General features: G+C 41.6%; 3 protein-coding genes across 4 annotated transcripts; 1 reads left to right on the top strand and 2 right to left on the bottom strand.

Annotated features, from left to right (window-relative positions):
* Positions 1-11,472: 11,472 nt before the first annotated feature.
* LOC114012828 (uncharacterized) lies at positions 11,473-21,957 on the bottom strand. 2 transcript variants are annotated; one of them, XR_003555536.2, is made up of 2 exons: positions 20,753-20,994; positions 11,473-12,753 (listed from the first exon to the last, which is right to left on the bottom strand). XR_003555536.2 is itself a non-coding variant. In XM_055794069.1 (2 exons), the coding sequence occupies exons 1-2, from the start codon at positions 21,939-21,941 to the stop codon at positions 12,696-12,698; spliced, it is 441 nt and encodes a 146-aa protein (XP_055650044.1). In that variant the 5' UTR covers positions 21,942-21,957; the 3' UTR covers positions 11,473-12,695. The 2 variants fall into 2 exon arrangements, 1 of the variants encoding a protein (XP_055650044.1); XM_055794069.1 differs by lacking the exon at positions 20,753-20,994 and adding an exon at positions 21,559-21,957.
* A 243-nt stretch (positions 21,958-22,200) lies between these two features.
* Positions 22,201-23,004, bottom strand: LOC129783973 (proline-rich protein 2-like). The gene has a single exon (XM_055797998.1). The coding sequence runs from the start codon at positions 23,002-23,004 to the stop codon at positions 22,201-22,203; it is 804 nt and encodes a 267-aa protein (XP_055653973.1).
* A 1,413-nt stretch (positions 23,005-24,417) lies between these two features.
* PCDH10 (protocadherin 10) lies at positions 24,418-58,780 on the top strand. Its single transcript, XM_055797365.1, is given in 8 exon segments — positions 24,418-27,671; positions 27,673-28,173; positions 29,740-29,798; positions 30,346-30,452; positions 38,916-39,221; positions 52,568-52,663; positions 54,663-54,737; positions 57,161-58,780. Coding segments are annotated over 7 exon segments (3,210 nt in total). The 5' UTR covers positions 24,418-25,565; the 3' UTR covers positions 54,698-54,737; positions 57,161-58,780.
* The last annotated feature ends 13,309 nt before the right edge of the window (positions 58,781-72,089 follow it).

Below are 72,089 nucleotides of genomic sequence, written 5' to 3' on the forward strand. Positions count from 1 at the left end.
CTATACACAAAGGTGTCCTTCCATCTGCTAATCTCCCCGTTTCGCTCGGATATTTCACCTCTAAAATAATCCCTGCATGACAGAGAGAGACTCAATGTAGTCTTGTCCCACACTGAGAAAGCTGATGCCATCACTTCACATGTATGTGTGTTTCTTATTTGGGTACTATGGCAATCCAAACTTTAAAGCTACCTCATGAAGCTTCAAGGATTCTTTCCTGCCTGAAAAGCAGACAGATTCAGTCCTTACCTTACATCCTACAAGGGCACTTTCAACTGGCCGGGAAAGATTCAGAAATTCAACTTGCTTCAGCACAGAGAATTACAGGGTACAACCCCAAGCAAATTAATAACACACCAAGACTAGGAAAATAAGGTCACAGTGTCTTTGGCATGGTTTTGGATAAGACACTCACAGCTGGTCTGGATTCTTGTGTTAACACTTTCTTTGAAGGCACACTTTTAATTAACTGTGGTAGAAAAAGTGGATACACTAGGTATAGAGAGTAACCTCATGTTCCTCTACCCACTAAGTTAGCCGAAGTGAACAGTGTTTGGTTTTATAGTATCCTTTTCATATAGTTCCTTCCAGACCACTGAAGGAAGCTGAACCTGGGATACAGTCAACTGCAAGAGGAGTAATCTCTACGTAGATGTCAGTGGTTTTCTACAGCTATCACCAAGGAACATTGCCAAGCTCATCCTGCAACATAGGGGGACTATAAAATAACAGAAGAACAAAGGAACACTTATCTACTTTGTTTTCCTCCAGTTTATCACTGAGATTTTTACAATATCACTTCATGTAGTTTAGGTCTGTATTTGTGTATTTCCTAGCAGGCAGGCATATATTTCCCGTTATGTTCTGGAAAGCAACCGCAAGTATTCTAAATAGTGCTCTATGATACCACATAATCATGTTATTACTGTATTTCTCAAAAAAAAGGAGGATTCCCCCCCCCCCCCCCGATGTTAAAATAATCTTTTGTTGTCATTTTTTAATGTAACCAGCTGTTTCCTGACAGAATCTACACCTCAGCAGGTACCACTATAAAGGTATTTCTTTAAAACTGTAGTTTTATTATTATTATTTAACTGTAGTTAAATCAGTGCACTCTGTTGACACACAATCTTGAAACTACCTTTGTCAGTCTACATAGCCCCTACACACATGTTGCCTTGAACTGATGCAGTGAGGACAATGCAATACCTTTGCTTGCAGTTCTGTTTTGTATGAAGGAGTCTGTAACTGGGAAATGGGAATATATTATATCCAGGACATTCCAACAATGCTGAGAGACTCTACACATCAAAAGGTAATAAGTGTCAGAAAGTTCAGGGTCTCAGAGGGTGAAAAAATGGCAAGTTGGTAAAAAAAAAAAATATCCTACAAAGTAAGCAACAGGGTGTACGTGCAAGGATGCTCCTTAAATAGACAGGGTTAGGTCAGCTGCCTTAAGGTCTGAGGCCTTCCCATCCAAATACTGTGTTCTGCAAGTCCATCATTTAAGAACAACTGAATTATAAATCCACCGATATTTTGTAAGGTGCTTTCCTTCCTCTATCAAAGAGGAAAGGATTTAGTTGTCCAAAACGACACAGTTTAGAGCTTTATCTGCATATGACAGAAAACAAGCTTCTATAAGACAATCCTTTAACTTTAGTAGGAAACTAGAGGGGTTTAGTATACTTCCAAGCAAGCAACTCTTGCCAAGTGGCTGTCAGATCAGAACGCTGCGCAGTATACTTGACAGAAAAGCTAGTGTAGTAACAGTAAGCCAAGCCGCGCTTCAGTACTGAAACAATTCAAGCACCGCCAAAAGAATCACACAGCAAGTGCAGCCTGTAACAGAGCTTTTGGGATTCTTATTCATGCATACCTAGACCCTCACAACTGTGATCAGGCACCCTGTTGTTTCAGGTGCTCCTCAAGTTAAGCTTTAAAGTTAAACTTAGGCTACCCTTTTAAAATACATGTTTACATTTTACTTAGAGCAGGGGGGGGAAAAAAATCCATTACCCCAAAATACTTGGCACAATAGGACTGTAGAAGTATGATAGTTGCACTACACAAGCACTCTAATCGGCAGAATTCAGACTTTGACTTTTTCCTGCTGTTTGTGTTTTGGTTTTTTTTAAAGACCCAGTTAGGGTTTCTTAATAATTTTTAATTTATAATTTTTATAATTCAAGAGCTATCTACACTTAATGCACTTCCCTTTTCCACTTGGCCCTCTCCCCAAGTTGCAAACTAATATGCAGACGCGCCACAGTGGTGTGAAACCAGGCAAGTTACCAGAATTAGTCATTCTGATGCATATTCTGTTTTGCAGTACAGCTGCATTCGGCAAATGCATTTATATTAATGCAAATGTCTTAGCTGAGACATACTATAAACTGAAAGGAAAATATAAACATTTTGGCGATTAGAACAACAAAACATCTAAAGGTGAGGCATTAGATGGAAGAGGACTGGAGCCAGAAGTCAAATTAGCTTAAGGGCTTAACTACACCCCTGGAACAAAGTGGTATTCGTTGTTGGAAATACAAAGCAGACTCTGACAAGTCTAATTAATGAATAGAATTCTTGTGTCTTTTACAATAGACCTTTAAACCACTCCTACTCAGCGGGCTCGAAATGATTTCGCTGGGGGGTACAGGGGCTATTGAGCTCAAATAGCAGATGTTTTGCTCAGCTCGACTGATACCAGAATCCCAGTGAGTTTTGTACTGCACGCTAGCATCCCCCTCGCCCCTCCCTGCCAAAAGGAAAACTTAATCATAATATCAAAGCGAAAGACCCAGGAAACACTTCATATACCTATCTGCACTGTTTAAGAAACTTTTTAAACCAGGTTGCAGGGTCTACTTTCCCCTCCCTGATCCTGCCCGGCATGCATCGGTGAAGTAAAACCTTCACATGTTCACAATTCCCATATTCATAACTACCAAAATGGAGGCCTAGAAGGAAGACTCTTTCATGCTTAGGTTTCCATATGCCTATCAACATTTTCTGAACCCTGTAGAAAGTGCTAAACTAAGACAGGTCATCAAAAGTTTATTAAAGCATCTGTGCCTTCCAAGATGGAGTCCACAAATCTTGAATGCAACATTATTCAGCCAATTTAACCAGATTAGCCAGCCTGCTTTTTCCACTTTGTCATTTCTTCTTCCGTAACAAGCTAGCTTGTAGCTAAAGGAAGCCAAGCTCTTTTAAAGCCTTCTTCTTTCACAGCTAGTGAAGTACAGCATTTACAATTGGGAGCTATCATGTCAGAAGCACAGGAGTTTCTCACGGGTCATTCAAAGTGTGCTACACAAACCAAAAACATGAAAATAGAAAGGAGACTAATTAACAGTTCTAAATTTTAGTTAAACTCTATTCAACCTTCTGCTTCTCAGATCCAGCTAGACAGCTAATAAGCCTCGTGGAATTCCAGCTCTTAATTAACACACAATTATTTCTCCAGAAGGATTAGAAGTTTCAGCAAATGCTCAAGAAGTCAGTTTCTACAGCTCAAATTAGATCACTGCCTACATTTAGGAGCAAGGGTTACTGGTCCACACTCTACATGTAGCAACTTTTTTTTTTTTAAATGTAATCACATCTTTAAAGGATGCCTGCGTTTCCATTGCACAAAGCTTCCTTTTGTGTGAGCACGTAATGCTTCCAGCCAATAGTACAGTCACTCGACATGAAAAGATAACAGCCACCGATGTAAGCATCTCGGCCATGTATTAACTGTTCAAAATCAGAACAATCTGTGAGCAACCACCTTTCTGAAGGCTAATCCAACACTTTATAGGTCAAGGTCTGAGACTCTCTGCACCTCAGCAAGGAACTGATCATCAGAAGCAAAAGGCTAAGCAATGCAAGCCCAGTTACACCAGCAGCTTACACCACTAACTGCCACCAACAGGAACAATGCCCCGTAAACGGGGCCCTTCCCAAAGCAGTCCACTGCCTCCGTTAGCAATTAGTCCTTCCTCAGCTTCTGGTTAAACGCATACAATCTGTTTTAAAGCGCTGCCTCAGTTTTGTGAGAGCAGAAGGTGTGTATTTTAAATCATAGTGCTGAAGCATTCGTTCTTAATGGGACAGCCCATCTCCAGACTTTTGTCTCCCTTTTCCCCACCTACAGCTGTCTTCAAGCCAAAGCCAACTATCATAGTCTTATGGGCATACAGATTTCTTCCTCAGAGTAGATGAGTGCAACCATCTCCCTCTAAACACACTAGCTTTCTTCTGCTCCTTCTGGCTGCAACTTTTCTTTGACAAGAGAAGCTGCTCTACGCTGTACATTAATTCCCTACACAATATATTGAGATAACATGTATCAGAGTGCACTATGCTGGAAAGGCTTAGGAGACTGACAAATCAGGACAGCTTTAAACTTAAAAAAAAACATACGAAGCTCATTCATTGGCAGCAACATGCAAATGGTTAGCCCTTACACCTTGTTAATCACTGTCACTACATGCAGAACTGTCAGCCTTTCACAACTCCATCCTAAATCAGCTGTGAGTGGCACACAGCATCACAGAGCTGATGGCAGTTCTTCATTGCCAAGATGATCGTGATCAGGCCTGACTGAAAGCTCCCCAGCTAGGAAAGCTGGGGCCAACGGGTTTGTCTTCCCTGCCTTTCTTCCTCCTCGAGGTCTCTGTGCACCTTGTTCTCCCCAACCCCTCCAAGGTGGGGGTTCATCCGCTTCCAGTAACACTTATCTTGGTTTTGCCACTCACCTCTGCGCATTTGGTAGGACACTGCATATTTATCTTGCAGCTTCTTTTTATTTGGGCGTTTCCTATGTTCAAAGTCATTTTTGTCACCTCTTTGGTGAGCACACTGGTTATATGTGATATCTAGCTATGCCATCAATGCTACAAAACACTCACATACTGGTTTGTTAGCCATCTTGGCATGCTCTTACTTGGGTCCAAGGCAAACTAACATTAAATACACCCTGATCAGTGCACTTAAAATTTGTAGGTGTCACGAGCCTTTGCTTTACCTGTGCCTTATCTAGGCAACTCCCAGGCTAAACAGGTGCTTTTCTACCTGTAGTAGCAAACAATTTCTTCCTACAACCTTTGCCATACATAGCTTACAGTGGCAGAGAAATTTTAATACAATATAGGTAAAAGTGCTACTAGGACCAGAGTACAAAGGCACCAAAAAGCAGTATTTATTTTTTCCTGAGAAGAAAGTTCAAAAAAACCCCTGAAGATAACTTTAAAAGCAAAGTGTTATTTCTGATAATGCAATCTAGATAGAAGCAAGGATTGCTACTGTATATACACTATTAATAGTCAAGAGTTCTTCCTGCCCAGCACTGACGCAGTCTGCTATTTTGAAGTGCTACCCCTCTTATTCCACCCACAGATTCATTCTTCAAATCCATGAAATACAGTAGTAATGATTTGTCTAGTATATTTTGTTATGGCTTACCTACTGCGGTACGTGACCCCAACACTACAAAAAAAACATTCAAAAAGATTTCTACTGTTTCTACTTCAGCAGCAATTATTTTATTTCTTTCTCATTTCCTACATCCATAAGTATTTTAAACACACAGCTCCTATTGAATAAAGAGAATGAGTCTTTGGCCCACATTTTGAAGGCTGTTTGTTTATTCCATCACCCACATACACACTAGAGACATGGAATTTAGATAATTTTGGATGTTTTAACTAGAATAAGGAAAGTGTATTCCTTGCAATGAAATCAAACAATATACTCATTATCTGGATTGTATAGAAAGCATGCATTTAATTTAATGCTACATCCATTTTTATTTTCATTATACCAGTTTCACTGCAGCCTGCCAACAAAGTTTTCAAGCATCAGTCCTGAACCTTGTTGAGTTTGTCTGGAAAAAGTCTGATGAAGATACAGAAACAAGACAACAAATTTTGAACAGAGGATCTCTAGCTGGGCTCAGTATTCTAGTTGTTGAGGCTCCAGCAAAAACTCAGCTAAAGAGATAGACAACTAAAACAATTGCTTGGATGTCAGCTTTCAAAATAAGCTGATCTATATACTTAGTAGTGTCCTTGCAAAAGGAGGGCTTCGCTCCAAGCAAAACTCAATACCTGCTCCACTCAAGCCTCTAGACAGAAATAGTCCCCCATGTAATTAAAAAAAAGCCAACACACACAACTAATTAATCATCTAAGTTTGCCATAGGAATGCAGCGTAACTTACATCCCCTAAGCCTGTCTCCAGATCCCTGCTTCACCACTGTCCCTGGCCCTGCCAAGCACCCCGCTAATGCCACCAGAGACTGCTGGCTGTAGACCAGCCAGCGTGGGTATACTTCCACCCAGATAAAGAGTCATGAAATTACTCCAGTCTGGGAGTCCTGAGCACCCGGAGAGGTCACTAAAAAGGTTTTCTGGCTGCTCAGTGCCTGGAGAAGTCCTGTAACAGAGTCCATAGAGGGAAGATCTACCTCCAAATCTGTCAGCCTGGCTCCTAATCCCAAAACTGACCTCTCTAGGCAGCACGCTCACCCTGACACCCCTGGTCATGGGGCCCTAAGTCCTCATTGCCCACCACAGGCGGCTGTATGCCGGTTCTGCCACAGTTCAGATGCTTGGTCATCTGCCAAAATCAGGACATACATGGATCAAGCCAAACCATCAACTAGAGGCAATATATAGATCCAGTCACTCATTTCCAAGCTCTCCAAACCCTGTTGAAAACAGGAGCTCCCCGGGCACCGGGGTGGAGGGCCTGCCTTCCTGCACACCGTGGCCTCAGGCTCATGGAGAGCAGGGCCCGTTGCAGTGGCTGTGCACCCACCGAGGTCTTGCCCGTGACCACCAGACCCCTGCAGTGCAGCACCCGGCTAGAGCAGCAGCACAGGGGACCTGCACCAAGGAGGGACATCACCTCATCTCAACCCAGCTTGCATGAGATATTGCCAGGGCAGGGAGAAGGAAACATGTTAGAAGACTCAATGCAACAAAACTCCCTTTTTTTGCACAATAGCTCTGCAGGTTTAGTCAGCATCTGAAGTCAGCCCTGGGGCTTACCTGTGGAAAGGCCCACCTCCTCTTTCTCCCCCTCCTCCACCTTCTGCTCAACTCGCATGGCCAGCAGTAAGGACCATTTTGGGCGAGAGCAAGTAATTTCCAAGAAAGTAACTGGCCTCAGGCTCAAAGAGCCTGTGCATCTAACAGGGGCTGGTAGCCCTCTAACAAGCATAGAGCCTGAGCCACCCATGGGCAGAGTAGGACATTTGCAAGAGCAGCATGGTGAGGACAGGTACTGGTACTACACTGGGTCTCGCTACAGCTCTGTCTGGAGTGCTGTTAGCCCCTGCCTCCCCAGGGTGCCCTTGCCTCCCAACCACACACCCAGAAACAAAGACACCAACATAGACAGAAATGCAATTAAAAAAAAAAAAAAAACACCAAACACAAACCAAAACACACAACAACAAAAGCAGTCACACACAAGTCAAACATACCAAGAAATCAAACCAGGCCAGCAAGACTCACCAGATGAGTTGACCAGTACTGAAGGACGTGCTTCAGGGAATCACAAAGACCAAACCCTCCAAACTGATGCCTACAAAGGCAGTAAAACCTCCCCAGCTGCTTTATCAGGGGTGACCCCTAGCAGCTCATTAAATCCTAGCTACGCTTCATGTGTGTTCATCAATAGGTAATTGATTAACACTTTCAAGCTGTGTATATCCCACCTGCAGATCATCTTTGCATCAGGCTACAGGTACCCAAAGAAACTAGCCTCGAAGGGGAGTGATAACCACTTACCTGCAGTCAGGTGGTAAAAAAAGCCACCTTCCCTCAGACAGGTATTGTGTTTGGCCATGAGCTTGTCATCATCTTCATTAGGTATCACCACACCGTTCATGTACACAAGGCCTTGGTGGGCCATCACAGCACTTTCACTTAGCCAGAAGACAGGTCCTGTCAGTGTGTGTCCCAGCATCAGTTCCCCTGTGAAAGCAGGGTGCCAGGTTCCTCTGTGTCCCAGGTGCCTGCCCAGCCACTGATGCTATGACAATGCTGGCTGGCCACAAAAATAAATGAAAAACTTATGTAGGGGCATGTGTAACTCAGTCACTGAGTTTGGTGTATCAGGTCTGAAGGAACATGGACGTGGGGGCTGTGGCTGACACAGAATAGAAATTGTGTCAACAGAAAGCTGGCTGCTCCAGATTTTTATTTTATATATATATATATATATATATATATGGGCAAGCTAAGCTCAGCTGCTGGCTCTTCTTTACTTTTAAACATTGACCAGTACCTTTATTTAATTATATATGCCTTTAAAATACTGTTCATGAAAAACTTACAAAGTTTCCATAGCATCTTGTGGGTGCTTTCCCATTAACGTTTCTCAGACTTTCCATAAAGGGGTGATTTATGGCCTTATTCTACAACCAGCCATCAGAGGGACTTTGAATTCACTGAGACAATCTGCGTGAGTAAATGTTACTCATGTACATTAGTGGTTTCCAAGTCAGGCAATTAACTCACAAATGTTTGCAGGCTCTTTCTTCATTTTTTTCATACCGTAGTCAGGCACAGTATTAATATCCAGCACTGAGTCTAATAAGATTTCCATTACCTTCTGGGGTTAATAATGAACACAGCAGGGACAAAATCAGTATCACTGTATTAACTATCATTAAATAGGGTATCTAAGCATCAGCATCATAGCGACTGGAAAGCTTAGTGTATATAAAAAATTTGTATTTGTCTACTTATCTCATTCAAATTCTAACTTCAACATTAAGCCTTGGATTTTAAAATTAGTAATGTGCAAACACATTGTGCATGGCCAATTAAATTGAACTCTACTATTTCATGTAATTGCAGAAACTGTGAAAACCAGAAGTAAACTTTGTTTCAGCCAGTTTCAAACAAGTATTTTAGATTATTTTTTTTCAGTAATGAAAAAAACACCCTGTCTGAATCAATTTATTTTAAATATGGAGTTCTCTGAAGAATTTGACCCTATGTACGACAATTTCAATTTATATACTGAATCCATACTACATACTGTAATGGTGAAATTAGATTTTACTACATTCCTGTACTACCAACATGCATCCGTGTAATTAAAATGCTTACAGTTATCAAATCTGAGGCATGTATTATGTCTGGTCTAGCACACGGAAGTCTGCGGCAGAGGGTTCAAGGCATATTCCCCGCTGGCTAACCTCGGGAACTTAATTTAAGTGTTTGTGTGGACAAGTAGGCTCCATACAACCTGTCAAGCCAGCAAAGAAAGACAAGCCCGAACCGCATAAGTCTGAAGTCACCCCCACACATGATAAAATGATGGCAGAACCACATTTTGGGGGAAGGAAGGAAGGAAAAAGAGAAAATGCCTCTCTGTTTAGGAGCAGGTCAATAAAACAGAAGGGGGAGAGGACACACAAGGGATCGTAGCTCCCCACGTGCGCAGGGTAACGAACTCACCCAAGCATTCCGATAATCCCATCCGAATTACACTGGGTGAAAGGGAGAAGGGCAGAGCCCGCGTCTCCTGCAGTCTTCTCCCACTACGGACTCACGATGCACAGAAAAGCATGAGCCCACAGGTCGCACTGGGTGGACACAACCCAGACTTAGATGATCCCTGCACATGGCAAGCGCATTCTTCTCTGTCAAAATGATGATGGAAGGAGAGGGACCATGCAAGCGCTGGTTAACCTAAAAATGCACAAGTCTGCACAGTTCTGGTCTGAGAAGGTTTATTGATGGCTGACCTCTACTTGGGAAGACCCGCTACATGGTCATACTGTTGCAACAGACCGCAGCCCCTCCACTTTTAAAAGTAACCCTGCTGTTCTTAATGTGAACCACACACCAACACCATAATTAATACGAGTTGGCATTTATTAGCAGTTTGAGATACAAGACAGTCTACAGGCTTGGAAAGTGTGGCCTCTTAAGGCAGGCCTCTTCAGAAGAAAATGAGGTAACACAGCGGAGAAATGCGATGAGACTTTGCAGCTTCGTAATCTGCTTTTTTCAAGATTGGATCCACAGGTGAAATAGAGCAACATGATAAACTTTCTAGGACTAAAGCTAGACCATCCTTGAATACTAAACATCTTTTAAAATCCACAATTAAAATGAAATAATTTCATAAGTATCACAATTTATCTTCCCACATAAATGAGAACAAAATTACTTTTAAATATCTCAGAAGCATTTTTTTTTCCTCCTTCAGAAACAACCGGGGCTGGGGACGTTTTGAACAAAGGGACTGACAGCGAATACCTGCAAGCATCTGTAACCACGTGCATTTCTCATTTACATCTTTATTTTTCTCATTCTTCCTCAAAGTAATTAAAATCTTCCTTTTGCTGGAAACCCCGTGGGGAATCATCACAGAGGAGTTGCTCTGAGGGACAAATGAGGTCCTGAGGTGAGCCAGCTTCCTCCAGGTCCTCAGTCAGCATCATCCCCGCTGTACCGCTGGCAGTGCAGCGCTCTTGGGAAGCCCTTCTTGGTGTTGCCCCAGCAAGCACCGGTGGCACACGAAAATGCCGTTCCCATTGCTCAACAGACTGAATCTAGGCTGGCGCTTCTGCCCAAGGGCTGACTCACTCGACTGATTTCCACCCTGACTGACCCAGCTCCATTTCATCTGTAAGAGTCAAGCTGTACTTTAGGTAAGTGCAGCTAAATCTGGGAGATGATAACTTTATTTCTGCACATCCACTCAATTAATCTGTTCCTGGACTGTCAGTGATAATAATTCTCCAAGAATTACCGATTAAGTCATACACTTAAAATTGTTTTCTAAAACCTATTGTCATTCGAGCACTTTGACAGCGCCTCTTGTCATTACAGCCCGTTACCCTTCAGCACCATCACATCCAACGTAAGGATTTTGGGTTTGCTTGTTCGTTCACAGGACTATAAATGTAGTGGACGGATTACCACTTCATATTCTACCTCCTACTTGCTAGAACTTTCCTTACCTAATTTTCCCTCTGGGGCCTTTGCAAACATATATTTTATTTCCTTATTCTTTTATGATGTTTTCTGCAATTCCTGCTCTTCTCCATTACTACTACTGGAACTATTCATTGTCTTTTTGTTTCCATTATGTAAAAATCTTAAATTCCCTCCACACCCCAAATTGTTTAAGAGCCTTCACTTCTGGTTTATATCAGATAGGCTGAAGCTCTAGTTTTCTGTCTTGCTTAATCCTAATTAAATTTTTTGGCCCACATACAAATGATGCCTATTACCTCTGTGGCAGCTCTTGCTTTTGACTAATCTAGAAATGCTCATTTTCCTATATATTTTGTACTAAAGGAAGTTGTCTTTAAAGATGAGCAACTTTGCTCTTCAAACACTTAATCAGTGAATACCACGCAGAGATGTAATTTGCTCTGATACAGCCCTCCCTGTGCCAATCCAGGATGAGGAGTTTTGCACTACCTGCAAACCAGAAGACTATTTAAGACCGTTTAACCATGATAGGACATAAATATTCAGATTACAAAATAAACAAGTCAATTGAGAAGATTAAAAAAAAAAAAAAAAAAAGAAACCCACCAAAACCAAATACAAAAACAAGGGAGGAAATTAATCCTCATGTAAAGCCAGCTAGTTAAACTGTATTCTTGCTATATAGGCACCATTAGCCAACCCCTGCAGTTTCCAGATGTTTATTACAGGATATGCCTGGACAAATCTTCTTTCATAAAAGCTCTTTGACACACAGACATTAAACTTTAAGTACCTTAACACAAAAGCAGACCTTTTAAAGAGGATTTACTTGAACTTTTTTATATACAAAAACAGCTGGAAAGGGAATAGAATGACAATGAAGTAAAACAATACTTACAGACAACCAGTTAGTAAATCTCCATCTTCTTCTCATTTAGGCACAAAAGTGAGCTCCATACACCATCAGCACCACGTACACAATAGTCCCATTAAGCTCACCATTTTCTAGAAGATTAAGGGCCCGATCAAAAGGACACTGAATTTGCTGGAAATCTCCCTATTTGCTTGAACAACTTTGGATCTGATCCATACCGACTCCATAAGAATAACTGCTCATAACAACTCAGCTTAAAGCTGTAAGAAAACAACCCTAGTTATAACCTCCATAACAATACAACAAAAAGGAACATGCGCTTTCTTTCTATTTACTTTACTTTCCATAATTTTTAAAATGGAAACTTGCAGCATTTTGCTCCCCAGTATAATACAATTCATTTGGTCTGAGGAAGTGAAAGGAAAAGCAACAAGGCACAGAAGTTTGGTTCCCTATTCTGAGATGTATCATTACTTACAGCAAGAATAATTACTATTTTATCTCTCAGTTTGATGCTGAATGAAAAATTATTTGCCAGAAACTGGAGGGACAGTGGGACATACTTTTTCTTTCTAGAAAATGCTCTCTGCATTGCCGGTTCCAGGGTCCTGGTTCTCCATTTCTTTCACATCCCAGCTACCTACGGGCTTTTCTTCACAATTTCACATGTTTATTAAATGCAAGGTCAGACTTCTGTAACCTACAGTTTTACTTCCACTTGTATATAGATGTGTGTGTACATGTATATATATATTGTAGAGCAAGGCCAAAAAATGAATATAGCATCAAATGATAAAAATAAGGAATGTGACTCCAAAACATTTGAACTAAAACTTACACTGGTTGGATACTGACCATTCCTCATTTCAGGCAAGACTTCTACTGTTCACAGTGAGTGCCAGGGAAAATACGTTTCTATCGCTCCTGTAAGAGAAAAAAAGAAAACAACAAAAAAAACCAAACAATCAAAAACAAACGAACAAAAAAAAACCCCACATGATCAAAGAATGGCTGTCCAGTGGCTGGCAAACACACACAGATTTGTAGGACAAATGAAGCCGTGTCTATAACCGGGATGTCATCTTATCCCAGGTAAACAAAACTGTATCAAAAATTCCAGTGATTTAAGTGGGACTAGAACAGATGCCAAAGTTATGATGCCTTTATATCCAGAAAGGTTAAACCACTTTGTAAATTTTTTTCTACCACTCTCACAGACTGAAAGCTATTATTGCCTAATGCCTCATTTGGCAACCAGATGGTACTGAGGAAACCTCTATTCTGATTTTACAGGTATTTTCATAAATTTATGCTAGGCTTTTTAGGTCAGTAATATACGATTAGCATCTTCCATACATGAGCAGGTAGATCTCTCTCTTCTAGCAGATAGAACATGCTATCTGTTCAGCCGGCAATAACAAGCTGGAGCAGGTTCAAGCTCATCAGACAATCACAGTCCTAGCAGATTAGACAAATCGAGCAACATGGAACATCTACCAACTTCTTCCAAGTCAAGACAGATGTTACCTATGATCCAGCATACAGGGAAAAAGCAGTAAACCTTGCCACTACAAAATTAACTGTATATTCTGAAGACGTTTGAATAAGCCAAATGTGTTTACATCAGACTGTATTTTGGCCATGGCCATAGCATTTTTTGATGCAGCACTGAAAGCTCTAACACTGCATTTTTCATATTGCCATACCACACCAAGTTCCCGCAAAAAGTTCCTGGAATTCTGCTGTTAAGATGTCCAAAGCAGACATTTCTACTCCTGCCTCACTTCAGTAGGCAGGCTTACAGAAAATCCTTCTCAGATCAGACTCACACACAGTAATGAGATCCAGTTCCTGTACAGGACCTTCTTAATCACGGACCTAATTCGTTTTTTTTCATAAGGGAGAAATAATATTATGCCCATTATACATATGTGAAGACTGAGGCACGGAAAAGTAAAGCAGTTCTTCCAAATCACCACCACTAGCAAAGCAAGAGCACAATCCTGTCTTCTAACTTTGGTACTACATCAAATGGCAATTTTTGCCATTCCCTAAAAGCACATAAGCTCTGGAAACTGTTTTATTACAGCAATCACTTCTAGAAATTTTCAGAACCAAATTATTACCCAGAAAGCTCATTGTGGCAGGAAAAAAATACAGCTAGATACATGTAATTTTTCTAGTCCCATTTTTTGTGATTTCTCAGATTACAATACCAATCAGGTATTACCCTCCCTCTTCCCACAGAGACCACAACACAAGGTGGTTATTTATTACCTAGTGAAAATTCTAAAAAGGAGCACTACAATTTACAGGTTTATATATAGTGTTCCGTAGATAAAGGATTTATGATGATGCTGTAATTTTCTGAATTCTGGTCAAGGATTTTCAGTTAATATTCTTCAATGCTGCCCTGTAAGCCTATAGTTACATTGCAAAATCAATGTATACAAATATCCTTTGGCTTTTCTATCTTTGCTTGCAATAAGAACACGGCACTTCTGAAGCTATTCATTGGCACTTTGGTAATGCCTTAAAGGCTGTTTCTTCATAATTGTGCTTTTGTTTCTTTCCATGCTGAGCAAAATACGGCAAAGGGTCAAAAGCATATATCCTTCCTTTCCAGCAAACTGAACATTATAAACTAGCTTCCTGGTCACCTCTGGATTCTTAGAAACTACAGAGTGGTGGAAACTGGGGGCGCAAGCGTTCCATGGATCCCTACTCTCAACAGTACATGCAGGATGGGAGAGCTGCAGACAACTTTCTAACACATTCTTGCAGAAAAGGCTTTCCCAACTAAAGCCAACAGAAGACCACAACCAGGAACAGCGATAAGTTGTTCCAAAATATTCCCACTCTGCTCTTGACACTGCCTTTTACAGGAAGAAACAAACCCCTTTCACCAAGGTTTCTCCAATTACAGAGAAATCAATGAGAATCACTGAAAGCTAGCAAACTCTCTAATGCTTTTCAAAGCTAAGAAAATCCAAGCCTTCCTGCAAGATTTCTATCATCTTCCCACTCTACCCTAAATCCCATTACATGGCTCGCTTTTCCATTTTACACTTCCCACAACTTGAGTCCTTCCTGTCTTGTCTTCCTTTTCCCTCCTTTTCCTGCAAATCTCTTTACTTCCATGCTTAGTTCACAGAGAGTTATCACAGCAGCCGTGTTATATTTTTCTCCACTAAACTGATTACTTCTTCAAGTCAGCTCTTTGCTTTCTGAAGACAGACACTCCTCTCGTGACCACACAGCAATGCAAGTGACTACACAACAGTAAGCTGCATCACTACTTTTATTTGTAATAGGCACAGCTCCTCTTTTTGCGTGGGCATTACGCTGCTTTTTTTAATCCAGCTGCTGCCTCCCACAGCTGCAGGATTTGCCGGACCATCCCTTCAAAGCAGCAGCTGCTGCAGCTCGCAGCACAGCAGGGGTGCAGAAAGGCTGCTGCCGGGGGAAGGATGCCCTGCACTGGTACTTGGCAGCTGGGAGGAGCAGCCACCGAGGCCGTCCAGCTGCTGTGCTGAGCTCCACCACGGTGGGGTGACCCTGTCAGTCATGGGGGCAACGTTTTGCTGTCTTGAGTGGCACAATTGATCGGCCTCTCCTGAGAGCTTGGAAGCGCATTGAATTAAAAGACGTCGCCTCTCGTTACAGACGGGATCGGTTTTGTATTGGCCATTGCTCCCACTGAAGTCGATTGCAGCTGCATTCCCCTCTCCCCCTACACGCACATCTTGCAGCACTGTCATTTCTTTCCAAGCTTAACATCAAGGTTCGTGTAATTACATATAAGCATATGTATGTGATTGTATATGCATGTGTTACTTCAAAAAGATTTGCATAGTAAAGCCTGCAAAATGAGAAAATGCCAGTATTAAAGGAAGCAGGTGTGATTCAGCAGCTTGCTGTGGGCATGTTAGGAGACAGTCACATGTGGCTGCAGACTTCTTTAGGGCACATCGTGCCAGCCCTCCACTTCCTATAAAACTGTAATCACCTCCAGAGCTCTTCTTACCATGCCCAAGTGCTTCGCAAATATTCATCCATTCACGTCAAAAGACATTCAGCAATACTGTTACAGCCCCTCTTAAAATGAAGATGTTACACGTTACACACGCAAACACAGAACAGCATACAACATTAAACTTATTTGACTACAAGATCTTTTCCTTCCTCATCATGGGATACTGTAACAGAAGCCAAAGTCCTGCAGGTACTAACCAGCTCTGATTCAACATCAGCAGCACTGCTCATTCTGTGCACTGCTCACTCAACAAAAGCTTTCTTGGAAAAGATCATGTCCCAGAACAAAAATCTGGTACTGTTTCAGTCCCTCGTCCCAATGAACAAATTGCAGGGCGGATGGGCGGCAGAGAGGGATCTTCCAGTAACAGATCACCACAGCACACAGGCTCATTAGAAGCAATGTCGTAACTTTGAAATCAAACATTTCTTAAGTCTGGTTTTGCAGCTTGCATACTTCATTAAGAATTTTTCCAACATTTTGCTGAGTGAGGAGTATCATCCCTGTCCCCCGTAGCTGCAAGATCCTGCTGATCAGAGCAACCTTGCAGCTGCGTGAGGCAGTGGCTGCGCAGCCAGCGCCGCCCCCAGAGATCCCCGGTTTAGCACGGACTTCTGGTGAGAGAGACAACCTTTTGGTTTGATTTCTTAATTGAAAAAATGTAATTGTAGCAACACCAGGCCCCGACTTGCATAATGAATACAGTGTGGACCACTGAGATCCATAGCAGAGACTACTCCTACTTCAGCTAATTAAGTAATAGCTAGCAGTTGTGAGCTTTTCCACATACATATGTAAAGCCTCCTGATAAAAGGGGAAGGGGAACTTAAACAGCTCTTTTGTTCTTGTTAGGCTGCAGGAAGTTAAGAAGATGCTGAAAAGCCTGGTAGGATATTTAGCTTTGTGGTTATGGTCTGCTTGCTTTTGCTTTTAAGTCTAAAGGCTTTTTTAATTTTTCTCTCTTACCATTTGTTTTGATACACTTACACTTTTATAGTGATTTCTCTATACTTCAGTACTTGGGACCTCCTTTTTCTGCTATTCTATGTGGCGTTCTATGTGTGTGCTTTTTTTTTTTTCTACTTTTTCCTGCTTCCCTACCACCAGTGGGAGTAGTAAGTGTATGGATAAGTGTACACAGGTTTCAAATCTATAACCAGCTCTATGGAGGAGCCTGCAAAACCCCTGGTAATAATTATTTTGAGACAGCAATGGCATGGAATATATGAACTTGCACAGTTTCTGTCATGCAGTCCAGCCACTAAGCAGGAGCCGTGAGAGGAGATGTCTGGTACAGATTTTGCAAAGACCAACTTGCAAACTTCTGAGAGTATGTAAGCTGAGGCTTTCCAAGGACTTACCACTTTGGTGTGTTATTCCTGAGAATGGCAAAAAGCACTCCTGAGACCTCCATCTGCTAAAGTCACTCTTCCAAAATGTGGAGGTGGTAAAATTTGTGAATTGAATGTAGCAATATTTTTAGTGTAGGCAAAAAAATAAATAAATAAAAAAAATATCCTTGATTATTGCCTCATAAATGACTAAGCTGCTTTCCAGCTGGAACTTCCTTAATACTCCAGTTGAGGTAGGTAACACTATGGAGAAGCTGACACCAGCCAGATGCAATTTGAGGAGAAAGAGTGAGCACCTGAGAACAGGGTCTTGTGTGAAGACTCAAAGAGAAAAATACATTCTTAACTATTGATAGCGAAAGTAACTCCACCTGGAATACATATAAAAATACAGATGTGCACTCTTTTGCTAAGTGACTATGTAACTGTAACACCATTCTTCCCATCTTTCTCCTTTCACTTCCTAGTAGGTACTATTGTTATCTGCTGAGTAGATGGTATGATGACTGAGATGATACAATTATGCTGGAGATCATATATACATGGAACAATGAGGCCCAAGAATGCAAATTATTCTGGGCAAACAATCGGGGGTGTGTGGGGGGTGTTTACTATTTGTTTTGCCAAGCACTACACATATGCTATTATATGGATAAGAATAAAAGTTTTATATTTCAACTACTGCTTTCAAGCTGAACCTCAAAACAAGCTATGCTTTACTTTAAGGCTTGAACTTGCTGTTGAAAAGAAAATCAACAGAGCAATTTTCTTTATCATGAGTAAGTACATCTACCTATTGCTTTGAGTGTATAATAAGAAGCTTACAGAGTCTCAAGCAACTGGAGTTTTCCACTGCGGTTTTGTCCTCATTTGCTCTAGTAATCATTCAAGCTTAGCAGTATTTGTTAAATTCAGATACAGGTCAACTGTATTTCAATGAAGCTCAAAGAAATAGGTGCAGCTGATTGAGCTATATCATGAGAAAAGAAATTTACACAGAAAATAGTGGCTTGATGCCTGTCTTCATAAATGTGATAACATTTTGCTTCTCAGCTGATGCAATATCAGCTTTCTATCAATGAAGTAAACGTCTGAAAGATCTAGTTAGGTGATAAGTAATTTGCCTTCTTGAAAAGTATATTGTCAAGCAACATCTTCTGTGAAGTGAAGTTGGATACCGATGTCATCTCTCATCTGCAAGTAAGCAAATTAAAAGGAATGTGTATTTTTGACTGGTCACATCATATAAAGTCTTTTTGATGGTTTATAATGTATCTGCAGCACTACAGTAAGCCCGAAGTTCAAGATTGTTATATTTACCACTAATTAATAGATTAAAAATAATGGGACCTGAGGCAAGCTTATAGGAATCAGGTTCAATGCACGTTGGTTAGTAAAGCCATGCACGCAGATAAGAGTTTTGAAGTGACCAGGACCTTGGCTGGTCTGATCTGGATGCTGTAGAAAGGGTTGAGAGCTTAACTGTGAAAAATAAGAGTTATATTTATTTCAGTGCGGACTTGAATCACCTAAAAACACAGGTCATCAAAACAGGCTGGGTTGTTTTGGGGGTGGTTGTTTGTGGGGTTTTTTGCACTAAACATTGTGATAGACTCTGAAAGCCGGACAAGGTGGGCCAATAGCAGCGTCTGCACCAATCTGCTGTTCCACACTGAACAGCCTCTTGCTGTGTTGAGTGGTCTCCCTGAAACTTGTATGAATGTCTGGAGGCAAGGAAAAGGAGGCAGAAGCTGGCTTCAAGAAACCCCTGTAGGATGCAGATGTAACTCTGTTCTGGGCTGTAGCGCATCCACTGCAATTCTTATTCAGAAGGACTCCCAGCACCTTCTGGAGAGGCTCCATCATACCCGATCACTAGTGCAGTACAGAGCATGTAATGAAGTAATACTTTATCTTCATTTATTAAAACAGCTGTCTAAGGTCATAAATACAACAAGTTGTTTTTATCACCAGGAGTACTCCCATAAGCATGAGAATGATGATTAACATCGTATCTCCAGTTCTGCTTACATTAGCAACCTCGCAGCAGATGCTTGGCTCCAGCGTTGTTTAAAAGCCATCAGAAAATGTCTTAATCACTGGTGACCTCTGCAAGAACTTTGGTGGCTGCTACATCGATCTGACCCTAGGAGTGCTCCTCAGGCAAACATGCTTTTTTTTTTTTTTTTTTTTTTTTTCCAGGCAGGCTTTTTTTTTATTATTGATTAGCCAAATTGTCTAGCCTTCCTGTTTTGTCTCCTCATTGGCAATTAAGAGAGAAATCCATTGAGGGAGTGGTGGCAGCGAACCTTTCCCTCTGACAAAAATAACCTTAATCAGGCCCCTTAGTTAATTTCTGAAATTGTTCTGTATCGACCTCTGTTTGAAGCAGGATTTTCATCCTATGGCCCTTTCAGTAAAACATACACATCTTCCTGTTAGCAAAGCAGGCTTTTTCTAATGGTGACATCTTTTACTTCTTATTTACAATCCTAATCACATCATTGATTCCAGTAATCTTTCCTGCACTAAGAGCTGTTATTAATTCGCTCGGAGAAGAACCTGGGTGGGTTTTGTTGGTTTGTGTTTGGGTTTTTTTTTTTTAAAACCTAGACAATGAAAATTAAACCAAGTAATGACAACCTAGGAGATTCAGGGGAGGGGGTGGGAAAGGAAGTCCAATTCTCAATGTGTTCTTAACATCCAGACAGTAAAGAGGGCACAATGTTCCTCAGCCTTAAAACTAAGACCAATACCTAAAATAGGAACAGATCATTCTGGTGACTCAACTAAACAATGGAGATCAGCTGCCTACGCCCAAAGCTATGATTGTCCAGGTTAGGGAAGCGACTGTTTAATTCAAAACACGGCATTTGGGCATTTCCTTACTTGTGTGACTCCTTTCGTGTCTGAACAATGGAAACACTGCACTTGGGTAATGAGAAATGAAGCATTCCCTCACCTTCCCCAAAAAATTATCGATTTGACACTCCCCACCTCCAAAATGAATGTGTCAATCCTTTACCTCTGTCTCCCCAGTCTCTTAGACTTTCTTATGGAGGGCCAGGACTTGTTTGTCCTTCTTAATGTCAAGTGGTGTTTCAGACCAGGAACCACTGAAAATAACTGAGGATGTTCATTATGTCACCATGACTTCATCGCTACTCTGTGATGAAGGGCAAAAGGCCCTGGCTGGGGGAGAGGGGAAGTCCTGGCCTTGGGGCACATTCCAGGCTGGATCTGGGGCAAAGCCCCCAACCCATCTGACAGCTCTTCCTCCCCTCGTGCAGGCCTGCTCAGCTTTTTGTGTGTGGATTCGCACACACACACACGGCACGTGCGAGTTAAATGCAAAGGGGTTTTTTTATCTTTAAGATAATCCGTGAGATTCGGTAAACGGAGATGCTAGGAAAGTTCTGGCTGAGCAGGAGTATTATTTACCGTGTGTTCTCCTTTGCCAGAAAATGCCCCTCTGTGCTCGGGGTGCCGAAGAGGCGCATGCAGGTTTTTGGCAGGGAAGAAAGGTTTGACTTACCCAGGTGCCATCCCCGTCAGCACAGCGGATTTACAGACCCGATGTCATCTATTTACATTTCTAAATGGCAGCACGGAGCGAGAGGCAGCGATACGAAAGATTAGTCTTCATTTGGCGAAGTAACCGCCAAATTAAATGATGACAGATGGGGAAAACTAAACGCCATGGTGTCAGGGGTCCGATGATGGCCCTTCGCTTTAGCGAAAGGTAAATATATAAACCTCAGCTGGTGCCTGCAGAAGATATGCGACCGGTTTTAAAGACAGCCCTCGGACTTTTTATTTAATCAATACCCCCTATCGAAGAGAGCAGCGTATGGCATTAGAACTAAAACAGTGTTATTAGAAAATGATATACTGCACATTAGGATGTATAATTCATGTCGCCTTCATTTGCTCAGCCCGTCGTGAAAATCCATAAATCATTTTCTCGTTCATGTATTGCCTAAGTGCAATTTGTCATTTTGCATTAGAGGGCTGCCTCAGATCATCGGCGCTTTTAATTCACTGCTCGGGTTTTAGCGCAGCGCGGAGCCTGCGGGGGAACCGGCCGCCGCCTTTGCGCGCCCCGCGCAAAATGGAGCCGGGGGGGGGGGGGGGGGGGGGGCTGCACCGCGGCGCTGGCCGCCCCGCGGCTGCTCCCCCCGCGCCGGTACGTGTGTGTGCATATGGATGCACGGATATCCCGCCTGGTGGCAGCCCCCCGCTTCAGGCCGCCCTTTCAAAGCGCGCTGCGTGGGAGCGCCCCGAGGCCGCCCCGGCAGTGCGGAGCCGCGCCGGCCCCCGCTCCTCCCCGCCCCCCCTTACCTCCGGGCCCCGGGGGCGCGTTCGGTCACGGCCCCGGGCCGCCCCCTCCGCGTCCGAGGCGCCTGGGGGTCCGCCTGCCCGGGCTGCCCGCTTCCCTCGAAGGCAGAGAGATCGCCGTTCCCGGCGCTCCGGCGGCGGGGGGGTTTAGAGACGGGCTGCTTCGGGTCACGGTGAATCCCTGGCCGCGGCCGTGTCCCTAGGGGGCGGGCTGGCACGGCGCGGCCCCTCGCCCGGCGCGGCGGCGGGGGCCCAACCGTGCCGTCCGGGTTGGTGGCAGCGCGGGGAGATGCCGCGGTCGCTGCTGCGTGTGGCAGGCAAGGCGGCGGGCTCCCCACCCGCGTCCCACCGGCAGCGGCAGCCGGCGGTTTTCTGACGAAATCCATTTTATTGGAAAACACCCACCGATATCGACCCGCCGGCTGCGCTTAGATCCGCTCTAAGCGCCGAGAGGTGGGCGGGGGGGGGGGCTGCTGGGGAGGACGAAATGTGAGCTGGGGTGCCATTTCCCTGCCTGCCGCGCCGGCCGGCAGCACCGGCGACTCCCCCGCACACAGGCACGGTCGCTGCTTTGCCGCCTGCCCCCCCCCGCCCGCGCCCGCACGCCCCGCGGCGAGGCCGCACCGGGCGCCGCTAGCCCACTCCTCAAAGCCGCCGCAGCCGCGCAGCCGCTGGCGGACGTGGGCGCGGTGGCAGGGGTGCGGCGAGCGGTGCGCTCGGCCCGCGGGGGGCCGGAGGGGCTGCGTGGGCGAGGGGAGGCGGCGGGCGGGGGGTGTGAGAGCCGGGAGGCGGGGGGGGGCACCGCGGGGACGACGGGCCCGGTCTCCCCGCGGGGCGGAGGCGGTGCTGCCGCCCGGGCGCAGTGCGCCCTTGCCGCCGCTGGGGGGCGCCCGCCGCCCGCGATTGCGGCGGCCCGCGATTGCGGCCGCCGGCGGGGGGCGGGGCGGAGCGGGGCGGGGGCCGCCGCTGCCCACCGGTCCGGTCCCGGGGGTCGCCGCCTCCTCCGCGGGGGCCGGCAGCAGCCCCGGGCGCGGAGCGGCCGCCGCGTTGGACGCCGAGTCCGCCGCCCGCAAGGCGTCGCCGCCGGCGGGGCAGCGCGACTGTGCCCCGGGGGAGGCGGGGGGCCGCGCCCCGCATCGATCCGCCGGCGGTGCCCGCGGCTGGGTGCGCCGTTAACCCGCTTCGCGCCGGGGATGGTGGTGGGAGGTGTGTGCTTTGACGAGCTGTCGGGCCAGAACCGGCCCCCGGCGTGACGCTGAGGTCGGTTTGGCCGCGGCGGCGTGAGTTTGGCCGTGCCCCGGGCTCAGCTGCCCGCGGCCGGGCGCCCGGTGCCCCCGGGACCCCTTCCCCGGGGCGGGCGGGCAGGGGCGCGCCCGGAGGCGAAGGCGGGTTTGCTGCCCGCGCAAGTTTGGGACGCAGAGCCCTGCGTTTCCGCAACGCAGAACGCATCTGAGGGTATAGTTTATTGAAATGTATGGCAGGCAGCCACTGCTTACTGACGGATTGAAGATGAGGTCAAAGCAGCAGCTGCTTTTGTGTTGCTCTTCGAAAACGACAACATTGTGAAATAAAGAACGACAAATATTTAATAATCTTTACTTTCTTCATTTGGTAAAGTTACGGACGTGGGTCTTCGGTGGCCATGAGCCCGCGGGCAGTACGGGACACCGACACAGCTGGGGCTCACATCTGCCAGCACCCGGCTCGAATCGCACCCCCGGCGCTGCGCCCTCTCCTCGGCGCCAGCGTCGCTTCGCAGCCAAACGCATCGATCAACAAACGTGTTAGTCGAGCGCTTGACGTGCTATAGACACTATTGGTAGAATCGACTTTATTTAGCACAGAGCTGTCTTCTCGCTGTCGGAGGGAAAAGGAGAGGATGCCCTGTTGCTGCGTGAGGCGGGAGGCCACCCGCCGCGGGTCACTAACGTTTGCGGACAGTCGCCAGCCCGATGGCGGCGGCCGGGAACGGCGGCTCGCAGCCCGGGGTGCGGGCGGGCAGCCCCGGAGCTGCTGCTGCTGCGGCCGGCGTTGGCAGCGCCGGGAGCACGGGGACGGCCGGCTCTCACGCCCGGTACCGGAGCGTTTCACTTAAACCGTATCAGGGGCGGTGAGCCTGTGCTGCTTCTTTGCACCTGTCCCCCGGCCCAGGGGTGCGCTGCCGCCGCCGCCCCAAGTAGCCGGTGACACAAGACACGCGCCCGGTTTCCCTGTTCCCTCGCACCGGACGCTCTCGTTATGTTAGTGGAAATTCCGAAGTGTGAATCGGCAAAAATTAGCGTAGGCTCATCACACTTTAAATTGGCTGGAAACACTGTCCAGACGTACGACGGAAAGTTGCACTTTCTCCACCATCAAACCAACTAATTATCTAAGGCAGCCCGTGGGGGAATGGGGAGGATCTCAAGTTTCCCGTTGTTTATGCTTTTTCCTAAACGCGCTACTGCGCCCGGCCTAGTGTAGGAAAGTTAGTAGCTGGTGGAAACTCCCTCTCCAAGGAGAAGGTTGTTTACAACTACCCGTGTGTGCGCGCTGATGACGAGCAGCGATCTCCCTACCCAGCGGCTGCGGCGGGGGAGCAGCCGCCCTCTGAGGCGGGCAGGGAGGCAGGCAGGGAGCGAGGCAGGCAGGGAGGCAGGCAGGCATTCCCCTGCAGCTCCTCCGGAGCTCGTGGCCCACGCTCGCTCTGCCTTGCTTACTTGCCTGCCTGCTTGCTTGCCTGCCTTGCCTGCCTGCCCTGCCTTGCCTTGCCTTGCCTTGCCTGCCTTCCCCTGCCTTGCCTGCGCGCTCGCCCGCTCTCCCATCTGTGACGCAACCTACTTGACGCGCGCCGCGGCCAATGGGGTACCGCCCCTGGGGGCGTTGCTGACGGCTGATTGGTTGGCAGGAGCCGAGCGCTGCGCAAAAACAGAAAAGCCGAGCGCTGCCGGCTCAGAAACTGCCGGCAGAGATCAGAGGAGCCGGGGCTGGGGCCGGGACCGGAGCCGGGACGGGAGGCGAGCGGCGGCGGCGGCAGCAGCAGCAAGCAGAGACAGACACAGACAGAAAGAAAGAAAGAGAGAGAGAGAGGGGCTAGACGCAAAAGAAGCAAGAGAGAAAAAAAAACTGATCAGGACATCCATAAAAAGCAGAGTGATGATGATGATGATGAACATAATAATAGCAATAAAGGAAGAAAATGAAAGACTATTAATAGAAGAGAGAAAAATCTAAATTCTTTAAATAAAAAAGAGGAATTCCCAGAGAAATCAGGGAATGAAAGTTTTGGGTAGCAAAGCTGTTCTCTGCCTTTTTTTTGCTATGAAATCTTTTTGCGGGTTATAATTATTTTTTTTAATTTCGCGGTTTTCTGCCTTTTTCTTGCATCTAAAGAGGGCATGTCCACCGGCTTTTCCAGCAGCATCTACCCCTCCAGCTCCCACCAGGAAGACAAACCGAGGACAATCTTGAAATATAGAAATCCTCTCCTTGGGATTTGCTGCTGCTGCTGCCTCCGCCGCCACTGCTGCTGCCGCGGTGCAGTGCCAAGACTCTCGGAATAAATAAAAGCGGGCTACTGTGTATCTCTAGATACATCCAGCTAATAGCTATTATTAGTTGGCCATTTATTTCGAAGATCACAGATGAAGCGGGGACGCCTGTCTTCTTCATTTGGTCAGCGTGTGAAACAATAATACTTGTAACAAAAAGGAGGGAGATGGGGGAGAAAAAATCCTAACATGAATCAGAAGAAATAATATCTAGCACCCCCCCTAAATCAACCTTTCCCCCCCCCCTCCCCTTCCTTCCCCCTCCCCCGATCCCTCTTTCTCTACACGCTCGCAGGCGCGGACACACACACACACAGGCGCGCACACACAGACAGAGACACACACACACACACATAGATAGACACGCACAGGCACACACACTGTACTGTGTATTTTCGGAGGAGGAGTAGGAGGTGGTGGTAGTGGTGGCTTTTGGAAGAGGAGGTGTTGGGGAGGGGGGATCTCTTTCCCCGTTTGGAGATGATTGTGCTATTCCTCTTTGCCTTGCTCTGGATGGTGGAGGGGGCCCTTTGCCAGCTCCATTACACGGTGCAGGAAGAGCAGGAGCATGGCACGTTCGTGGGGAATATCGCCGAGGACCTGGGCTTGGACATTACAAAACTTTCGGCTCGCCGCTTCCAGACGGCGCCCAACTCCCGTAGCCCTTACCTGGAGCTCAACCTGGAAACCGGGGTGCTCTACGTGAACGAGAAGATCGACCGGGAGCAGATCTGCAAGCAGAGCCCCTCCTGCCTGCTGCACCTGGAGGTCTTCTTGGAGAACCCCCTCGAGCTGTTCCGGGTGGAGATCGAGGTGCTGGACATCAACGACAACCCGCCCTCCTTCCCGGAGCCCGACCTCACCGTGGAGATCTCGGAGAGCGCCACGCCGGGTACCCGCTTCCCCCTGGAGAGCGCCTTCGACCCCGACGTGGGCACCAACTCGCTGCGCACCTACGAGATCACCCCCAACAGCTACTTCTCCCTGGACGTGCAGACGCAGGGGGACGGCAACCGCTTTGCCGAGCTGGTGCTGGACAAGCCCCTGGACCGGGAGCAGCAAGCGGTGCACCGCTACGTGCTGACCGCGGTGGACGGCGGGCAGCCCCAGCAGCGCACCGGCACCGCCCTGCTCACCATCAGGGTACTGGACTCCAACGACAACGTCCCCGCCTTCGAGCAGCCCGTCTACACCGTGTCGCTGCCGGAGAACTCGCCGCCGGGCACCCTGGTGCTGCAGCTCAACGCCACCGACCCCGACGAGGGGCAGAACGGCGAGGTGATCTACTCCTTCAGCAGCCACATCTCCGCCCGCGCCCGGGAGCTCTTCGGCATCGCGCCGCGCACCGGGCGGCTGGAGGTGAGCGGCGAGCTGGACTACGAGGAGAGCAGCGTGTACCAGGTGTACGTGCAAGCCAAGGACCTGGGGCCCAACGCCGTGCCGGCGCACTGCAAGGTGCTGGTGCGGGTGCTGGACGCCAACGACAACGCGCCCGAGATCAGCTTCTCCACCGTCAAGGAGGCGGTGAGCGAGGCGGCGGCGCCGGGCACCGTGGTGGCCCTCTTCAGCGTCTCGGACCGCGACTCGGAGGAGAACGGGCAGGTGCAGTGCGAGCTGCTGCAGGGCGACGCGCCCTTCCGCCTCAAGAGCTCCTTCAAGAACTACTACACCATCGTCACCGAGGGGCCGCTGGACCGCGAGCAGCCGGGCGGCGACGCCTACACCCTCACCGTGGTGGCCCGGGACCGCGGCGAGCCGCCGCTGAGCACCAGCAAGTCCATCCAGGTGCGGGTGAGCGACGTGAACGACAACGCGCCGCGCTTCAGCCAGCCCGTCTACCAGGTCTACGTGAGCGAGAACAACGTGCCCGGCGCCTACATCTACGCCGTCAGCGCCACCGACCGGGACCAGGGCGCCAACGCCCAGCTCGCCTACTCCATCCTGGAGAGCCAGATCCAGGGCATGTCCGTCTTCACCTACGTCTCCATCAACTCCGAGAACGGCTTCCTCTACGCCCTCCGCTCCTTCGACTACGAGCAGCTCAAGGAGTTCAGCTTCCAGGTGGAGGCCCGCGACGCCGGCGAGGAGCCGCAGCCGCTGGCCGGCAACGCCACCGTCAACATCGTCGTGGTGGACCAGAACGACAACGCCCCCGCCATCGTCAGCCCCCTGCCCGGCCGCAACGGCACCCCGGCGCGGGAGGCGCTGCCCCGCGGCGCCGAGCCGGGCTACCTGGTGAGCCGGGTGGCGGCGGTGGACGCCGACGACGGGGAGAACGCCCGCCTCACCTACAGCATCGTGCGGGGCAACGAGGCCAGCCTCTTCCGCATGGACTGGCGCACCGGGGAGCTGCGGACGGCCCGCAGGGTGCCGGCCAAGCGCGACCCGCAGCGCCCCTACGAGCTGGTCATCGAGGTGCGCGACCACGGGCAGCCGCCGCTCTCCTCCACCGCCGCCATCCAGGTGGTGCTGGTGGACGGCGCGGCCGAGCGGCCCGGCGGCGGCGGCGGCGGCGGCCTGGGCGCGGGGGCGGGCGCGGGGGGCGGCGGCGGCGGCGGCTCCGGCGAGCATCGCCCCAGCCGCTCCGGGGGGGGACACCTCCCTCGACCTCACCCTCATCCTCATCATCGCCCTGGGCTCCGTCTCCTTCATCTTCCTGCTGGCCATGATCGTCCTGGCCGTGCGCTGCCAGAAGGAGAAGAAGCTCAACATCTACACCTGCCTGGCCAGCGACTGCTGCCTGGGCTGCTGCTGCTGCTGCCCCTGCTGCAGCCGCCAGGCGCGGGCCCGCAAGAAGAAGCTCAGCAAGTCGGACATCATGCTGGTGCAGAGCTCCAACGTGCCCAGCAACCCGGCGCAGGTGCCGGTGGAGGAGTCGGGCAGCTTCGGCTCCCATCACCACAACCAGAACTACTGCTACCAGGTCTGCCTCACCCCCGAGTCCGCCAAGACCGACCTGATGTTCCTCAAGCCCTGCAGCCCCTCCCGCAGCACCGACGCCGAGCACAACCCTTGCGGGGCCATCGTCACCGGCTACGCCGACCAGCAGCCCGACATCATCTCCAACGGCAGCATTCTGTCCAGCGAGGTAAGGCCCGGGGGGCCCCCAGCCGCCCCCCGCCTCCAGCCGGGCCGTGGGGGGGGTGGGGGCGTTGGGCGGCCGTGCCCCGCTGCGGGCTGCCCCCCAGCACCTGGCTTCCCCCTCGCCCTCCTCTCCCCTGTTCGTCACCCGTCCGCCGCATCCCTCCCGTTGGCCGCTCCTGTATTGGGAGGGGGCTTCAGCGCAGGCAGGCGAGGGAGAGGGGAGTGCGGGGCGCCCCCCTCCCCCCACGCGGCACCCCGCCTGCTCCCCCACGGCCGGGCTCAGAAACTTGCAGCCAGAAGTGTCCCGTCCCATCCCATCCCATCCCATCCCATCCCGTCGGGTCCCGCCCCTCCCCCCCCCCCCCGGCGTGCCTGTGCACGGGGCTGGCCCGGCCGGGCAGCATCGGGGCGCAGCGATCCCCCTGCGCCGCTGCCAGTGCGCCGGCTGTGGGGCAGGGGGGTTACAGCCTTTCTCAGGGTTGCTGCATCTGGCACTAATGGAATGACGTGAGGTGTAATCACAGGAGTTTCTGAAGCAACATTTTAAACCTGTGTCTTTTTTCTTCCTGAAGTCTTTGCATGTGCAAGGAAGGCTTTGGGGGAACCCCCCTCTGGGGCTCTGTCAATCTCTACAGTTAGCAGGAACTTTAATTAATTTGTGACTTAGGGTTTATTAATTGACTTTGCTCTGTAACCCAAAGCTGAGTTTGCAAAGGAAAGCATCCAGAAAGAGTTTCTGTGAAATTATGTGCAGAGACTTCACGTCTCCTCCTGTTATATATCTCTCTCTGTGTTGCCTATACTGTGGTATCTAGTGTGTTGAGCATTTCTATCAAATCATATGTCATGCCATAATACCCCCCCTGCTAACCGTTTTCTGCTGGGTTAGCTCCTGCATGCTCTCAGTACCGCTCAGCCTGTGCACTAATGCGAACAACACATCCTCTCTTTCACCTGAACACTGAAACCTCAGTGCTGTCCCGTCTGGCAAAGGTGGCTTGAGTGGTATTTTCTCAAGTGTTAGGTTTTGCAGCACGATTTTAATACTGGTTTGTGAGATTGACCTTTCCTCAAAACATCTATACAACTCTGTCTTCTGTTGCCTTTTTAAGGACTCCGGGGTATCTCAATGTGTTTTATTCCTTAGGGTGCAGTAACTGTACTGTCTCCCCCTATTTTCATACACTGGCATTAAAAACAGGCTGAAAACTAGATTACAATAAGGTGGGTTTTTTTTCCAGACTAAGTAGTACACAACTCTAGAAATAGTTCTGTTGATTTTTGTGGGAGTCCTTGTGATGCTCAACAGCGTGCACTGTGAGAAAACGTGTCAGAATCTCATCCCAAAAAACTCAGGAAAAAAATCCCTCATGCTTTCCCATCTGTGCAAATGAGAGTAAGAGCTGGGTTTTTTTTTCCCCTTACATCCTAGAAACAGATTGTGTAGGCCTACTTGCAGCTACACATTACCATTTATAGTGAATGTGCTGAGCTGCTCTGGTATATTTTCTGATGTTGGTTACAGAAATATCAAGATTTAAAATATTTCCCCATATTTTCTTTTTCCTAGACAAAACATCAGCGTGCTGAGCTCAGTTATCTAGTTGACAGACCCCGACGAGTAAACAGGTATGAGCTCCTTAACCTTATTTTCCTAACGCATGCTTTAGCGGGTCTGAATGGGGTGCAGAAATGTGTTTACTGCGGATGTAAAGCAATGGGAAGCTGAACGTATGTATGCTGTCGACTAAATGAGTTTGAATTACGGCTTTTCTGAACTGGTTTCAAAACCAACTGAAAAGAGAACAAAATCTCATTTTGTATTAGTCTAAAACGTGCTTTAAATACTTATGAATGCTTCTGTAGGGTCTTCCAGAAAACAATGGTCTCCCTGAGTTAAAATTTATCTATCCAGCTGAAGTAAATGCTACCAAATTGTTTGTACCGATGACATGAAACCCAGGTGGAGTGATGATGCCTGCTGTCCGTTTCAGCCAGACTGCCACGGTCTGAAAATGCCAGTTTGGTCTTTGGTGGACAGAGCACCTCTGCAGAAGCAGAGCAGCAGGCAGGAGCGGGTGAATGCAGCACCGTGTTTGGCCATGTGATGGCAGAAGAATGTTTTACGAGTTCCTCTTTCATGTTTATTCTAATGTAAAGCTGTTTCTGTGTCTAGTTCTGCATTCCAGGAAGCAGACATAGTAAGCTCTAAGGACAGTGGTCATGGAGACAGTGAGCAAGGAGACAGTGATCATGATGCCACTAATCGAGGTCAATCCTCTGGTAAGTCTGATAAGAGAATGGAAATAGTAGATCTTTAAGCAGGGACACTAGAAAGAACAGTTACTTATAGGAATATAATACAGGAGTGGCGTAAATAATGCGATCTTATTGTATGGGAGGCTGGGTTTAAGTCAGCTTGCTACTACCATTACCTGAGCAAGGAGGCGATTCTGAACCCCTTTCACTCCCAGTGTTTATCTTACTGGTTTGGTTGGGGGCGGGGGTATGGTATTCTGCATCATCTGCTGTAGCAAAACTTCCTGCATGCTAAAACAAAGTTGTTGGTACATTTTATAGTGCATTTGTTTTCAACGGCAGACTTGCAGAATTTTAAAGCATTAGGAAATTTTGTTTAGTAGGCACTTCAACTGGCATGGCAGTGTGAAGTGCAGGGGGAGTTCCCAAGGGAAAGAATGAACCCAGTGATTGAATGACAGCCAGACTGTGAGGATTTTTGCTGGGGAGCAGAGACACGTCGGGTGCTCTGAATGTGTAATACTTCAGCGTTTTTTGAGGATTGTTTTTTAATTCAAATTGAGGCACCATATCGTATAAGTGATCTCCATGTTAATAAGGCTGAGGTGTTCTTAAGTACATTTCTTTCTGTCCTGACAAAGTAAAGAAATGCTTTGAAAGACTATGATTTGAATCGCCTAGAAAATATATACTATACATTGTAATGTTATTTCCATATGTACAGCTTGCTGTCTTTGCTCTCATACTGTCAGTCGTCTTCTGAAAGGGACATTTGTTTGGAGCCTATGCACTGGAATTCATTCTCACCCTCATGCTGCATTTCAGCCACAAATGTTTGTGCTTTCTTCTCTACCACAGTCTGCAAAGGTTTGGTGTGTCTTGATTCAGCACAGTGGCTGCTTTCCCCTTGTTTCCTCTGTGCTCTTCTCAGGTGTAAGGATTTGCTACAAGTGTGTCCTACACTATACTGCCAGAGTCTCTCCAGTCATCCTTTTTTTTTTTTTTTTTTCCCTGACCCCCATCTTAGAAGATACCAGGGCAAGGGACCCAGTACTGTCACAGCAGTGCTGCCTCACCCGCGTGCTCTGTTAATGTCCTCTATTTTCTTGCTGCTGTAGTCACTATGCCCTTAACGATGGGAAACCCAGAAACCAGGGGAAGAGGAGGCTGCTACAGGGCCCCTTTATATTGCTGCAAGTCATTAATATGCAGACCTAATGAGACTTGAGAAGAGCCAAGAGTCTCCGGAGCTCCCTGCTTCTTGCAGGGCTTCATGCTAAGTGAACAGAGTGTCTATTTTGTGTCTGGGAACCTGACAACAAACCAGGTCTTGCCAGAAGTTTACATCTGAACACAGAGCTCTTTCATTTTTGGCCTATATATGGCGTATGATTTATTGTTGTTTTAAAAAGCCATGTATTTAGCCTCCCCCCACCCTTTCTTTTGCACTGTTTCTGATGCAGCAATCAGTGCTACTGAGTTATAAAAAGCTCCCTCTCCTCCTGCCCTCCCTGCATTCCATTTTTTTTTCTTTTACGCATTTTACTGCAGCAGTCATCTCAATGAACATTTCAATCAGCTTAGTCCCTCAACATAATGAACCATAATAACCAAACAGGAGAGAAAAGAATAAACATCTGCAGAAGGGGCTGGATTTGACTGATGGTGGGAATATAATCATATAGTTGCACATCAACTGAAAGCTATTTTCTTTTAGATGCATTCAGTGCTGTTATTGTTGTGCCTCTGCTCTTTATTCTTTCTCTCCATTTTAAAAGTAGTCCATCTCGGGTGTGAACACTGGAACTACTGTCAAACTTGGCATTAGTCCTTAGCTGGGTAAATTCTTCATTTTCATCTTCTCAATTTTATCAAGCTAGGGGAAAAAAATCTATACTTTCAAAATCACTTCAAATCATTTAAGAATCTGATGTGATGTATGAACTTTTGTGTCTTCAGTGGTATTTACATACAAAGTAATGAAAGCTGACAACTAGGTTTGGTCTACTCACAATTAACGGAACTGAAACCTCAAATACACAGAACTTCCAACTTAATATATTGGTGCTGTGATTTGAGCATAATTTGCATGCATGATTTTTTTATGGCTAGTTCTAAATAAATATTTAAAAACAAATCTCTGCAGAAACTGCTTTAATCTTTTACATACATATAATATAATTTTCCTGTAAGTTTTGGGCTGAATCCTGTTGTGATGTAAAGAAAGTGCCCCTTGACCTCAGCGATGACAAGATATTTTGATATGAAAACATCATTCTTGCTATTAGCTTTTGGCGACAAATTTTATGAGGAAAAAAAAAAAGGAGCATAAATCTTGTTTGATCTCAAGTGGCTATAGGAAATACCTGAGGGAATGCCTTCTCAGTTTTTCAGTTGTTCTGGTGCTCTATAACCAGTTCTTTCTAAATTATTGAAGGAAAGCACATTGGTTGATAGCATGGCAGAAGTTTGGAATGTCTCTTTCAAGAAGTTACCTGATACCATGCAGCATCATGTGGTTTCATTGGGGTTTTTTTTTGTTGTTTTTTTTTTTTTTTTTTTTTTTAAGCATTACATTTGCATCCAAAAATACTTAGTAGATAGTTCACATTGACAAATAAAGCTCACTCCGTACCAGTTTTAGTCAGCAGGGTGTTCTGCTCGCAAAACATCTTTTTACTGTTCTGTACATGACTTCTATTACTGTCACCAGTGAACAGCCCTGTGGCACACAAGTAGCTATTCTATAGTAGTCCATTGCTACCCAAGCTGAGTGTCACAGGGAATTATTAATTGGGAAGAAAAATATGCAGGATGAAAATCTATCGCTATGTCATAGACTTATCCTGCACAATTATTTAGTGAAAAATCCAAACTAAGCTGTTCTGTGCATCATAAAATGTTTTATTATGTTTTGAAATAAGATTCTAGTTCATTTTCAGGAAACATATTTTCTTAATGGTGATTTAATCATGGTTTCAAATGTGCTGGAATGTATGTAAAGGATTCATCTTGTTCCCATTAAAGTACCACCTGGACGCCCCGTAATTACCCACATTCTTCTCTACCTTAACATCCATGAAGTACAAAAGTACTGTCATCTCTATTTAGCAGGGAATGGCAAGCAGTGAGATACTCAAGAGCCTAATTTTCATGGACTGAGTAGTCGTTTCATTGACTGGGATAGGAATCCAAGGTTTTTGGAAAATGGCTTTCCAAAGGTGAAGGAGCACAAGAAGTTTTTGGCAAACAGAGGGGTTTCTCCAGCCCCAAGTGTGTGTTCTAATTACTTGTGCTCTTCCTTGTCTGAAAATGGTTGAGACAAAAGCTGCTGTTTGTTGTAGAACAAATGCAACTAATACAGCACTACTACCTATTATTAACACACTGCATTTCAATCATGTTCTGTAGGAGTAATTTCTAAGCATGAGGTTAGTTTATTTCCCATGGTTGATTAAATTCTTGGCCTCCCTTGTGAAATTGCCAGCTTGGGTGCCAATTAATACTCTGCATGTGTGTATGTTTAAATTGTATAATTAGACACCTGTCCTGTAAGATTTGGACTCATGCCATCAACTTATTTCATATGGTTGCTCAGTAGCTGCTCAGCTTTCTCAAGCTGAACATGCAGAGTTCTTCACAATATTACCTGTGTTTCACTTTTTTTCTTTGAATCTTGTCATCTCTCTCAGATGCACTTCAGGAAGGAATATCTGAGATGTGAAGCTAAGTAAATGGACTGTCACGTATATACTAGAAAATGCATCAGCTTTTTGGATAATCTCCTCTGTGCAGTGCTGGACAGTATGCGGTGGTGACCAGCTGAGATCTATAATTAGGTTTCCCCTAGTGGACTTTATGGAGGGAATCGATAGGGGTCTGATACAAAGGCACAGGGTGAAATGCTGCCTCACACCTTTGCAGTACAGATTAGGTAAACCCCAAGGGGGTTAGTATGCATGATTACAGAAGGGCTATGATAGTTTGGTGTTCATAAGGAGAAGAATTTGAGAAGTCAGAAGAAGAATTTTAGTGATAAAGGGACAGAGAAAACCAGAATTCCTTCTGAGCCTGTGCAGAGTGACAACTAAATCCTGTTTTGAAGATCACTTGGGCTAAGAGTCTATCTCGGATAAAGTAAGAGTGAACATGAAAATGGCTTAGAAAAGTGCTTTGACTCAAGCTGAGGGCGGTTTCTTTTTCTTTTATTCTCTTCTTTCCTGTGGCTGCGTGCTGAATAATGTTCACATCTCAGTGGTTCAGATAGGGCTTTGAAGTTGAGATTTGGAAGAGCTGAGTATTGAAGATGTTTGAGTCTTTATTCATGTTCTCATGCAGATGAAGTCAGTTTTATCCGAGGCGCACACCAATTACTTAGCAAGAAAGAATGATAATAACTCTGTTTCGTAAAGTCCAATTCTTCAGTAGAGAAAGTCTTCTACAAAGGAGGTTAACATCATTATCCATATTTGCTGACACAAGACATGAATCATGGGGAAATGAGTAACTTGCTCAAGGATAATCTAACCAAATGGATGGTTTTTCTGGTGATGGAGCTCTGAAAAGAAGGTCTGGTTCCCTACATCATGCCTATCTCACATCTAACTAGATTTTATAAGAAAAACTACCGCAGAAGAAACAGAAAGTGTAGTGTCGTTTAATTCCAAGTAAAAGCCAAAGTTCTGAAAAAATTACAAATTAGGGAAAAAAACCCTGTCAATAACAGTACTACAAAAATACTTCGTCAACATTTAATTTGTATTTTTTGCTTTTTATTACATCATTTACTCAGTAATACGTATGAACACGTTCAGTCGGTGTATGGCTCTTTTTCCCTTAATTAAATTAAGAAAGAATACATTATTTTAAAATTATTTTAGGCCTAATTTTTGCTTAGCACTAAACTGTCTTTCATACCAATTAGAACTCATGCACATGGAAATTCGGATTTTCTCCTTTTGAAATATGAGATGGAAGCAAATGGGGAATATGCTTCAGAAATGCAACACTACCAAGTACCTGATTCCAAGCACCTGAGTTCAGGACATTCAGGTGCAGATGTCAACCGTAACTTTTAACTCCGTTCCTAGGTTTTGTTTTCTTTGAAGGGGGGGGGGCAGGGCTTGTTGTCCTTCAAAATCTGCAAAGTTAAGGTTGTGTGAGAGCTCCTATTGCCCACTGGCCTACCTAGTAATAAGACTTGAACAAATATGAATTAACTAGTGGCCTTTGCCGTGAGCTTTTTTTATATGTATGCTCTGTTTGGAACAGTGCAATGTTTATCACTGTTAAGCACTTCAGTGCACTATACTACCTATTCGTATCCACAAATGGCATTTGAAATGTGTAGTTCAGAGTCACCTTTAAAATCCCAGTTTATCTGCATGCAAGTTCTAATATGGTAACTAGGTGAAAAATAGAAAGCATTTTTCTTTAATGTGGATTTGCAATTATGATGGATAGTTTAGTTCTGAAGGATCATATGTATTACCAGATTTATGAGGGAGGTGAGGTGGAAGTGTTATACTGCTGAACATTTCTTTTTGTTATAAATCAAGAACATGATTCTTGGTGTATGAAGGAGTTCTGTGCTGAATTGTCTTACTTTGTTTACCATGATATATCCTTCCTCCTTGGAAAAACAGCAAGTAGCCTTTCCCCCCGTTTTTAATGTTTTTCAATTAGAAACAGAGAATTGTGTACCACAACCCACAAGAAAAAGGTGGAGGAGGAATAGCCAGCATTCATATCATTGCCAGTTTAAATATACATAGATGCCCAGGGATTTCAAAATAAGACTCCTAATTCGAATTTCTTTTCTGTCAAAATACTAAAACCAAGGGCTTGGTTCTGCACCCATTAAACTCTTAGGGAATGTTGTGACTGATTCAGGTGGGAACAATACCCAACTCAGGCCTCTGAACATTTTGTTCCCATCCTAAGAAAGCATTTACGTTCTAGCTGTGTGTTCCAAGAGTGTACATTAAAATCCATATGTATATGTGTATTTTTTTGTTTTCTTTTACAAGTTCTCACCTTCAAGGGGGGGGGGAAGTTTACCATACAAGCTTACATTTTATATTCCCTGCATTCATTACTTTGTTTATTCAAAATCCTGATTTATAGTGGCTGTAACATCTCTTTTATAATAAGCTGTTATATAATACTATTCAGTGCACTGCACTAGACAAGCAGTATTCAAAAGGGAACTAAAAAAAAAAAATATTTGGGTAGAGACATTTTGCAGTTTAGCAGCTGATGTGAAAATGAAATAGTAAAATGGAGGGTAGTTTTCCAGGGGAAATAAAATCTGTGAAGGTCAAAAAAGGGTCTGTCTTTGAATATGTATCTTAAAAACAGTGTTACATATCTCCCTCCTCATTGACTAAAGAATAAAATTAATATTTATCTGTAATTCTTTCTTTCCCCTGCTGTCTTTCAGAAAGTGTTGAATGAATGGTCACTGATACACTGTTAGCAAAATGTAACTGTAATAATTTTCCTCTTAAAAGTAGGGCTGTTTGTTGTTTACATGTAGCTTTGCTAGGAAATCTGAAAATTGAAATAACCATGTTGTGTTACTTGTCACTTAAATCTTCTGAATGGCAAAAAATTAGATTCATAAAATATGTCTTTTCTTGCATAAGAGGTATTATTGTGCAGACATTTCAATACATAAGATAACACACATGCTCGATTTTATAGACATTCTTATATATAAATTTCTTTCTGGGAAGACTGCATCTAAATCTTTCTTTTCAGTCTTTGACAGCTACTACCGCTATGGAATTTAGAACTATACAATTTGTACGCCTTGTCTGATGATCTGAATCTGATTCCTTAATCATATCTGCAGTTCACGTTTGCATTCTTCAGCAGTTCACTGATCAGCAATTTATTTTCAGACTTCTTCATGCCAATTATCAATGCAAGGTTCTAATCAAAACTGGACCTAACACTGTATATTACTTAATTTAAAAATAAAGTAATTACCAAGTGAGATTAATCTGAGATAAAAAGCTTTTTTTCTTTCTTCATATTTTTTCTAAGTGACTGCCTTTAGTACGCAAGCACTTGTTGATAGCTCAGAAAGATTCTTGCTGAAGAGATTGTTTTTTGTAGTGTGAGATACTGCATAAATATTACTAATATAAGTCAAATTATGGTTCAAAACAGTGGTAGAATTCTTAATACTAATCCTCACGCTGGAGATCAAGCTAATCCAGTTCTTTACAATGTTGGCTGGTGAATGAGCTACATTACATGAATCTTATTACAGCTGTTCAAGATTTTTTCCTGTTTCTCTTGCAAGTAGTGTCATTTTTTGTAATTCTAATGCAATGCTTGTAAATGCAATGTTTATAACAGATTTAGTTCAGTTTTGACATACACCTATTCTAAGACACTCAGTTCTCTTTATAAATACAAGAAAATGATATTTCTTTACTGCTCTGCTTTTCTGTGCGACGTTGAACATCAGCTTGGAGATGCTGGTATTTATTTTACTGTGTGCCTATGATTTGATACACCATTCCTCTCAAAACAAGTATAATCCAACCATTTAGTGACTCACAGACAGGAAATATTCTTTCGGGAGGCCAATCTGAAGGTAGTCAATAGAAACATAGCTTGTCATTTGAAATCTTAATAGCATTAAAGGATTTGTAAGCAAACAGTTCCGTGTTGGCAGGGACAAGTGTTTGCTTATATAGGGGAGGCATTAACAATTTTGTCAATAGTATCCACAGCCATGTCACATCGGACGACGGCTACCTTCGTACCGCTAATTACAGTGATTTATTATAGGATTCTGTCCCATTACTTGGATGACTTGATGATAGTAAGGACTGCTGCAGTAGCGATGAAAACTGTCTCTGAAAGAACGATGCAAAAATTGATTAAATAGGCCATCCTGATCACTTGGAAGCTGGATTCCTCGTTTGTAAGATTTGCTTTTAATATCAATAGGCTCTATCCGTGTACTAATGTAGGCACAGATAGTTCCTTTATAGGATTCATTAATGTTTCATTTTCATAAATAAAATCCGTAATTCTTCAGTCAGGGCACTTAATTTCTTTTGTCAAGGTACATTTATGTAGAAACAATTCCTTCATGTTCTTAAAACAATTGTTTTCAACTGGTGAACCATGGACGTGAACCCACAAGCGGAACGGAACCTTATGGGAATGGGTTCTATACATTGAGATCTGCAAGTGATTTTGTGAGGGCCACCAATACCCTTCCTCTTGTGATATTTTTTTTGTGTGTGTGACGTTCTGGCATTTAGTTTTGCTTACTAATTGGTGCCTTTGACTTCTGAAGACTGGACTTCGTTTTTGTTGAGGAAATGAAAGTAGTGGAAGAAGTTCTTACGACATTTCTCTTTCCATTTCTCTCTTTTCTTCGCATAATGTTTCTTATCTGCCAGTAGCTGTTCATAATGCTGAAGCTTATATCGATAGTTTCTTTTTCTCTCATGCTTGCAGGCATGGATCTCTTCTCCAATTGCACGGAGGAATGTAAAGCACTGGGCCACTCGGATCGGTGCTGGATGCCTTCCTTTGTTCCATCTGATGGACGCCAAGCTGCAGATTACCGCAGCAATCTCCATGTACCTGGCATGGACTCCGTTCCAGACACTGAAGTGTTTGAAACACCAGAAGCCCAGCCGGGGGCAGAAAGGTCCTTCTCCACCTTCGGCAAAGAGAAGGCCCTTCACAACACTCTGGAGAGGAAGGAGTTGGATGGACTGCTGTCTAATACACGAGCGCCTTACAAACCACCATATTTGAGTAAGTACTATTCAAAAAGCTGTATGAAAGTGTTCCCTTTGCGGGAATAAAAGTTAGCTCTTTCTGCTATTCATAGTAGGAATAATACAGACACAATTTTAGAAGCAGTAGGGGGAAATGGCTTCTCTTGGATTCAGGCACCACTGAAGAAGGCATTGTTCAATGCTTTTAAAAAAAGACAAACCTTGCTTGTCTTTAGTGTGGCATGATTGTCAACAACAAAAGTATCAGCTGATATTAGCGGGGGAGTTGCTCAGTTTCGTTCTCTGATGCTGGTTTATTTTCAAACTTTTCTTGGATAGATGGTTTAAACATTGACATTGCCAGGGTAACGTTTTTTTAAGACTAAAATTGAGAGAACTGTCCTAGGAGCTTCTTTTTATGACTGAGCAGTATTCTGTGAGTAAACAGTATGTGTGTTATTTTGAAGTAACTATTTACGTAGTTAACATTAAGGGTTTGGAAGGAAGAAGACAGAACTTTGTGCCTTCAGTCTGATCATCTTCCAGCCTACATAGTATTTACTTTTGTCAGTGCTCCTCTGTGCAGCCTGTCTTATTCCAAAATCTTGCCTCTCTCTTTAGTCACCCTTTGGCTATGGTTGGGTGGCATGAAAGAGTGTGATAGATCTCAAAAAAGACCTTCATAATTCCTTTTTGAGTCTGAGCCAGTTGTAGAACCCTTGAGTAATACTTTGATCTAATATGTCTTTTCATTCTGTTTAGCAGCCTTCTGTATTTTATTAGAGACTGTAATCTCTTTGACTTCAAGAGTTTACATGTTTATCTCATCCAAATAAGCCAAAGACATTAACATTGCAATACTGAACCTTTTTCAAGCAGCACACACAAGTCTTCTAGGATAGCAGGTCAGGGGTAAAACAAACAAACAAACAAAAAAAACCAAACAAAAAACCCCCCTCACTGAATGGTATTAGTTTATGTATTTTTATAAAGTAATTAGTTGTTCTGAAAGGTGCTACCCTGGCAGTCCTGGCATGTGAATATCTTTGCTACAGATCGTTCTCAGCACAGACAGCTTAGTTCTCCCTTCTTCGGTAGTTGTCCAGGTATTTCAGTCCTTCAGAGAGGTCTCTTTGCCACTTCGATCTTTAGATTTCCTTTACTGAAAGCTTCTAAATTTGGATACCAATTCTGATATGTGAAAGCCATTCCTAAAAAAACCTATCCTGAGACAATCAGCTTATTTTGTGTAAGCTAAAATACCAGGTGTCAGTCATCTGGTCATACTCTAAAGACCAATGTGAAATTTCACTTAGTCATGACCTAATGACTCATGACTCTGTCTTTCCCTAACTGCTCTTCCATCATCTACTTCTAAGCAACATTCTTTAGTACTAAACTGTGACCTAGCAGGATTGATTTCATCTCTATCACTTCAGTTAAGCATTTGAGTTTTGTAGCACTGATGGTCTAATCACGACAGAGTTCCGATGGAGGATGACGGGTATATCTGGTGACACCGCAGTGGTAGTACTGTTTTGTTTTCTTCTAGGCCTGGGAGTTTAATTTGAAATAACAATAACATTTTGATTTTGTTGATAGTTTAAGGGTTTAAAATTCTGTTCAGCTAGCATAAATATAGTGAAAAATATGTTTACATATAGACATTGGTCTATATTTTACGCTTTTCTGGTACAAGGGCATAAAAAGTTGGAGGTAAAATTTTGGGAATAAAGAATGTAAAGGAGTGGTATTACATAATCTGCACTTGAGAATCCAGATTTAGGTTTGCTTTCTTATCTTTGAACCTCAAAGCTAAAACTGCTACAAGAGTGATATTTCTGTGTTTTATTTTTGCTTATTTAATATTTTCTTTAGTAAAATTTTAGATTAAAATTGTATAGCAAATAGCAGGAGCAAGGAAAAGCAAGCAAGCACAGTAGTTGTAGCAGTGAGTAAATAATTCATTATTAATAATGTATTCAATAAGTAAGGCAAGAGGAATGCATAAGAGGAAGTTGATTCAGGAAGGAACTTTAGTTGAGCCAGTGAGTAATTGCAATTGTGATAAAATTGAATTCAGCTCCTTAACAAAGAAGATCATATCAAAATCAGTTTGTCAGTAGAATGATTTTTTTTTTAAAGAAGTGATTAAAATGTATGAAACAGAACCCTCATACTCAGCAAAAATACTGTATAAAAAGTTGCAGCATGTATGAAAATGGCCATGTGAAAAATCAGTATCAAAGAAGAAAAAGTGTATTGCAGAATAAAAACTCTATTTGAACTAAAAAGGTCTCTTAAAAAAAAGGAAAGATTCTTAAGCAAAATGGTCCCAAAAAAGCTTAATTTCTAGACAGTAAAGTTTAGGATAGTAATCAGTGGAGACAAGAGGGACTTCTTAGAGCAAATAGCCAAAGGCATGCAAATAAATATAGACAATTTTTAAAGTGTCAAGTGTGGTAACCTAGGAGAGGGTTGGATGGTCTCTTGAGCAGTTAGTGAGGACAAGGATGTTGCAGAGATTCTCAACTGTTTCTTTGCATTTGTATTGACCAGAGGAAGGACGGAGAAAGCCAGGCATATTTAGGAAGCCACCCATCCCAGGTAACCGTTCCAAATTAATGTGCAAGACTGAATCATGGAAGAGGATGTTGTTAAAAAATTGACTAAAACAAATAGGAAGAAGTCAGTGGATTATGTGTTTCTTTAATTTGCAGTTCTAACAAAAGCTAGTAACCAAAGAATGCCAGAAGATATGTTTATTGTCAAAGAAGTTAGTAGTAGCAGATCTTGTAAATTAGAAATCAGTGAGAAACCTTAGCATAGGACATAAAACTGTAACTTGGGGGGTTTAGGAACAAGGTAGCTGGCACCCGTTCAGGAAAATTGCACAGAAAGGTTGTCAGTCTATTAGAATTTTTATAGAGTGGGTGAGAAATAATCAATATAGTGTATTTGAACTGTCAAAAAAAAACCCCTTTAGCATAGCTTCTGTGTAGTAGAAGAAGCTACTAAAGTGAGCAAGCGTTGTCAGAGGGCAAAGCATTACCAGAATCTCTGTGCCCAAGAGAAAAAAAATCATAAAGATAAATGGAACATTTTAGCAGAAGTGGAATTCCCCAAGTGTCTATATGGAAATCCATGGAGTTTAAAAAATTAATTGTCTAGAAACGGAAATGAGAAGAAGGTGGTTGTATTTGCAGATGCCGTAGCATGGTTTAGGTCAGCCAAGTCTCTAATAGACTATGTATGTCCACATTGTGCAGTGAAGCATGGTCCAGAAAACCTGGTCTGCTTCTGGCCTCACTCGCTCTGGAATCAAAGGCAGCAGAGCAGCATCGGTGTGGTGGAGCAGCGAACTTACTTGCTTAAGCTGTGTCATTAGCGCAATAGCTACAAATATGAACGGGTAGCTCTACATGGAACTTTCACCTTGCCATATGAGTGTATCTGCTCAAGTTTGTGCCTGCTTGGTGATTCCTGCACTGTTCCAGTGGGTACGTTCAGTACAGAACCTTTGAAAAGATAAGTCAGGCAGGCAATGTATATTACCATGAGAAATTTGAACTCTTTGTGAGATAAAAAGACCATGTAATAATTCTACAAAAAGCGTTCCCTAGTGTACAAAGCCAGCAAGAAGGAAATAAAATGCCAGGCTGTAAAAAGGAATTGAATTGAAAATACACTAAAAAAGTATTACAAAACCCTAACACAAAAAATATAAAACTATGTTGCTCTAGCCAGTCTATTCATTCCATAGAAATACATAGCATAACGGCAAAAATACCAAAAATATTTATATGCAAAGTCAAAGCAAAAGCTTAGTACTGATTAATTTAGCCAAGCTGTGGGAGGGACATGAGGTGAACAGGAGACTGCACGAAAACAGAGAAGGTAAGCTGGGTGCTTTCGTTTGCCATTCTCAATAACAAGAGAGTAGCAAGGCAGAAAAACAGTTGAAGGGCAACCAGGTCATGAACTGATAAGATCATACACATTTGATAAAATGATACACATTTGAGACAAATAATACGGTAATCTGCTAAATTTACGATTATGGTGTATGATTGAAACCAAAGGCTTAATAGTGGGGATTTGGGTGTTTGCTTCTTTGTAGTTTGAGGTTTAGGTCATTGCATGGATAAATGAAAACAGCAGCAGCTATATTGCAAATTATAATGTAGAAAAAGATATAAATCCTCATACTTGAAAGGGTTTCTGTATGTCCCATTATCGAGTTTTCACCTTACTGGTCTGAGCCATTGGACTTCTTCATACACCAGTTTCCACATAAACATATGTATTCTGTATGTTATGCAAAGTAGATCTCTTTGTACTCAAATAATGTATTTTGAAGAATATATTTTTACATACTTACAAAATTTTAATGGTATCAATAAATTGTAGGGGGGTTGAAAGTATTTTTTTCATAGAGTGACTCCAGGACTTTTCTAATTTGCATATTCTTCTTACTGCATAATTTACACTTATTTCTTCTTATTCATCCATGTTATTTGAGCACTGCCTTTCTGCAAACAGTTAAGAAATTTTCGTAATTACTTGAATGTTCATAAAACATGGAAGAGATTCTGAACTTGACTGGAGAAAATGAAATAAGTGAAATAACACTGGTGAGGAAAATAAAATGTAGCTTTTGAGCAATTGTTATATTTTTGAAATAGATTCTAGCAATTTCTAATTTGTCATTCGGTGGTGGTTATATTAGCATTATTTTTATAAATATTTTTTACTGTAGTGACCAAAAACCCTAATCCAAGATTTAGGCTCCATTGTATCAGATTCTGTAGGATATCCAACAGAGACTATCTTCACAACGAATACCTGATCAGTCTGATTCTGATCTATTTCTAAATACTTTGGACCAGGTCCTAAGATGGTTATAGTGGGAACAGCACCATTACATCCATCTCAGTAGTGTTTTGGTCTATAACTGATAAGAAGTAGCTTTAATATTTCTTTTTCTGTAATTGTGGATCATTCTAGATCTAGGTGCATTTTTTTTATAATACTTTATAGCTTTCCTAAAGCTGACACGGTGACGTTACTGAATATTTTTTTCTTCCTATTAACAGGTTAGGAATTTTTTTTAGATACCAAAACAGTCAAATATTGCCATAATACTTTATTTAGAAATGCTTATTTTGCTCTAAAAAAAGACTTTTGCATAACTTAATCTACTGTGGAAACAGGTTTAAAAAAACCCTACACATAGGCCCAATTTACTACACAGAATAACAGTGTTTATACAAGGAGACATTCTGGAATAGTAATTGTCTACTAAAGTAGCCCCCTAATTAACTCTGCAATATTTTCTACATACATGCAAGCATCTTTGCTGATGAAACTATATCATTATCATGGTAATTATTGGCAACACCATCAACATATTTTATGTTAGGTATGACATGTACAGAAAGAGAATAAAAAAGCTGGTCTCTTCCCCAAGGAGCTAAGCAAGCCTAAGCAAGGTGCATTGGAGGGGAAAAGGGAGTTCTTTAGCTAACTGTTTATTAGGAGTTATTTCTTTGGCTGCTTTGATTTGTGTGGCACGGTTCTGAACATCCACGCTACCTTTGATGCACATGGCTCTAGGCTTGCAGAGTCAAATGGTTTGCCTGAGACTTACTTGTATCATCCAAAAAAATTAAAGGTAAGTTTGTCCTTGTCCTGTGCCTCTGTTTCTTAGCCTGGATAGCCACTGACTCACTCTGCAGCAGAGGTACAACGAAGGTGTGTGCGCAATCGGGGAGGGTGGGCTTGGGTTTGAGCACCAGCCCCTGGGTTTATGTGAAAGTATCGACGTAGTCCGTCATTCTCTTTCTACATAGTATTTATTACCTGCTCAACTTGACCTATCCAAGTCAAGTTGGTTTACAAATAAAATTAAAAAGCTTTCAAAAGTCTTTGCACAGTTGAATGTTTAAGAGCCGAACCATCGATTTATTTCAAATAATCTACCACAGAGCTAGCCCAAACAATGGCTTAACTTAAAACCATTATCCATCTCCCTGAATTAGATTAGAACAAATGACCTAGAGAAGAAAAGTTCGTGTCTCTATACCAGGGCAAGAAGTGCCTCACAATCCTTTGAGGAATTAAAAAAATACATGGAAGTATTTGGGTTATTTGATCTACTTAGGATCATAAAAGCCTATTTCTGTACGGCAGAATATGTAACACAACATTTTCTGCTGATGTTTTACATAAACATATGAAAAGATGTTTTAAGCAAGAAGTCTTTACTGTTTTGGCAAGTGTGTCAGCCTGTCCGTCCGTTCCCCCCCACAAAAGAAGGAAAATTACAATTTTATATATTTAATATGACAGAAGAAGAATTTTCTTTGGTTTTTTGTTTAGTTACATCTCATTTCTCGAAATTATTTCTCTAGTTTTATCACAGCTGTGATAGACTTACTAGCATTACATTTGCATAAACACAGATAACAGCTCTTTTGAGTGGGGCACTTGATTAATTTTTAAAAATTAGGCCTGTCTACACTTTTGCTTTTAAAATTAGCCTGCTTAATTTCTAATATAAATCAGGTAAACTTGTAAGCTGTCTGATCCCTTCATTATTAATTTTTAACTCAGTTTGTGATTTTCACACATACTTGAAGTAAAAATGCATGGAAGTAAACAAACAAATTAGACCAATAAGTTGCATGTTCATATTTCATTTCTTGGGGTAAGAGGAAAGACAACGCTGTAATGCTGGATTAAAAAAAAAAAAAAAGTTGCATTGAAATGCAATTTTTACTGTTGTGAGTAAACAAATTATATTAGAAGAGTTGCTCCATTGTGAATATTACAGTTTTGTGCTGAAAAAGAATGTTAAAATTCTGTCTTTGAGCTTTAAATCTCATCTGCATAGCTGAATATCCTGCATAACCTGCCACAGACAGTGGAACTCTTCACTTATATCCAGGAATTTATCTCTGGGACAGGATACAGCTCTCATTTCTGCACAAATGAGAATGACTTTGTACCTGCAAAACTGGTCAGCAAAAACGGAGGCTGAGTTGAAAAGCCAACATCTAATAACGCTAAAAAACCTGACTGATCACTTTTCTAAAAACTCTAATAAAGCGTTCCCGTTTTTTCTGTAGCTGAAATGCTAAGGGATTTATCCACTTATACCTCATGTATATGAAGTTTGCCACTTCATATGCATCATCTCTATTAGTTAAATAAAACTTTTAAAAAAACCCCAAACCTGAAATAAAACTTAAACAGGTAATACTAATTAAAATATAATAAAGGAAGAGCATGACTATAATGTATTTTTACTCATTATTATAGGTACTCTATGATCTTGAATAAACCACTTACGATGATTCACTGTTCAATGAGTATTGCATAACTTCTGAAAGGTATTTTTATCTCACATTCATGACTGGTTTGCATTCTTTATCTGAACATATTCCTGTTGCAGCTATTGCTCAAAGGGAAGAACACTTACAGAGTATTACTGCAATGATAGAAAGGAAATGGATAATTCAGAAAGCAGAATTAGAAAGGAATACATAAATATGCAAAGATAACTTGGCTGTAGCCCAGTAAAACCTATAAATCACATTATTTTTATAAATTTTTATGAAAATAATGTATATCAGAAAACAGCATAAGCATTCTTAATTTTAAAGCACAGGTGTTAGCTGTTATATTTAAATACTCTTTGCTTGAATCTCTTTATTTAACTGTGACCTTGGACAGAACTAACAGTACCCAGTATGTACAAAACAGTGATAAAAAAAGTACCTGTTATTAGGTTTTTACATGCGTCTTTTATCCTAGATGACTCTAGAGCTCTTTGCAACTACAGTGCAGGAAAATAATTGAAAAAGTTAAAAAAACCTCGAGTAACTGTTATTTGAAAGAAAACAATATTTTTAGTTTTTCTTAAAAATTTATCATTTCAATGATTTCTTTCCCTCTAATAGCTGTAAAAGTCTGTATTTTCCAGTCCTGACTGGAACACAGAAGTCTTGTGCATCTAACTATCTCAGACTGGTGCTGTATTTATTCATTTATGTCAATTTTGAGAGTGCTTATGTCTGCCATCAATATACCATTTGTGGAGATATTTTTTTTTTTCTTCTAAATAATGAAATACCATTTTCTGGAGTCCTACCAGTGGAATATATTTAAAAAAAAATAAAAAATAAAAATAATTAAAAAAAGGCTAACAGCAGAAAGATTGCTTGAAACTTTAGGAGTAATTTTTGAGATTACCGTGTTGTGCTGGTTTAAATTTCAGAAATGCCTCTTGTCCTATAAATTTAAATCCTATGACAAAAGTAATTTAGCCACTTATGGACGTGAGTCTCTTTGGAAAGCAATGAGATGTTTGCAGTTAAAATTTTCAAAGGCACTAAAGTTATTTATTTTTGATGAGCAAGTGCTATTTATTATGGATACATGCTATTCTTAAACATACAAACCTCCTTATTGTGACAGTCAGGAGCTGGAGAATTGAATTGTGAAGAAATTGTGCCTTGTCTTGGGTCTATGCGCAGCAAAGTCTTTTCCCCTCTGCTCGCCTCTGTCTGAGGAACTCCTCGGTCTACACAGCAGAGGAAATTACTCTTGTTTCTGGCTCTCTTGCTGCGTTCAGTAACTCTGATTTTCCACTGTCATTTCCACTGCTTTAATTTTTGAGGACCTCCCTCCCTTTTCTTTTTCCTCGACCGAAGGAGAAAAACAGGGAAAGCCAATTAAAGAATGCAACGAATAGCCAGGAGGAGAAGGAACCACATCTATTTATTGTGTCTGGAGAAGCGCGCTGTAGGGATCGGCATTGCTATGTATCTGGCCAGCCTGTAAACGCTCTGTTCGTACACTAACCACTGAGAATTCACAGTTCCATGCTAGCATTAGGATGACAGCTGCTGGGAAGGAGCTGTCAATATATTTAATTTGGTTTAGAAACAGAGTATGGTGAAGTCAGAAGAGTGAAAAATGATGTATTTGGTACCTTCTTGTCAGTCAGGAGATAGGAGATACAGACAATTAGAACACCATGTTTAACTTCAATACGTAATACATTGTTGGAAGAACAAAGTATGAGGAAAGTAATCAATGTGGATTCACTGAAAATCCAAACACTTCTAAGGTAATTTAATTTCTTTCTTTGGTAGGGTAGGTCTTTGTTGGTTGAAGAAAATATCGCGGACATGAGGAAGCAAACCTTCAGAACTTGCTTCCTAAATTCTACCTGAAAACTATGTGCATGTATGAGTTGCAAGAGTGAATCTGCATTTCTTGCATACACACAAATCTATTTCATTATGTGTAAATGATGTTATTTTACATGACATTTTCACAGGTTATCAGGAGTAATGTGGATTAGAAAGAAACAAAAAATGGATGCAGAGTAGATTCACCAAAGAAGTTTCGGGAATGACAGACTCCTGTTTTAGCAAGTGACCTGAGTCTTCTGACTTTATCTTTTCACCTCCAGCATCATGGCTGCATTCAGCACTGGAAAAGGATTCATTAAGAAACTGCTTGAATGCAACCTTTCTTTATTCATAAGGAATTTTATAGATGCTGATATTGTGGATTCATCTTATGTCAGAGTAAAATCCTGTCACTTTGTGACTTTTTTAGTTTCCTATTTGTGCTTTAATTTGATGTCCATCTATTCTCAGTTGGAATTGAGATGACAGTTGAATGTAGCTGCACACAGCTCTGGGTGCATTGATAGGAATTGAGATCTCAAAAAGTTCTTGCTTACAAATGGGATGTAGTAGTAACTTTTTTTCTGCTCTACTTGAGATAAAGTGCTGTGTGCTTTGTACTTGCAATATTCATTATGTCCAATATGGCTATACTGCTTCTAATTAATTAAACAGGATCCTTCCCAGCACTGGATTGTTATGGTCTGTACTCCTACACTCTGGCATGCCGTTAGCCTGTGTCAGCTAGCTTTCTTCCCTAACAAACATGGTGCCAGTGTCAGAACACAGGCCAGGGATCATTTCTGAAAGCAGATTGAATATGATCACACTATGTGGCCCCCATATATTGCTCAATACGGCTGAGAAATTTTAATAATGTGGATATAAATCATTCCATTCTGGTAGACTTAAGTGATGAAGAATGGTCCCGGGCAAACCGTTCATGGGTAGAAACTGAGCCTGTATGCCTTTCTGAATAAGAGAAGTTTTGAAAGGATTGTGAGAAGTTTGTGTGACATACTTAAGTGTGTTATCTTGGTAAACTGGGAAGGACTCTGAAATCTCAGTATGTACTGCTCATGAAAAACAAAGTTGAGTCCTGTGCTTTAGATGTGAAAAATAAAACTTTTACAAAAAGAAAGGGGACATACCTGCCAGACCCTGATGCCACCTAACCCCTGCTAGGAGAGAGGGGTGGTGGAAAAAACATCATGGCAAAGATAAATTGGATAGGAATACACTGTGTGATGCTGAGGTAATACTGTAATGCATGTTACCTCGTGTAAGAACAAGTAAATTTAATTATTTCAGGCCAAATCCAGCACGATTAATTTAGGCACGTCTGAAGGCCACCAAATGATGACTTAGACGTGTCTGCTTCTCCCATGAATCTATAGGGAACTTAGGCATTTAAGAGCAATTTAAGAGGAATGTTTCATATTCCTCCTCGTCTCCCCAGGGCACTGAAAATTTTAAAGTCACATTGTAGCCAGCCTTTAGTGTATACTGCATTGGTTAACTCTCAAACTGACATGTTCATTTTCAGGCTTGTCAGCTTAAAGAGATGAATATTGTAGATTTCAGAGAAGTGCAATAAAATGGTGAATTTTGGGGAAAAAAAAAAACAAACCCAAAACTGCATGAAGGAAGAAGGAATGAAGATTGAGGAGGAGAAAACATTGTTGCATACAAATATACAAGCAATCTTTAAAAAAAATAAATTGTAATACTGGTATTACAAAGGAGACTACCAGAATTATTAGTTTACAGAGAGCTGGGAAAAATGGGAATTTGCTACTAGAACATGTATGCAATTAGAAGAAGTTGTTGATGGAGAAATTGAAAATATTCTTAGTGAATATGCTCTGTGCTAAGTTTGACATACATCAGGAATAATTTAGGAGTTATTTAATAGGTCTTAATACAGTACATAATTATAAGAACTCTTGCAAAATTAAATATTCCATGATTCTCTTAATATAATGGTGATGTCATGTATTATCTTTAGTGTTTTCAGGTAGATAATAACAGTTATAATAGTACAGGAAGATGAAAATGCTTTCTTCTGCTCACCATATCTTGTGGGAAAACTGTCTGTGGTATTTTTATGGTACGTTGTAGAATATAGTTTGGCACTTTCTGTGCTGAATTGTAGTAACTAAAAAGCATTGTTTCTGTAGTAAATAATGGCAACCAGAGATAAATCAAATCTGACATGTACTATGCCACTGGGCAGTTGCTGGCAGGGGAAAAAAAAAGAAAAAAAAAAGTCAGCATTTAGAACAGTAAATCAAATACACATAAAAGTATCTTATGTGCCACAGAACATTGACAACAAAATCCAGGACTTGATTCAAAAGAAAATCCTTTTTAATCGTATGTTTAATGTAAAGCACATGTTGATTAAGGTCAGTGCTTAAACTTAAGCCTATGCTTGAGGATAGTCCTAGACAGAAAGAAATTTTTTCTGGTGCTTACATGAACTGGGACTTGGATACTTATTCATAAGGACCGAAAGGCGCTTTTTTTTTTTTTTTTTTTTTTTTTTTTTTTTTTTTTTCCTTCTCTCTCTCTTTCAGAGGATCAGCTAAGTCCAGGTAGAATATAAATCTCAGAGCACTCAGTGGCACCAGAGAAACATTATTTCAGTGACTGTCATGATGTGTCAACATTTGTATCAAGTATCCCATTTGCCATGTGAAAATATTTACTAAGACATGTTCCAAACCTAAAAAACATCTTTAAGTATGTATTTTCCAATCTTGAAGTGAAGGTAATAGAAGTGGCAATATATGTCAGTCAGAGATTTGATCAATAAACTTTTTTCAAAAAAGACTGATAATCTGTTGAAGTTGTTGATACAGAATTCAACACTAAGTTTGAATTTGAAAACTGGAGTTTCACACCTAAGTGCAAAAAAACACTTTCCCCCTTTTCACGGAGTAAGTAAAACTATTTGTCACATTCACTAGATTATGGTCAGTGCAGCACCCACCACAAAACTGTCAAATTTTGGCTTGGCTGGGAATCACTGCTTCTTGAACTAACTTAAATTAATATAGACATGAAAATGTATGAACTTAATATAAGACAAAAGGAAAGGACAATACATGTGGTTACATTATTTTACACAAAAGACAGCTTTTTAGCATAATCGTCTTTGTTCCAGAAGTAAAGTTGTATTCTTAGAGGAAGGAAAGATTTTAATGGTCTGTGGTGTTTATTTATTTAGCTAAAAGCAAGTCTGTTTCCAGAAAAGATTCAGTTCGACAATTACAAACTTCTGCATTTTGGCCTACTTTATTTATTCACAGCCTGAAGACCTAATGCTCCCAGGTTGGTTTTTTTTTTTTTGTTTGTTTCACATGAAATCTGGGTAATTGTACCCATCAGTCCAAATGCTGTTAGTTTATCTTAGAAACAATGTTTATATTTCAGGTTTTGCAGATCCCGGAAAGAACATTTCAGTCATACTGAATTCCATGGCTTTATTAGGGACAATTTCTGCCTTGGTGCAACTTACATGTTCATGTGCAGAAGTTTCTTCTGCCTTCCGTATCTTGTCACATGCCAGAAATGGCTAGGCAGAATGTGGTCTCGTTCTTACCCAACTCTCTTGGTGGTCTTCAGGAGTCTTCAGACATATACATAAGCACATAAACAGCGGCTGCCGGAGCCAACTGACTCAGTGATGTTAGGAGACAGTTGGCCTTTTTTATTTTATTTTTAAGTACAAGAGTAAGTATGTTCCATCTTCCTTTTTTCAACTATTTGGTATAATGCAGAGTTAACAAAACCACGTTAATTGTGTAAAATGTAACATGGGCATCTGGAGTGCAAGCTATTTTGTCCGTGTGTGCTCTACAGAGTACATAGATATGACACACAAAATCTCTTAACTAAAGCCTTGAGAGAAGAGGAAAAATGTTCCCCTGAAATTACTTTATGAGGAAAAGATATATGAGAAAATATTATTTTTATATTTGTGTACCCAAGTTTATCGGACTGGATAAGACAATCTCTTTTTATAATATCGTTAATGGAGTTTTCATAAAGTATTATTAGCAATGCTTTGAAAAGCTTAAGTAATAGCTCATTAAAAAAAAAAAACAAGACTTTATGGATTGAAAAAGATACTGAATTGACACATGCAATGACCGGAATACTTTTTTATTCACAGAACATGGGTGGCAGCAGAGTAATCCCCATCCTACATCCCCCAGCCCCAGCCCCAGCCGTGTGTCTCACCCTTTACCTGGATGCACCACTACAAAGGGTGAGGCAGCTATGGTAGTTTACTCTGCATTCCCGTTCACTTGTTGACCTCTTTCCAAAAATGTAGTTGCTGATAACTGAACTAGAGCTTGAGGTTAGCTGAAACAGCCTTTCTTTCATACAGTTCTTTCATACAGAATGCCTTCCACCACCGCTTGAGTCCTGGTCTCTATTCATTGCGCCAAGTTAAAACAAGAATGCTGAATTTGCAGTCTGTTGATTGCCACTAGAATTATCCATTCCCGGCTCTGTCAAAACTAATGGGACTTAGTGAAGGGCGATATTTCATCTGCTACAGTTAACATATAGACTGTAAAGCAAACCATAAAAATATAAAGAGAATTAAAGTTAATAATGCAAATTTAAAACCAACATTGCCATCATGTACGTGAGGTAATTAACTGCTTTTTAAATTATTGTTCACTACAAGTGAAAGGCTTTCACCAAAAAGCCTGAATAGCTGGCCTATTTCTGGGTGTAACGCAGGAGATCACAGCCTCCTGTAATCTCTGCATTAGTTGCACTGTTGCGTGGGGACCACCTGACCTGCATAAATGTAGCGTGGTGGGGCACATGCTTTTTACAGGGGACCCGCAAGAAAAAAAGTAATGCATTGAGCGCTTGCATAGAAGCCTGTATCTGAAAGCCCATACGAAGACAAATATTACTTGGATATAGTGATAATTTACAGAATTTGGATCTGAAATAGGAAGATGACAGTTTACAACCTGGCTTTTTCCCCTGTTCTCCTGTTGCATAGCTTGCTTTGATTTAAAAGAGAAGGTTTTAGGTTCAAGCATCTTCTTTCTCCTAAGTGAAGGGAGATCGGCAATATTTCTGTAAGAGCAGCAGCATGCCTGGCATGTGATGTTCTTTGGAGGTTTTATTATCCAGGGGTTCATTTGGATCTTTAGACCATTGGCACTTGGGGGACCTGTGCAGTCATTCTGTTTTAACAGATACAGTGCTGTGGGAATTTATGGTGCTCTTAAATATAGTGTGAATAATATATAGTTAAATATAGAGTGAAAAGTGACAATAGTTATAAAAGATATAGGATGTGTTTTCTTTTCCTGCTTTGGTTGCCAGCTGTGGAGGGAAGCAACAGGCCTTCTCTCCGTCCTAGTCAGATTAGCTAGCAATACTAAGCAGGAGGAAAATGTTGTTTCAGAGAGTCTGAAGGTCTTCCAAGTGCAGGCAATCCCTCCTAGGGTTTGCCAAAAGAGGAAATGTATATGACTATGTTCATGGCTGTAAAATAGTAGTCTGACATCAAGTTTGGATGCAATAGGATGATTCACAACAGGGTGAAAGGAAGATTTATTAGACAGACTAGGGCTTTGCAGTATGTACTGTTATTTCTGATTCATAAGCTAGGAATAATCATTGCATATTTTATTTTCTATTTTCTCCTTCTCATATTAGTGTTTTTCATTTCTTTTTCTATTCATCTACCACCGATGTCTTTGCATTTCTTCTCTCAGTCTACACAGAATTAGCTAACTGTGAATGGGAGGCTTAGTTATGTGTACTGAGGAACAAATGAATTTTAATGTATTTTTTTCTGGGTTGTATTTCCAGTTTTTATTGCAATTCCATATTACTTTTATTCATTAAGTGCTCTTACACTCAAAATCTTTGTTAAGGTCTTTGAGGAAGGATCAATAGTCAGTACAGCATGAATCATGTACCCTAAGAATTTCAAGTGGAATACTTGTGATTCTTTAATCATTTTGTTCACCTCAAATACTATTAGAATATACGTACAAATAGTATAATTACATTAACAGAATTGTGAAACGGCTTATTAAAACCCTCTATCTAGTACCCATACTCACACAGACTTGAGGCTTCCCTATGCACTAGTTTGAGAGTTCGGAACGGGAGATAAAATAGGGATGAAAGAGAGAGCTGTGATCTCAGAGGAGATATTAGGCACCAGAAATTATGGTGTTCTTGTTCCAGCTCTTACACTGACTCTGATACTTCCATTTCTATAGCACTTGCCATCTCTGGATCTCAAAGTGGATTATAAAGAATAGTGATTTAAACCTTCCTGCACCTCTAGGAGATAGGTAAGCAATATTATTCCCATTTTACAGATGGAGAAATTGTGATACAGAGAGGCTCAGTGTTTCTTACTAAAGTTTATTTAATAATGAACACACATGCATGCACACACACAGAGCCAGAAGCAGATGTCAGAACTTTCATTGCTCTCTGTTTTAAGCTAAGTCCATCCTCCTTTCCATTTAACCTCTCTGATTTATATTCCCCATCTGTAAAAAGACGGAAGCTGGTATAGACATGGAGAGATTTGCTAGCACATAAATTTCTGTGCAAATACATGGAAAAAAAAAACAAACCATGGAGGACAAAAGTTGCCTTTGAAATCCAATGCATTTTATGTGTTGGCAGAGGATATTTTAGGATTTGGGACAAGGATTTTTGTAGGTGGAGAGACTTGCAGGTGTTCTACACCCTAATGTGTAATATTTAGTTACTGCTGTAAAATAGCACAATTGTTTTGTAACATAAGCATATTAACTGAAATTAAAAAATTAAAAAGCACACTAATTTGCATGGCAAAAGACTGGACACAGCCCTTAAGTGAATGTCTGTAGTATCTGAAAGAATATTGTAAACAGGTTTTGCTGTGCACCTCCAGCGCCACACGACCACCCCAATGCACTGTGTCAGACAGGAGCAGGACAGCAGTGCTGCATGAAAGCAGCAATTGCCCCGGCTCTGTATCTGTATATTTTTCTCCCATGAAAATCCTACCATGTCTGTACTACAGCATGAGTTCCTCAGTGGCAGACAGCAATCCAGACTACTGTACCTACATATTTACAAGAGAACTGAAATTATTAGTGAACTTTTGGAAAAAAATTTCGAAGGTCAAATACAAGTCTTGTTACTGTTATTAGTGTTATTACTGTTATTAAAATGATTGTTTCTCGTAGTATTTCATGAGATATTTTAAAAGATGTCTAGAAACTTAATTGGTGTGATCCTGTACTGCATCAAAACATCATGAACATTCTTATCTCATTAATCTTAACTACAGTGTTAAAAAAAATCTTGCAGAAGCTTTTAAAAATCCTTTCTAATTCTGCTGCTAATTTGCTACAGAATTGAAACATCCAAACCCTAATATATTTGATGTTTTAATTTTTATGTTAGTAACACATCTGGCAATTGTCTATATGTTGAACAGATAGGTTCAATAGACAAAGATAAATGTTTTTCACATTTTTCCACGTACATCCTATGGCATAGGCAGGCTAGATTAGACGTACATACAACACCCATGTTAACATTTTCCTGTAAGTAATCTAACTTCCCTGTGATACAGTAGATACATTTCATATGTTTACTAGTGAATATATATAGTGAATAAGTATGGCTATTGTATATATTTATGTTAAATGGAACGGAGACTGGATGTGTTTGTGTGTCAGCATGCAAGCATTAACATGTATATGTGCATGGCTTGACTCAAAGATTTATTTTAAAGTTAGGATTCCTCTTTTTTTCTAGTTGTAACACTTTATGCACAGAAATATACTGAATTTCAGGTAGGGATTTAGTTGATTTGGAGCTAAGGTAAAACCTGATTTTATCATTACAAGCTTTTCTAAACAGTGAAGATTTTCCAAACAATAATGCTGTTGATGATAATAATAGTAATAGTACTAATGATAATAATAATAATGATAATAATACTTCAGCAAGTGAGTTAGTTCTTTGTCTCAACTTCATGTGTGACTGAGGTCAGAATTTAACCTAGGGTCTTCCTGAATGCTAGTACAAATAATTTGTTACCTTTGCTCCCAATTACAGTTAAAATAGCCAGTGTCTTGGGGTAATAGAGCTACCACAGCTGGTGGATTAGAATGTGGGTTTGCTAATGCACTGACCTTCTTCATCTGCGTAACACAAGTTAATTTCCAGCCTGACAGTAAATGCTGAAATTTGAATTGTAGCACTAATGCACCATTTTTTCGTCTCTGTCGGACCACACTAAAGGGTCATTTGGTGATGAGGATAATGGTTTACTTTGAAAGAGAGGGAAAACCGGGTTCTGAATCTTTGGGGGATTCTAGATCTTGCCTCAAATAACAAACTGAACTAGGGAAAAATAGGCTTGGAAGCTCCGGTAATATTGAACCTTCAAGTCTGACTGTTTGCCTTGTTCTTATACTGATGCAGTGTAGGCACACTGGAATACTTGCCATGACAGTGTTAGACAGAATAATAAAACAGCATGTGAAGTTTGGTTTTCGGGCTATCAAGCCTCAAAAAGACTTTTCTCTGAAAGGTGAATCAGTGTTAAACTATTTGCTACAGTGGGAATTTTAAGCGACAGTTTGTGACAAGTTTTGATTGTTTCTCTACATTCTATGAAATACTAAACCCGAGAACTGTTGGAGACTTGATTTTTATTTTTTTTAATTGCCTCTCAGAAGTGTCTTTCTTTCTTTCTTTCCTGCAGCACGGAAAAGGATATGCTAGTCACTTCTACAGGACTTACCCGAAGCAGCATGATTTGCACAAAAGTCGACCAACAAAAAGCATCAACTTTCAACTTCATTATCTTGGCCATCCAGTTCTGTGTAACTGAAGGATTTGTGTGCTGTTGGAGACATCATGGCCAACAATAGGACCTAATTGCTCTCAGCAGGCCTGAGAAATGGGTTGAAATGTGTAGAACTGTAGAAACTTCAGAGGCAACTGATCTTGCCTCTCTGATCAGTGTGTGCCTGTTTACAGCACTATATATCTTTCTCTCTCCAAAATGTCACTGAGCCCTTTAGATGTTTATATTCACCACAAGAAGCCAATCGTACAGATAAAAGAAATGTGCATTATAAATGCAATATCACTGTTTTAAACTTGACTGTTTTATATTATTTTTGTGTGATCAAGTGTTCCCCAAACTATTCCAACTTTACAAGAGAGATTGTGATCATGTTCTTTTCACCTGTGGGTCATAAAAATGTTGTTAATCTGGTGACCCACAAAATTATCAAAGACATTCTGTAGTTTATACACCGTGTTGCAAAGTGTTTACTGTACTATTTCAAAGCTTCTAAATAAATATAAAATATATATATATTATATTATATATAATTTTCCGGAAAATGTGGTACAACTTAGTTGATTTTTAAATGGATTCATACAGTCTACACCATACACTAAAGTGAGAAGGTAATTCAGGGTTCCTAAGCTATCCTTGCTGAAAACAAAAATATAATAAACCTTTAATAGTACTTCCCCAATATTCATATTTTGGTCAATCCTGTTTTTCTTGTTTAAAAAAAAAAAAAAAAAAGCTGTAAGCAACAACATTTTGTCTAAAAGTTGTAATGAATTTTCAATGCCAAAGATGCAGCTGTCAATATTACCAGAATGAGCGCTATGTACTGTCAGAGGTATACATCACTCTCCATTATTTTGGTTATATTTCTATGGTTTTTAATTTGGAATCACAAAATCTTTTATAAGGCTCTATAAACTCACCTGTATATGTTGTTAAAAAGAACACTGGGTGTCTGTACATTTTGCAATGTAAGATATAATGTAAGTGAAGTTAAGTATTTTAAGAAAATCATCCCAAACTCATAAGTATGCATACATACATACATATGTACACACACACAAACACCCACACATCTCTTTTTGACATAGTTTTGTGAAACTATACAAATATGTTGCCTAAAAATATTTCTCTTGTGGCTAGGAATAGTTGTTGATAGAATTCAAATTACAAAGGCAAAGTATATGCTATAAACTATTGACTCTTTAATCACAAAGGAGATTTGAAATTAGGAACATGGCACATTCTCAGCTGACCCCTCTCCCACTGGAGTTAAAATAGGGTTGGCCACCATCTTTGCTGGGAAAAGGATCAAGCATCAAGCCCTTGCATATAATCTTTATGTTCTGTAATAATTCTGTGGTCCAAAACGGTATCTTAGAGCGTTTCTTTTCTATGAAATATTGAAAAAGGTAAAATTTCAAAGGTAAAGTTTAAAATTACTTTCATGTCCATGGAGTTTAAGTACCATTTACTAAATGTAAAAATCTAGTAAATTTTTTTCTTTTTTTTTTCCTTTTTGTATTGTGTTTTTTTTCCCCCACTCTATCTTAATATGTCAAATATTGAAAACAAATGAGAGAACACTGTGTTACCAACCAATGTCTAGCCAAATTTGAACAAATTCCTAGCAATTATTCAATATTAAGTAAGACAAGAGAAAACTTCTTACTGATTGCAGTGGAATTTGGATCATGCTGTTATGTAGAAATTCTGACATCCGCACAAATGCTGCCACAGGATGAATGTGTGAGAAGCTGAATTTAGCCACTGCTATGTCATAATAGAGTTTGGGTTTCTTCCTTTTGCTTTGTTTGTTTGTTTACGATGACAGTTTCTATTAGATAGAAATATATAAATCATCTGTACGGAAACCATCCTGCTATGGATTGAAAAAAGACTCCTGATCAGTTTGTGAGAGATCTTTGTACAAACAGCTACTGGACTAAGCCCCAATGTTGTTAATTTAATACTCCGAAGAAAAAAATATGCTTGTTAAACACTTTTAATGTGTATGTCTAACACATATGTGTAACTACAAAATATTTTGTGGGATCTTTTTTAAAAATTATATATTATACAAAACACACACAAAAAAAGCACCAACAATAGCTATTGATTTGAGCAAACACAACAGTGAAATGTTTCTCTAGCTGTAGGTAGCGGGACCTTTAGTAACCTACAGGCTCTGTTAATTTTATGAAGAAAAGCAATGAAATTTGTGACAAATATTTCATTTAAAGGAGTTTGCTAACGTCTTGTTTCTGCTTTTAAAGCAAGAAAGTCCTTGCTCTTCTTAGAACTGGGTTTTCTTTATTTTTAAGTATCTCTTTAATATTAGACATATACTGTAAACCTTTAAGGTTGTTTTCAGTCTTTGGGAGGAAAAGGAAATGTTTTGCCATGGACAATTGAAGTGTTTTTATTTAATGAAACTGCCTTCACATTTTGCATGCCATTTTGTCTGAAAAACTTAACCATATCATACCCTGTCACTCATTGCTGTAACAGAACTCTTTCCATGAACAGTGTATGTAATGCATATACCGATTTATTTTCTTCTTTTTTTTTTTTAATGTTAGATAACGTAGACATTGGACCATATACGCACAGAAATCCTTCGGAATTTATTGGGAGACTCCCAGAGGAAATCATGATAGGATGCAGAACTGTTGAGGAAAAGGAAGTTTTTAAGTATTGCAGTCTGGGCTCCCAAGATATTTAGACGTGTAACTTTTGCCCATTTCCCTAGCTCACTGTGAATTTTAGTATGATAACATTTGATGATACAAGCTTTAGGACACATCAAAACCCAGTACATAGCTGCTGTGTCCCAAGAGAAGTGCTGAGAAGCACATTGGGCAGTACAGAGTCTCATTTCTCCCATTTCTTTGTGTTAACGGGGAAGATACTTGCTGCATCCAGCCAGCTCCCATTGAAATTGACTTGTTCAGCATCTCCCCTGTACTTCATCATGCCACTAGGTGCCTATCTGCAGTGATAGGTATGTAAATGCCTTTAAACATCAGCTTTTGTATTCGCCTCTGCCTTTAAGCATAGGCCGTGCAAACGTATAAGGACTCTGGTTTACATATTGGACACAAAAGTAAACTGAAGTAGTCAGAAAATGTTTAGATATTAAGGGGGAATATCTACATCCATAAGCTGGGATAAGAAAGGTTATGAAATCTCCTTCATTAAACGTTTTCAAAAACAGTTCAAAAAATAGCTGTCAGGGATGATACAAGTGTACTTAAACTTGCCTCAGAGAAAAAGCATGGACTAGCCTCTCAGTCCTGCTGTCCTCTGATGTTCCTCGTAGGGCACGCTAAGCTTTGGCGGATGTGTTCTGTACACAGTTGTAGGGATAAGAGTATTGTATCCTTCAATTAGGTATCAGAAGCAATATTCAATGTTTTAATTTACATTTTATGAGCATAAGAGAACAAGCTGTCTATGTCTTTGGAGTAAATTAGAGTTCTAATACAGAAGACAGCATCTTATAAAGGATAACGAAGTGGAATCAGATCTGTAAATCCTTACCCCCTCCCCCCCCCCAATTCCTGATTTAGATATGTAGCAATGGATTTCTAAGCAGCTTGCCTATTCACTTTCTTCAGAATCAGACTTTAGTTTCTTTCAGATGGATTCTTCCAAAACTTAGAAATACTAGAACATTTCACTACTTGAAATAAAATGCCAGCTATTTAATGCAAGTTCTTACTAAGCTGCCTATTGAAAGAAAGAAAAACAGAAGAGGTATTTCCATTAATATATTCTCAGCTGATTTGAACAAGGTGTAGTAATTTTTCATCAGTATTGTTGCAAAATTAAGTGGAATGACAATGCACAGATAAATACAATTTGTGAAGATTATGCTTCCTCCATTATAGTCACTATATATGTGTGTGGGGAGATATGTGTGTGTGTATATAATTATAGTTCAAAACCTGGTAAGTTGTCACTGGATTTTTTCTTACAGGAGTATGCTCCTATCAGTAAATGCAAACAGAAGGATAGAAATACATTTATGATACTACAAAGTTAGACTTGTTCCTTAGTGTAGAATGGAGGATTGCATTCAAGGTTTGAATTCAGCCCCTTCTTCATGCATTATACCCACAACCAAGCAGACATTTTGTTATTTGAATTTCAAAATTCTACCTGCCCATAGTAGACTTTTTTTCTTTTTTTTTTTTTCTTTTTTTTTTTAGTACTATCATTCCTCAGGGTAAAGGGTGGATACATAGATAGTCTTCCTAGGCTGATAAATTGTCATTGCAATTTTGCAAGGCTGTTAAATATTTGTATGTCTTATATGGAGAAAGCTGATCATATCCTGCCATTGTTCCATGTTCAAGTCTTGAGTTTCATGGCATTGGGACTTTTGAATTAAAATCTATACAAAGGCATAGGGGCCAAAATAAGTATATCTGAGATACATTTACTTATTGCAATTTGATTGCAAAACATTGGCATCAGATGTCTCTAAAGAACTGAAAGTTGTTTATTCAATTTGCAGTAATGTAAAAGACAGCCAGCAAGATTTTATTATTATCTTATACTATGAGAAATTCTGAAACTGTGAGTTAAATCCATTGCACTGATCCCTACAGTCAGAGCTCAAATTCTTCTTGAAGAGCTCCTTCATTTTATTTTGTCTCTAATCTGCTAATCTGTCTTGGTATGAAATAGATACATATATATAAACAAATACACACATCCATTAAAATCCATTGACAAGCATCTGTGTTTTTGTAGATATCCTCATATGTAAGAAACGAGCAAGAACTAATGTGGACAGCTTTCTTGAATTGAAATTGTTTTTGAATTTGAATTTGTTAATAAAGTTCATGATATTGACAGACATCAGGAAAAATGAAATCTATGTGGGTGTAGTTCTCCAGAAGGCAAATGTTTCATTTAGGAAGCATCCTGTCAAAAAATGTATAAATGTGAGTGCTGGAAATCTTGCTGAGTCAAGATGAAACATACTGTGCTAAAGCTTTCTTGTTCGCTGTGTCAGCACTTGATTAAAGTGTCCTCTGGATGTTAACCACTTTAGTCAATCAGAAGGTATCAAAAATGGCAGACAGGATTCAGGTAACGTTTACCATTCTTACTGAAGAGAGCCAAAGGCAACAGGTGAATATATACTGAAGTATTTATGTATATTATACCATACGGAAAATTCAGTTAAGCCAAATGATTAATGAAACAGTTTGCTTCCAAATACATGCACTTCAAAGATTAAAGTTCATCTGATGCTCAGCTTCAAAGCATATTTCGAAAAACTCATCTTTGAGTTACACCAACAGGAAAAAGTAACGTATAACAAAACCTTACGACAACATGGTAAAGGGAATGTAACCAAACCAATCTTAACTTTTAGAAATCTTGGATCCAAACATTCAGGTTGCAAAACTGAACTGTATTTTATATGCATCAGAGCCTAATTCCATTAAAGGCAATGGCCCAAGCTACAGTGATTTGAAGGAGAGCAAAAGGAAGTTTTCATTTCTTTCTTTATGCACATGCATTTTTAAGCAAGAGCAGCCTACAATAAAATTATTTGACACCAGAAAAAGGGAAACTTCACTAGCTCTGCTTTTAACAAGCTGTGCAATCAAGTCTGGAAATCTGGACATGGCTACGTGTCAGTTTATACCAGACATATTTCTAATAATTTTATCTCAAAGCAAAATAACACAAGAAGTTAAATGATATCACTGTTTAGATTTTCTAAGACAAAGACAGAAATGCAGTCCTGAAGAGGTAGGTTCATGTTTTTACTATGCAGAAGGGCAGAGAATTAGAAATTCGTTGGAGCAGGGTATTCTTACACTGCCATAGCTGTTGGCTGAAAATCTGAGCAAAAAAAGCAAAGAAAATACAACCTCCACAATGAGTATTTCGGTAGGTTTTGCTTTGGAAGGTAACAAACAGATCCTAAGCACGTTACCTCCTTTCAGAGCTAGACTGAAAGATGTTTCCTATCATCTTCTCTGGTCTAACTTTTACTAGGAGTATAAAAGCAGTCCTCTGAAGGGCTTGCATGTTCGCCTCAGCGTGTGGGGTATTCCCATTTGATGACAATAACAGAAAAAAAGACCTAGATGAGATCTGATGTCAAAATTACCTGGTAATTCCACCCCATCACTACAGCTTTTCTAGGCAGGTAGCAGTATAATTTAGGGCAGAAACTTTACGCGATGCTGACAGAAGAGCAGTAGTGTGGCAGTAGCGTTCCTCTGTGAAGAAGAAAAAGGTGGAGGGGGTGGGGGAGTGGCGGAAAGAATGTTCTCTGCTTTTCCTAGTCTCACAGATGACATTACTTAATATTAAATAGTACTTAAATAGTGCTTTGTTCAGGAACATAAATACCACGAAAGAGAAAGTTTTCACCACAAGAGCAATATATTTTTGTGGCTTATGCTATCTGCAAAAAAAAATGATGAATGCAAGCAAACATTCTCCTGCTCAGCCCACTGAAGATGAGGCTAAATGATGCCCTTGGAGCTCACGGCTATTCAGTTTTTGCGAGAGGCTTGGTGTGATTTATATTCTGACTGTCAACAAAAAAAGAGAAGAGAGACAGAGTGCTGGAAGTAAAAGATAGTTAGTTAATATAAGCTAGGGGGAAAATGCCTTGTAATGATATCATTAAACCTCACTGAGCTTCTGGAAATGATCTGTTAAAAAGTAAACAAACAAACAACAACCCCCCCCCCCCCCCCCCCGAAAAAAAAAAAATCTGCTCCTTGACAGTCCAAATACACATTTAAATTAGATCAATCACAGCTGAGTTGAAAAATAATGGCATGTGAAGTAGCGTATTCTTTCTTACACCTATTTCCAGGGGAAAGTGGAGTGGGCAACAGCCCTAGCATCCTGCACCTCCCTGGGGACAGGGACGGGCTGAGGCTGAGCCTGGCTGTTGACCCACAGGTTGGGGGTCAGGATCAAGCCCGGTGCAGGGAACCAGGGTCAGACAGAGCCCTGGGACAGGTGGGCTGGAGGGGGACCTGGCCAGGGCCACCCCACGGCATGCCAGGCAGCCTCTCCCCACAGCCCCCAGCTGGAGGGGACCTCCCTTGGCTGTGTTGGTGCCAGGCCAGCCCCGAGCCCTCAGAACTGACCCCCCCAGGAGCGTTTCTCACCCTATTGTGAACAACTAACAACTGACAAACTTCCTTCCTAGATATATTATGATATTCTGCTTCACATAGTACTTTTAAATGGCTGTTACTTCATTGTGCTTTTCACCATTTGTGTCAGCTGTTTCTTGGCAGTTCCTGGCATTATATATAGTTAAGTAACAGACACGCCAGCCTAACTTTTAAATTATACCTTTATAATTATGGTGGAGTTCAATTAGCCTTATCATATAGACACAAATATTAAGGTTTCTGGGTTTAATTTTTCTACTTTAATTCTTGTTGTCACTTCTTCTGTGATAAGATGGGAATTAATTTAATTTTATTATTAATGGAATAAAATTTTGTTTTATTTAGTAAATCTGATCCAAGTATTACCACTTATCCAGAAAAAAAAATCCAGGCAAGAGCAGGTAGTTTACCTTTTTTCTTTTTTATATAAATAATTTCTGGACCTTCCACTGTTCAGGGATAAGGACAAGAAATGCAGCAACAGAAAAAGTTTGAAGTTTGCACAGTGTTTCACTGGACTGGGGAAATTTCTTTCCTGTTTCCATTCTCTCTGGAGTAAACTGGAAACCACCATTTGCATGCAGACTTGTTAGGTGTTTTATTCTTCATTTGCAGAGTGAAATCTATAGCTTCACTGAACACATTGCTAATATTCACAGATCTAAAGCTTCAGGAAAGAAAAAGTCTTGCTGTTTTCATCCAAAAAATAATGTTGAGCAGTGGAAAACCTATGCATAGCTGGAAATTGAAAAAACATTTATTTTAAAGTTAGATTTTTATTGACCACTGCTCTGTGCACTTTACATCCTTTATTAGTAAGCAAAATGTACTCCAGTGTTATGACAGATGCCTGTATCACTACACCTGTTTGACTGAATCATAACTGAGAAATTTCATAACGCAGTTAATTGCAGAGGTAGGAATAGATCCTAGCTCCTTAATCAAAATAATAAGAAAAAAAAGCCATAACAACAGTGATTATAATATAAAATAACATAAAACTGCAAGGGTGCTACAATACTAAGATGTCCCCACATTCAGGTTAATGAGCTAACTAGTAGTCAGGAGAGCAGTATATAATTTGGTGCCCTTGGTCTCTCTGTCAGAAGAATATGTAATTATTCTTTGCAAAATGGGACAGCTTCAAAGAGAAAAATGAAGAGCTCTTCATCTTTCCATGCAAAGCCTAAATCCATTTGGATTTGATGATTAGGGAGGGTTGGGAAAACAAAACTGGGTCTAGATCCCATCATATAAAAGAATCATTTGTCCTCAGTGGCCAACATCACGGGCAAATGCTATGATCGGTATGGTATACAAAGACCTCTGTCAGCATTTCTTTCTCCTGTAGTTTTTCTGTTCAATACATGTCTTCCCACAACACCTAAAAATAAGGTCCTGTTTTTTCAAGATGTTTATGAAGATGTTAAAGACTAAGTACCTAAGATTTCCAGAGCAGATGGCATGACTTTTGGAATATTTTTTCAGGATGTGAGAAATCTACATTCAGTTCTCTTCATCTCAGACAATTTCTGCACCCATATCCAGCTTGGAAGGGTTTCTATACAGCAAGTTGAAGGATTATGTCCTGTTTTGCTGTTCCAGTCTCCAAAAGAATTTAAACATCTCTTGGTACAGGAACTAGGCACGTGTGCCACTTTCTACAGCTAATCGCTCCTTAAATATAGACTCATTTGTTTGCTCTCCAGCGAGTATTGTTGTATAAAATCCAATCTAAAGTATATATCCAGTGAGTATAATTGTATACAAAATCTTGCTCAGTAGGTATTTGTAGATGACACACAGAGTGACACTAGGCATATAACAGAGCCATTAGAGAGCTTGCCCTCTTGCCAAAGGGAGAGATCAAGAGAGCAAACTACACCTGACATGTTAGTCAAATAGATTAATTATCAGAAAATACTTGGACACAATTGTGGTAAGGCCAGTCTAAGAATCTTACACTAACAGAATGCATTACTGGGAAGGACTTGCCTGGTATTACCTGGAAGATGTTGAAAAGTTCAGAGATTCTGGACAATTGGGTAAAGTTCTAGAAAGTAGGTCTTTCCTAAGTCATCCTATGGATGACAACAGAATCACAGTACCAGTTAAGCTGGGAAACAATATTTCTTCACCATTTCCCTGGAATAAATACCTGCACACTATCATTATATACTGGAAAGACACATAGGAAAAACAAAATAAGAATGTGGCTTATGAAACTGCTGGTATAAAAACATTTGCCTACCCCTCAGCCTCCTTTGGACTATTTTGATGGCCTCAGGCATCCTGGGGCTGTGTCTCATCCTGGTTCCCCTGACCAGGCCTGGTGCTGACCCCCACCCTTGGGCCAATGTTCCAGCCCCTCCTCAGCCCAGGCCCATCCCCAGGGAGATGCTGGATGCCCAGGGCTGGGGCTGTCCCTGACCACTCTCTGCCTGCCCTGCAGCTGGCCGGGGCGGTGGGATGGTACCTGTCCTGACACCCTCAAGGACCCCCAGTCCCAAGGGAGCCGCCAGCCCCTCAACACCCTGACACTGGGAGGTCATCATTCCCAATTATGCTGCCTTGCTGCAGGATCAGTACTTTGAATGCCATTACCAATACGTGTTTACCTAACCTGTTGTTACAGACTGTACTAAATGCCAGGCACAACATGCCTCCATTGTAAAAGAGTGATTCCAAAGAGGATGAAGAAAGGATAATTCATGTTGAGATGTAGCTTTGTTTTGATAATTTTATTTCCTTGATGTTATGTTATTGTAAAATACTAGAGTATTTAGATTGCAGACTAACAGCTGTTTCAAATAAATCAAACATTTCCTGTGCAAATGTTGTCACTAGTGTTACTCAAGGTCTTTGTTTTATCTTCTTGGTCTTGCTTTGCTCTTACAAAGAAAAACCTTGCACCCATAAGAGTCCTCTCTCTCTCCCTCTTTCCTCAATCTCCTACCCCTTCAAGACACTTAAATTGGCCTGACAGTACCTTTAACAAGATAACGAAAGAAACTGTAGGAGACATATGGAAATAAATTCATTTGAAGAACTTTGTACACTTGTTGGTGTGCAGGTAAAATCCTACTTCAATTCCAGTTTAGTCTACATAAACCAAGGAGAATAAAGGTAAGTTCTTAGACTAGTGTGTGTTCGTGTACTTCCAGTCTACTACAGATGAACGTCTTGCCCTGCCAGGTCCATCGTAAAGAAGGTAAACTGACCCCATTAATCAAAATGCCAAACACCTGTCTAGAACTACAATTTTATAGTTGAGTGAATATACATAAATAGTCAATGAATGCAAAACAAATTAAAAAGTGAGGTAAGGGGTTGTCCCTCTCGAAGTCATAGCACAGAACTCACAACTTAGGGAAGAAGAAATGAGACAGTATAAAAGGGAATCTAAATTAATCACTCTGCACTTTTGATATAAGGTGATTATACCAGAAGTTTGTCCATTTTTCAGCAGCCATCCAGACTACATTGCTTCCAGATTATATTGCTAGAAGTTAAGATCTCTCCCTGTTCCCATCCTATTCCCAGGATTTGTGTTCCCTTAGGGCTTTTGAAAAAGAAAGAAGAGAGCAACAGAGACTGTTCTCTCTTGCTGCTGGTGAGAATACCTCTCTGGATTGATCTTGTATTTTAATGCGCTGTTGTATCTCCCCTGCACTTACTCAACATACAGAAGCTAAATTGAGAGAAAATGGCTTTCTTAAAGGATCAAAATCTCAGAAGGCTGTGAACCCTTAAATAATATGGAAGATCACAAGAAGCCCATTCAATTTAGAAGAATCTGCTCATCACCTTGAATTATATCAGTACCATCCTTCTCTTTATTGCCCTTAGAGTGTGTGAAGTCAAAGACAAAATGGCATAACAAATGACACTCTGTGGCCTGCTGATTTCTGGCTGCCATTTGTACGTTAAATCACCAGCAGCTGTCATGATCAGAAAGAGTGGTAGTCAGTGTTGGAGGGGATAAACATACACAGGCAAAAATGAAGGCTTCATTCCTTAGGGGAAGAAAGCAAAACGAAATAGAAATGAAGTGGTATAAACAATACAGGTGGTGAATGAATAACTGACAACATTGTAAAAGGAACATGGGGCAAGTGCTTTATCAGGATCATTTGCATACCTCAGTGCTTCTGTCTGAATTTGTATTGAGTATTGCCACTCAAAAAGGGAATGAAAAATGCTTTAAAATGTCAGGCACTTTTATTAGGATTGTTTATGTGTGCTTATGTCAGACAAGTTACTACAATAAGCAAAAGTTTGGAGTCTCAGAAGATTACAGCTAACTCTTATTTGGGGGATAACACCATCTGCTTCTTAGCACAGTGAGCTCACTTCACTGGGACTTCACATGGGACCATGTTTTGGTTACCTTTCCTTGAATGAACTGGGAGGCAGGTCATTCCTGTGGAACCATCACTTGCCCATACTCAGGCTGAAGAGTGGCTCCTTAACAACTCACAACTGCAAAGAAATTAGTTGTTGAGTGTAATTTTTTTTATCTAAAAATACTTCACGTCTTCAAAGAATTATTTTAAAAAATTCTGAGCAACCAGAGGTTAAAGGGTGCCTGGTATAAATGTTTTTCAGAGGTAAGTTAGTACATTAAAAAAGACTCTGACTTTCTTTCTCCCACAATTGTGGATGTGGCATTTCCATCATCTTTATTTCAATGTTAAGCTTTCTTTGTTCAACAAACACAAGATACATGTACAAATGTCTGCTGGGAAAGTACCGCGAATTTTTGTTCCTCCCTTAGCTGCATATTTATGCAATCCATGCTGAGCACTGTTTTGCAGGTAGGAACTTATGTATGAAACAGTGTTGAATTCCTCTTGTTTGTAAATTGGGTACCTTTCAACTGATTGAGTCTCACCTGCTACATCTGTTAGCACTTCACTGGAAAGTGTCTTTCCTTGATGGCCTGCCACTCTTCAAGAAGGATCCTTCTCTTTTGTTCCTCATGTCTGCACAGCGTTGCTTTCTCTTTGTTAGATGGATCACTTCTCCAGAATTCACAGCCTTTAATAAACACATCATTGACAAAATGCTTTCATCTATTTAGATTTTGTAACGTCTCTAGAAATTATTTTGCTCTTTCTACGTGTTTTGCATAAACTTGTCAGCAAATCTGTTTACCTCTCTCAGAGAACTAAAGTTTTTACTTTTTAAAAAATCTTTGTTCTCCCAGCTCAGTAACTATTCATCAGATGGCTTGCACTCGGTGGTGGTAGTTTTTTAACCACTCACTGTGACAATCGAATTGATCACACACAAGCCCAGGGCTCAGGTATCCCACTGGTATCAGTGTAAAAGAAAAATCTAAGATGCAGATTTTTATTATATGTAAAATACCTGGAGCAGAGTCTTGAATTTTTTAAGTTTTAGTTTTAGCATGTGTTATAAAATGACACCAACCAACGTTCCCATGCAAATACACCTGACATTCTGTATTATATATAAAAAAGTTACTTGCATGTATCATAAAAATTCTGCTTCTTATTGTATGTGATTTGCAGATTAATGAAATGCATGCAATGCATCAGTACAAGGACAAAATACCTTTTCTTACTCATACTTGGGTGCAGATATCAGATTTTTATGTATCATTACTGGTAAAACAATAGCACATAGGAGACCCATCCATAGGCAGTGCCACTTGCACTAGTGAATGCACAAACATGCTAATAAAAGATACCCTCATCATACTGATCTTACAGTTTATTAAAGTCAACAGCACGATTTAGAGAAACAAACAGAGGACCACAAGGGAAAATACCCAATAATGAGAAGCAGGAACCTAATCTATACAGTGCTGAAAATCAGTGGTACTGCGTAAGAGATCTGCAGGAAAGGTGGCCTACTGGCAGAGGATGAGCAGGGATGAAAAAAATTGAACGTTAGAGCTTTTCTCCACAGACATATAAGCCCAGAATTTCAGTACTTTTGTAAGTCTAGAGATCTCTCCAGGGACACACGGTCTTCAGGACTAATGCAGACAAAATGCTGAAGTTAAGGTGTGTCTGACCTTTTGGAAATTCACAAGTTTGAATTGTGGTTGCATGTCATAGCCCAGATCGATCCCATCGAAGTTGAGACATCGACATTAGGTGACCTCATTAGGATATAGCAGTAAGGTGCTAAATAATACAGGGAAAGGGAGAAGAGTATTGAGGGAGTTGGAATTGAAGCAGCACTGAAATGACTGCTAGTGCTGCTTACCTGGCCAAGACGGAACTAAAGATAACTATGCTCCAAATTTTGACGCTTCAATTAAGTGCAAAAATTTCCGTACGACAAACTGAATCTCAGGCACTTCATCTTCTTAAGCCCCAAGGCAGAGAGCCCTCTTCAAAAGCTGTACATTGACCAGAGAAAGCTGCGTTTTTAAAATCTTGGCTAAACTGAGTGATTGTGTTTACACAAATTGTTCAAATGTTAGTGCCAAAGTTAGAGCCTTTACCTGGGAAGTATCATGCCCATTGTCTGCCCCCATCCACAGCATGTCACATACATAGGGCACGTGAGGTGACGGTGGCTGCACGCTGGCCCATTTTGGATATCTGTGAAGTACTTTTAATCACCCTTTTCTCTTGGGACACACCATCTAATCGAGGTCTCTCAGATACTAACTAGGCAGCCCATAGTACTTGAAACTATAATCTGTTGTGGGGCTATTAACAATTAAGATGGGATTTTTTTGTTAGCGTTAAATTTGTTGTGGTTTAACCCCAGCCAGTAACTAAGCCCCACACAGTCGCATGCTCACTCCCCCCCAGAAGGATGGTGGAGACAACTGGAAGGATAAAAGTAAGAATAGGATCAGAGGTTGAGATGGTAACAGTTTAATAGGCAAAGCAAAAGCCACATACACAAGCCAAGCAAACCAAGGAATTCATTCACCACTGCCCATGGGCAGGCAGGTGTCCAGCCATGCCCAGGACAGCAGGGCTCTGCCACACGTAACGGTGACTTGGGAAGGCAAACGCTGTCACTCTGAATGTGTCCCCCCCCCCACCCCCCTTCCTCCTTCCTCCTCCAGCTTTACAAGCCGAGCATGACGTTCTGTGGTATGGGAGATCCCTTGGGTCAGCGGGGGCCAGCTGTCCCACTGTGTCCCCTCCCAGCCCCTGGTGCCCCCCAGCCCACTCGCTGGTGGGGTGGGCTGCGGAGCAGAGAAGCCCTTGGCTCTGGGTAAGCGCTGCTCAGCGGTAACGAGAACACCGCCCTGCTCCCAGCGCTGCTCCGGCACAAATCCAGAACACAGCCCCACACTAGCTACTGTGAAGAAAATGAACTTTACCCCAGACAAAACCAGGAAATTTTTTATTTTTTATTTTTTTTATATTGGAATTGCTTCTAACCATTATTTGAAAATAGAAGATAGCGACTAAAGTTTTAAATCAACAACAGAAACTCAAATAGTTACTGCAGTTCATTATTAGCTTGGAAGAAAACAGAGCAGTGATTATTTCCCTAATTGTCCTTAAAGTCATTATTACATATGCAAGTACAATTTGGTACTCTCCAGAGTCTTCCCTCATTACACTGTGTGATTCACTAAATTACACGATTGTGATTAGTGCGGCAATCGGTGTCCAAGTGGTATCAGGCAACTACTGGGCTTCTTTTGCGGA

The sequence above is a fragment of the Falco peregrinus genome, chromosome 2 (genome assembly GCF_023634155.1).
Source record: "Falco peregrinus isolate bFalPer1 chromosome 2, bFalPer1.pri, whole genome shotgun sequence".
Lineage (NCBI taxonomy): Eukaryota > Metazoa > Chordata > Aves > Falconiformes > Falconidae > Falco > Falco peregrinus.

Excerpts from the sequence above, each read along its gene's own strand:
- LOC114012828 (XM_055794069.1), bottom strand. The coding sequence starts at position 21,941 with ATGGATTTCGTCAGAAAACCGCCGGCTGCCGCTGCCGGTGGGACGCGG. Across the intron at positions 12,754-21,558 it reads CGCGCCCCCGGGGCCCGGAG|GAGCGATAGAAACGTATTTT; the intron begins GTAAGGGGGGGC and ends TTTCTCTTACAG.
- LOC129783973 (XM_055797998.1), bottom strand. The coding sequence starts at position 23,004 with ATGCGTTCTGCGTTGCGGAAACGCAGGGCTCTGCGTCCCAAACTTGCG.